The following is a 71,926-nucleotide window of genomic DNA, read 5'->3' on the forward strand; positions in this document are numbered from 1 at the left end:
GTCTTAAAACATCGTGTCAGCCGTTCATCGTGATTCCCGCAGATTTACACGTCATCCACGGTTTTTGTGACATTAAGTTGGAAACTTTTTTCTAGAGATTCCCATTTACTAAAATCTAAATTGCTTTTCTAGAAAAACAGCCTATCTCAACCGTATGTTTAACATACTTTTCTCCATGATCATCAAACCTTTTGTATCTTAACCGTATGTGCAGGATAACGTCAACTAAAGTTAAGATCAGCGTACCTTCTCCGTCTCCGTTTCGAGACAAGACGACCTTTTTATTTTTTATTTTTTTATTTTTCGATTCTATCTTAAATTCGTAGAAATCAAGGAATTAAAAAAAAAAGAGGTGTGGATTTTCAGATTCCCTCCATTTTTTTTTCCTTTATAAGCATGAAAAATTCGAAAACTTGAATTTCAAATCGCTCAAAGTCACTGGATCGGATTCTATTTCTGCATAGATCAAAAGAATTTTTTGATTTCTGATAAATTTTATAGATTTGCAGGTGAAAATCGGTTGATTTCTGATAAATTTTATAGATTTACAGGTGTTTTTGATCTTGTTTATAATGGATTCCTTGGCGGCTCAGCGTTGCAAACGTAAAGGAACCTTTCCATGGCAGTGTAGTGAGAAGGCTACGCCAGGAAAATCTTTATGTGAAAAGCATCTGTTGCAGAGGGACCGGAACCGACAGAAGATTAAAGAGCAGAAAATAGCAGAACGGATGAAAATTTCTGGAAAAATCGCGGATGGAGATGTTTCAGAAGAGAAGATCGTTCGTCGAAGAGCCGAGGATGGAAAATCGAGAGGTTTGAAGAGAAAGAAGAATCGTGATGATGAAGAAGAAGATGATGAATACACGAGTGACGAACGAAGGATTGTTACGGTTCCGAAGAAGAGAGGGCGTAAACCTAAGGATCGGCGCCATGGAAATGGATCTGGTGATGAAGCAAGCGAAAAGCAGACTTCTTTCTGTAAGATTGAGAGACGAAATCGCGTTATAGATGAGAGAAGCAAGTTCTCCAATGAGGGTTTGAAGGATTCTGGCGAAAAAAAAATGAATTTCGGTAAATCTTCTGAGGAATCCGTCGATAGGCAAAGGATTTTCGGCAAAATTATGAATAACAGAGGCGAAAAACATTTAAGTTCAAGTAAATCATTGGTGGAATCCGGCAAAGTTCAGAGGATTTCTGGCAAAAATAAGGAGGATTTTGGCTTCGAAGAGAGAAAATCCATTGGCAAGAGAAAAACGATTTCTGTAAATGGGATGTCGAAGATGGGCTCATCATCGGTGAGGATTTTTTTCCCCAATTCAGAAATTATCTCGCTTTTTTCCCCGACTTTCTACAAAATTTTCTTCTTTAATAAATAATAATGTTTAAATATTATATTGGGTCATTGATATTGTTTTTCTTTGACCTCCGGCGTAGATTAGCAAAGATGGGACTCCGTTACGTGTCACTTTTTAATTGTCTGGTATCCTGTTTTGGGTAAAAACACTTTTAAGACTTGATTTCTAGCTTTAGCGAAACTTGTAGAAGGGGCTTTAACTTATTTTCAAGTAGCAAAAATAGTACGAGTAGAAACTTGGCAGAAGGATTTCATTCCACCTACGAAACCCTTCGTTCATTCTCTATTCCCTTTTGAGGAGAAGCTCATTCACCTTGTATTTTTCCAAATGGCATCCAGAAGAGCCTTCTGTGAGGATGCCCACATTCCCAGAAGGAAACGTAGTAAGATTAGTGGGAAGGAGACCACTCTCAATGGTCTAGGGGAAAGCACAAACATTACATCCCCATTAGATATTTCTTTAGAATTGAGATGCCCAAGAAAGGGAAGTAACAATAATTGGTGTTGTTCAGCTATGGTTGTGCCTGGCAAAGCCTTTTGTGAGCAGCATTGCTCATCTGAACTAAAGGTCTATGTCCGTCGTAGGAGACGAAGTCGAATTACTGACGAGGGAATACCCATTGAAGAAGGTGGTCGGGCTGAGGTGGCTTTGGATGGAAAGGAGGAGACAACCATAGAGGGCAAGATGGTTGGTGGTGACAAAGGAAGCATTGGACCAAAGAGGATGACTGTTTCTGGTTATGGAAAATTGGGAGGTAAGAAGAAGGGTTGTGTAAACATGGAGAATGTGAATGAAAAGGAGTGCGATGTGAGCAGGATTTGTACAAAGAGAGGGAGGGAATTTTACTATAGGAAGGGATGCGATGATTGGTGTTTTGATGGGTTGGCACATGAGAAGCAGAATTCCTGTTTGGATAATCAGGAAAAAGCAATGGGTCGGAATAAAATCATGAAGATTGGATTGGTAGTGACTTCTTTTGCCCTTATTTTGTTGTTTTATTTGTTTTTCATTGGTAAACTGTGCTGATGATTTACTGTGGTGGTAGTGTTTATTGGTGTGTAAGGGAGTAAAGACTTTGGTACCTTACTTAATTAGTCTTCTCTGGAAGGATCATGGAGTTTCTTTTAGTGAACAACAAAGAAATACAATTGGTAGGTGTTGTTCCCTTTTGAGAGAGAACTGATAGCTTAATTAGCTGAAAGAAAAGGGTGGACTGGCATTTATTTTATTGACAATAGGAACTTTATCCCTTTGTAGTTTTAAGGTTCATATGGTAGAGTGTATAGTGGCTTTATCTGCTCATATTCTGTTATTTTTGTGACCTTATTCTAGAAACTTGCTTAAAGGGAAAAATTGTTAATGGGAAAAAAACACTGTATTGCTACATCCTTTACAAGGTAAGGGGCGAATACAATTGATTTTGGAAAATGATTTTATGATTTTGGTATACAAGTGGTGTTTAGTATTGTTTATAAATGATGATTTGTATGACATCGCTCTTGATTAAACAATGTCTTGATATGACCAACATTGTAACACACGATGTTCACTTTGCAGGAAAAGGGGACCTGCCTTGATGCTGAAGGGAAGGGGAAAGAATCTGAGGATCCTAGCAACGGCACATGTAGTTTAGTAGGCCAACAGCAGAGGAACTTAAGGATCCGAAAGGAGAGACTAAGGAAGGAAGATGCAGCGGTGGGATTAGGGGTGAGTATAATGTAATATAGGGCTTTGGTCCATAGGCCATAGCGCAGTTGATTAACATATTGCAACCTCAAGTCCAGCTCACCCACAAAAAAAGTGTATAGTGTAATTTATAATTTTAATTTGGAATGGCTTCAACGCTTCATTTGCATGACTAGAAATCTTATGGTCTATTGTGTTTTTGATTATTCATTGGTAACTGTCTACTTTTTTTTCCTTTACTTATGTTTTTTTCGTCATGATTATTACCACTGCCATCATTATCATTACTATTTTGGATAGAAACAGTGTTTTCAAACATTTTGTTTTTGATAGGTTAAGTGTGAAGGCGTCCATGTTACTACCTCAAGTAGACTTTAAAAACTCATTGAGGTGTCACCTTCCATATTTTCCAACATGAATATGTGGGTTAGACACTTCGTTGGCCTACAGAGTGCCTCATGCTTGCAGCATTAAGCTAATGACTACACATTTTTTAGAGAAGTACTAAAAATAAAATAAAAGAAGAAAATCCATAAGCTAAGGGAAAATATAAAAACTGAACTTTTTTGATAAAAAACATTGATCCATTTCACATATAGAAAGAGTTGTTTTTATATTATGTTGCTATAAATAACTTATTATTAGTTAATTAAGTATTACGGTGAAAACAAGATAACATTAAATATGTTAATCGCCAAACTTGCCATAACTTGCATATGCATGTATGGTTCTAACCTCTATACAAGGCATTAAAATAAGTGTGAAAGGCGTGTTTTCCTTCTCCGAATCATATTGCTAATTTGAATACTTCACAAACTTTTATGGTATCTAATAGGTCATAAGGCATTTTGGGGAAGCCCTGCCCAAGGCAAGCCTTGAAGCGTGAGCCTCAAACTCCACCTAAAAAAATATAATGTCACTTGCTTATCCCAAAATAAAATAAAATAAAATAAATAGAATGCGATCCTTTAGCTCTTCTTGACATGTGTTGTGTTTTCCTTCTATTATTCATTTTTATTTTTTAAAGCTTGCCTAGCTACCCTAGATATTAGATTTCTTCATGTTTTCTAGTTTTATGTGATTGAGGTGTCAATTTGTCATAGTTCGCTTGTTGTGTTAGTATTTGTTTTAATCTTGGTTTAAAATTTCATATCGTCTTGGAATGAACTCAGCCGAGAGTAGTACAAAACAATCATCTCAAAACATTAAATGTCCTGGGGTTGTCTTGAATGGTTTTGGAACGTCTCGGTCAAGCCAATCTCAAATTTTCTCCTAACCGAGACAATGCCTTCAGACAAAATTTTAAACCTTGGTTTTAATAAGTATATATCAGTAGATATTTGATTTGAGTATCTATGAGGATATTTTCCTAAGCTACCATTTTTCTACCATTTTTTTTTGTTGCAAACCAACTTAGATACTGAAAATCATAGCATTTTGAAAAATTTGAAATTTTTTTTTACGAGAAGTTCTGGATAGATACAAGAAGCACAGAAACTTGGCGATTTTGTTAATTTAATCAACTTTTGGATGGTTTGCATTGTCTCTTTGCTCAACAATCCTAAATATACTTGCTGCCCTGATTAAAATTGCAAAACTACCTGTAATAATAATTTTATTATATCTTGGTGATATATTGGCATTCTTGGTTTGTGAAGGAAAATAATTACAGTGAAAGTCAAGTCTTTTCTTTTAAGCACTCTGTAGTTATGAAGTAACATATATATTATATTCTTGGATTCACATTGGAGATGTATTTCCATTCTAACAAGAAGCTTTTCTTGTAGGATGTTACCGGCAAAAACAAGGAGCCCAGGAGTTTAATGTGTCACCAATGTCAGCGGAATGACAAGGGTGGTGTCGTGTTCTGTTCTTGTTGCGATAGGAAACGTTACTGCTATCCGTGCCTTGAGAAGTGGTAATGAGAACAATCAAAAATAATAATTTCTAATCAGTATTGGCTTCCCTTTGATTGTCTTTATTTTGAAATGTACCATTTCTGTCTGAAATCAAATAGGTACCCAGAAAAAACTAGGGAGGAAATTGAGAATGCATGTCCTTTCTGTTGTGGCAATTGCAATTGCAAAGCATGCTTGCGGACGAATATAGTGGTGGTGCGAGCCTTTAGCATTTTTACTCATATTGTAGCTTTATTTGTTGAAACTTCTTAATGCCAAATATTCCGTATTGTATTTTAACAGGCCAGTACTCAGGAAATGGATCCGAATGTCAAACTTGAACGGCTTCTGTACTTGCTACATAGAGTTCTACCTCTCCTCAGACAAATCCTCTTGGAGCAGAACTCTGAAATTGAGATGGAAGCCAAGATACGAGGTAATCTAGATTTGCATATTCATCCCAATGGATGTTGTGCTTTCTTTCTAGGTTATTTGGTTATGTTCGGCCCCTTGGGCACTACATATCTTTTTCTTCTTCTTTGTTCCTTTAGGAGTTCAACCTGCAGAAGTGGATGTTGCAAGGTCTAAGCTTGGTGAGGATGAGCGTCGATACTGGTATGGTCTAACACTCCTTAATGGTTTGAATGGACATATGTAACTATTTTTTTATGTTCCTGTTTTGACGTACGTTTCATATTTCTGCTTGTGCTGTATTTTGTCGTATCGTAGAATTAGTGAAATGCTTGAAAGGTTGTTGAGTTTGCTGTTTTGTGATTTATATTTCAGTATGGTTTTTTCTTCTTCTGCAATTGTCTTGCTTATAATTACCTGCATGCTAGATTTAGTTTCCCCAATTGATATCGAATAAGCTTATCACATCTTATTAATTGAAAAACGAGGTTTGTGTGGACAGCAAGTTTTGGGAGCCTGGACTCAACTAGTTACCTGGATGATCATTATAATGACGTTGACTTCTGATTTGCAAATGATTGGTCTCTACATAATTTTTAAATACTAAATTATTTGCTAAAAAGTTCGTAAATTTTAATTTTCTAACTTTCAGTAGGTTATGTTAGGAAAATTATTTAGACATCTTGCAAAGTGGAACTGAGTTAAGAGAAAATTCATTTAGAGAAGTAGAAAAAGGTAGGCCATCCTCCTTTTGCAGCTTAGGTTATGGAAATCCTTAACCAATGTTTCAAAAACTGGACCAGCCATGCTTACCAAAAGAGAAAAAAAGAAAGAAAAGAGAAATGAAAAATCGAATCAGCCATTGAATAGAAGTGGCCAGGCTGGGTCAATCTGGTTCATAGTTACCATAAGGTGTAAAGTGGCGTTGCATGTTTGAGTAAGGGTTATGAATCTTGTGCACCCAATGTGTGATACACGCAAGAAATGCAACGAAAAATGTCTCGGGAACTTGTTGATAAACAGCATGCAAATGTATGAACAAGCTGAAACGTATTAGGAAACACAAGGGAGTTATTTATAATGTGAGGAAGGGATATTTTATATATACAACCTAGACAAACAAGAAGTCTCTTGAAAGACTGTATAAAAATGCTATCTGGGGTTAAGAAAAATGGGCCTTCTTCTAAATACAAATTCATCAAAAAATAAACTTTTACAATCTTTGACTAATGAGGATATCTTAAAAGAGCATGCCTTTAATCTTAAAAATCAGGCTAGCCACATCCACTTTCATCCCCTCAAGAATATAGATACTCCTATCCTTCCCTGTTCCCAACAGATTGTTACAGGAAGCGTGACCCAAATAATTTGACATCTAGAAAACAAGGCATGTTCATCCATTTGTTATAAAATCTACCACTCTGCTAGGCATTATACAATGAAGGATCAAATGGTCTACTACCTCCCTAATTCTCTTTCTCATAGAGTAATGTTCCTCAATAATCTTCCCGTGGGAACTCAAGTGGTCCCTGTTAAAATTTTGTTAAAGCATGCTTGAGCAAATATAGAATGCCACTTTGGTAGGAACTGGAGAGTGGCAAGCAAAGGGAAAGGACTGAGTAGCAACTGGATGGATCATCCAATAATAGTATTGAACAAAGAATGCATGATAGGGATTAATTAGAACCTCTAGTAAGGGTTGAACAGTTAGGCACAGACCTTGATTTGGTGGGATGATAATGGAGTGGGTCTCACATGGGAGTTTTTTTTTTTTTTTTTCTGATAAGTGAAAAAGAAAAAAGAAAAAGGGGTCCACATGGGTTGTTTGGGCATTGTGAACAATAGTGGGTAGCTGTATCAGTAGGTATATCTAATTATTAATATTTGTTTCCTCCTTTTTTAATGCCCCAGGGGTAGTTTGATTATTATATTTAGTTTATAAGACATAGGTATGGTTGGATTATCGGACTATATATTTTTATTTTTTTGTTCTTTTACTTTCATCGCATTCATTTATAATGGCACAATTGTAATCATGAACATTGTGCTATGCAACAGTGACAATTGCCATACATCCATTGTTGATTTCCTCAGAAGCTGTCCCAATCCCGACTGTTCTTATGATCTCTGTCTCACGTGTTGTCGGGAACTTAGGGAAGGTCACCAGCCTGGAGGTAATGAAGCAGAATCTTCTCGCAGTCAGTTTGTTGAAAGAGCTCATGGTCAAGGTACTGATGCAAAGCTTGAAACTGGGGCACAAGGGGCATTAACAGAAACAGATTGTACAACGGATATATTGTCCCACTTTCCCGATTGGAGAGCAAATGCTGATGGTAGCATTCCATGCCCTCCGAAAGAGCGCGGTGGTTGTGGTTCTGAGATACTTTCGTTACGGCGTAGCTTCAAAGTTAATTGGGTGGTCAAGCTACTTAAGAATGGCGAAGAAATTACTAGCAATTGTCAGTTCCCAAACAAAAAAATTTCACCAGAGTGTTCTTTCTGCTTTCCTTTCCAGGAGGAGAATGGTAGAGAGAGTCCTGAACTGAGGCAGGCAGCCTATAGGGATAACAGTCATGACAACTTTTTGTACTGTCCAAACGCTGTTGACCTGAGAGATGATGAAATTGAGCATTTCCAAATGCATTGGATGAGAGGTGAACCTGTTGTCGTTAGAAATGTACTTGAAAAGACATCTGGTCTTAGTTGGGAACCAATGGTCATGTGGAGGGCTTTTAGGGAGACAGGTGCTGAAAGCAAGCGTAAAGAGGAGACACGAAATGTGAAGGCCCTTGATTGCTTGGATTGGTGTGAGGTCAGCCTCTGTTATGCTTTATCATTCTCCTCTGTTGCTCAGCAATCTTATGTGTTACCAGTGATGCTCACTAGTTACTCTTTATGTTGGTTAAAAGACTGTTCAAGTAACTTTTATAAATGCTTGCTAGTTCAAGCACACCTAGTAAAACATGCTGCTTTTTTTGGTTTTTTTTTTTACCTTTCTGGTTTCGTTGTGTTAAGATTGTTTTGCAACTTCTCCTGAAATGATGGATTTTGTTCGCTATTCTTGCAATTTGATCATGGATATGACTATGTTCACACTGTTATAAAATTAACATGAATTGCCTTTGATCATCTATGACTAAACAGTAAACTTTACGTATTTTTCTTCATATGATACTCTGTAATTTGTGCTTGGATGGAACTTAACACATAAGCATGGTTGTTTTATTTCTCATACAAGATTTGCTTTTAATAATTTGTCTTCTTGTTGTCCTTTAGGTGGAGATTAACATTCACCAGTTCTTCACAGGCTACTTAAAGGGTCGTATGCACAGGGGTGGGTGGCCTGAGATTTTGAAGCTTAAGGATTGGCCATCGTCAAGTGCATTTGAAGATCGTTTGCCCAGGCATGGTGCTGAATTTATTGCTGCCCTCCCATATAGTGCTTATACTCATCCGAAATCTGGTCTTCTAAATCTTGCTACGAGCCTTCCTGAAAATTGCTTGAAGCCGGACTTAGGACCAAAAACATACGTCGCATATGGATTTTCAGAAGAGCTTGGAAGGGGTGATTCAGTTACAAAGTTGCATTGCGATATGTCTGATGCGGTAAACTTTCACTTTTAAAAGCTTTGCTTCTGCTTGTTTCTTTATGTCAAAGTATCATAGGTACTTGTTCTTTTTTTGAAGTTTATGAAGTTTTTGTTTTCAATCTTATCTTTTTTGAGTAAGATATCTGAAACATTAAAATGTTGTGTAAGATTCTAGGGCTATTGTCTTAGTATTCTCTTTGACAATCACAAGTTTTTTTATTATTCAATGGGGCTCTTGAAGGCTTTTTTTTAAAAAAAGCTTAAGGGGTCATAAGACTAGGAAATCTTCTTTCACCTTACTTGTTCATGGAAGCTCTTAGTCGGATGATATCGAGGGCAGTGTTGAACAGAGATATGCCGGGGATTCAAGGACTTCTTATCTCACATCTCCAGTTCATATATGATGCTCATGTTTTCTTGGATCACTCGGCGAGATAGTTCAACTTTCTTAGTGGGATTATGTGCTGTTTTGAGGCAGTTTCTGGCATTCCGGTTAATTTGAATAAATGCAAAGCTTTTGGGGTAGGCGAAACTCAGAGGGTGGATGTGTTGACCGCGTCCATTGGGTTTAGAGTGGGGGAATTGCAAACATCTTATTTGGGTCTTCCTTTTAGTGTGTCCTACAGAAGTAAAGAAATTTGGGATGTTGTTATTGAAAGAATGAGGAAGAGGTTGAGCTCTCTATTGTCAAAAGCCCCACCTGGATCCTGCTTAGCACTGTTTTTCCTGCCTAGACCATCCAAGCGCCTAGGCCTTACCTGCTTTTAGCAGGGTTTCAAAAACTGAGGTTAAAATATTACTTGTATAAAATAATTTTTTTATAAATTATGTTTTACAGGGTATTTAATCAATTTTAGAACATAAGGGGTTTCTCAAATATTTAGCTAAACTTGTGAGGTGCGTTTATGATTTAAAAAAAATCTAGTCATGTATGCCAAAATTTAGGAAGTATGCACGATTAAAATTACTTCAAAAATAAACTTTTAAAATTTTTAAATAGATAATCATATATTTTCATATTTTACCATTAAATATATTTTAAAGGTCTTTTTGTACTTTAAAATATTAAGGCTATTTCTAAGATAACATAATAAAAGGATATTTATGTTATTTAGGAAACTAAGAACTAACTAATGTCGTTATAGGGTCATGAGATTATAATTTTATTCAGTTTGACTAGGAGGACCTTGATAATAATAAGTTAAATGATAAGGTTAGGGCATTTCTTGTCTTCCAAATTTTGGTGTTAATAAACACTTACTCAGCCTTACCATTTTATAAGTGCAATGATTTGTGAGGGGCATCAAAATACTTCAGTATTTGCGGTTAAATTGTTTTCATTTTTCTTACATATTAGTTGTGTTTAATTACTAGTTTGCTTAGTAGTGGGTAACTTATTATTATCTTGGTAATGACATTTAGATTATTATTATTATTATTATTTTCTCTTATTTGCACGGCCTTTATTATGTATAAAAATTGGAACATTAATTTTTTTTTATCACTTAGGCCCCACCTTGTTCTTTTAACAACGTTGGTTGAGCTCTTGAAAGGCGAGCTATCTTTCTAAAGGGTTGAAAATGACTTTGATAAAGAGCACTGTGGCTTGCATTCCCAATAACTTCCTTTATCTGTTTTCTTTGCCTCGTCACGTGTAACTCAAGATGGACAAGATTTGTCATGACTTTTTTTGGCATGAGAAAGAAATACCATACGGTGTGCTGGAAGTGAATTATATGCCTAATAAACAAGACGGTTTGGATTTAGAAGTTTTGCCCTTATGAACTTGGTGCTTTTGGCAAAGTGGCTTTGGAGATTCAGGGAGGAGGAGTACATTCTTTGGAGGAATGTGGGTTCTTAGAAGTTTAGGGTCCATTAACATGGTTGGAAGAGGGGGGCAACAAAATGTGCTTATACGTGTGGGATGTGGAAAGGGAACTCCCCTCCCTTTATTCCACAAAAAGATGAAATTTAATGTGGGGAGGGGGGAACAAGATCCGTTTTTTGGAAGGCATGTGGTGTGGGGATTTACCCCTTATGGAGCTTTTCCCAGATTTATAAGCGGTGTCTTGAAAGAAGGGAGAAACCAATTGCTTCTTTCTTTTGTGGACAATAGCAGGGAGAGATCGTGGGAATTCGGTATTAGAAGAGATTTTAATGATTGGGAATTAAGAAGTATGGGGCGGGGCCATTATTGGATGCCATTGAGACAACTCCAGTACTTTCAGATTCAAAGGAGTGAAGACTATGGGACGGTTTGAGGCAAGGAGTGTTCTCAATGCTTTCCATGTATATGGCAGGGATGCCAAATACTTCTCACTTGCCATGCATCTTTTATCTGGGAGCTAAGATTCCATCTAAAGTTTTATTCTTTCTATGGTCTGCCATTTTGGGGAGGCTAACCATGATGGATCAATTGATTAAAGGAGGCTTTCAGACACCAAATTGTTGTTTGATGTGTAGGAGTGAAGAGTTGGTTGATCATATTCATATGCATTGTGTAGTTGTCTACCAGGTGTGGTCCCACTTTCTTGGCCTTTTTGGTTTGCTTGATTACTTTCTAAAGTCAATTCGGTAGCTTTTCAAGTCTTGGTTGACTTGGGTAATTCATTTCGAACTTCTAAACATATTTTGTGGAGCCTAATACCTTTGGAAGGGGAGAAAAAGAAGGGTCTTTCAAGGCAAGGAAAAAGCTCCTGAAGAGTGTTCTTTAGGTTATGGGGCTTCCATTCTGTTGGAGCAAGCTAAGTAAATATTTTGATGGGGTATTTTTTGAGGACTTTGTTTTCAAATGGGATTTGATGTGTTTAGATTAGCCCTTAGTTATTTAATTATTAAGCTTTTGCCGTTACTATTTATGTAAGCTTGCACTTATTTATTTATTATTATTTACTTTTGAGGGTTACCTCGGCTTCCGGTTTTTCTCAATAAATTGATACCAATAAAAAACAAGTAAATTTACCTAAACTCATTAACGAGTGTGACAATTTTGAACTAGTAGTAACCTGTTCCATTATATATTGCAGCTCGTTACTATTGTATTCAATATATTGCAAAAGTAAAATCATCCTGCATAGTATAGTTGACATAGAACATGATTATGCTGATCACCTGATAATTCAGCAGAGCTATTTTATGACCTCCAGTTATGAATCTGAGATGTTACTTTTTATTTGTAAAGTTCATAGTTTTATCATTCTAACAGAGTTGCTCCATCTGTTTTTCATTTTCATACTGTTATGTGCTGTATGTATAGGTAAATGTGCTCACACACACATCTGAAGTGAAGATTGCTGCATGGCAACACAACAGCATAAAGAAGTTACGGAAGAAATATGAAGCCCAAGATTCACATGAACTCTATGGTGGGAAAATTGAAGCCTTGGATGAATCCACGAGAAAACAGTCCAAACAACCTTACAAACATGAAGTCATGGGGTCTGAACTTACAGAACATGTGGATCCTGATGAGAGTGGCTCTAGTTTGCTAGAAAAGAGTTTGGAAGAAGAGAAGTTGGATAAATTGCAGTTTGATTCAGAAGGATGTGCCTCTCCCAAACCTGAAACTGGAAGGGAAGAAAGACAACATGTGAATGGTGAAGTTTCTTTATTTCCAAAATCCAAGGATACAGTTGAGAGGGCCTTGCCATTGTCAGATGGTATGGTGTTAGAGGGATTGGATGAACAACAATCTGTTGCAGAAATTCCTGCTTCTCAAATACGAAGAATAGTTAAGCAAGAAGTTGAGGAGAACTCAGTGCTGGAAAAAAATGAGGGAAAGACATGTGAATCAGTTAAGCATGAAGTTGAGGTGAAAGAAAGCTCTTTTATATGCATTTCTGATGCGAAGGATAACTTGTTGCCTGCAGGCCTTGTTCCAGGGGCAAGAACATCAACTCACTCTGGGATGGAAGAAGTCCATGATGTGAAGACAGAAAAAGTTGATGATCTATGCTCTATGTACAATGGACCTAATAATTATGTTTGCATCGTTGACAAGAATCAGCATGTGTCTGAAAGAATGGATCAGGAGTTAAAAACACGAGAAAATGATGTAATCTCCAACAGTCGTACCACTGGAGATTTTTATTGTGGTCGTGGGCTTGAAACTGAAAGTGATTCATGCAATAAAGAGCATGTTCTCCTCCCGATGCTTACAAATGGGAAAGATGGTTTGGCAATTTCAGTTTCAGGTGGTAATGTAGTTAATGCTGGCGAGTCAATGAAGCCAGATGGAATTGCAGCAAATGATAGTTTTCAAAATAAGGATACTTCGACAATTCGAAATGGAGGTGCCGTTTGGGACATTTTTCGTAGGCAGGATGTACCAAAGTTAATTGAGTACTTGCAGAAGCATTGGAAAGAGTTTCGCCATTTTGATAATCTACCTGTTGATTGTGTGAGTACCATTGCTTTTTCTCATACCAAAATATTCATTTTGAGTTAAAACCATTGACTTTTTTTTTGACATTGCTTGCTTCAGGTTTTTCATCCTATTCATGACCAGACCTTTTATTTGAATGAAAAGCATAAGAAGCAATTGAAAGAGGAATTTAGTAAGTGATTGTTTATCGTTACCAAAGTTTTTCCTGTAAAGTTGCACCGTTATTAATAATTTAACAATTTTTTTTTCTTTCTCTGCAGATGTCGAACCTTGGACATTTGAGCAACACCTTGGTGAGGCAGTTTTTATTCCAGCAGGGTGTCCTCATCAAGTGAGAAATAGACAGGTTAGATTATCTACATCTAGAACTTGCCCACTTATAATAAGCTTGCATTTTCTGATGTGCATAATCGGGTCGGACCATTATTTTAGTGGGAGATATCTGGCTTCTATACAAGGCTTGTTTATAGTTACTTGGACAACTATAAAAATTCATGCGATCTAGGAAGAGATAGGTCTCAGACATTGTTTCATGGGTCTTGTAGGTTTTATAGCATTTCTGACAAAATCTAACTTCTTTTTTGATAAATGACTAAAATTTCATATTCTTAATTTATAAGAACTTTTTTTTTGGATGGGTAAGCCGGACTTGAACCCACGATGTCAAAGTTGCTTTGCAATGTGTCAAACCAACTGAGCGATGGGTTAAGCCCAAATAATTATAAGACTACAGATCGGGGAAGTGGTCTCCCTTGGATTAGCATAAACAAGAAAATTAAAATCAAAACAAAGAACTGGACTCCAATTCTCAATTTCTCGAAAATACATCATAGATAACAGTCTCTCAGAGCAAGAACTGAACAAGTTTGATTTAATGGGCTTGAGCTCAAGGCAGTTCCTGGGAAATGTAGTTTTGTAGATAATATACTTGCTAAAACAGTATTGTCTGTGAAGTAATTGACTTCAAACTTACTTGTGAATGTATTATTGGATGGATCAGAATTGAACATTATTCTGGAGATTATATCAAGTTCATCATTTATCTTTTTTCTGGTGGACAGAAAATTTAGATGGTGGTTTTTGATATCTTCTTTGGAAATTATTTTGTCCAATAGAATCAGCATAAAATTGTCAGAAAGTATTTTCCACAAGTCATAGGGGTTAAGACAATATTTAATTAATTTCCCAAGTGCTTTTGTGGGATATTGTATGTTGGAGGGACCAAATTAGTATGGATGCATGGAGTGGGGGCTCTCTTTAATATTCTTATATCTTAGGGATCCAATTGCAAATAATTTGTTGGGCTTTAATGCAATTGGAAAGGTTTTAAATAAAAAAATAATTTGATTATTTTTCAGTGTTCATCTGAATCAGGAAAATAAAATTGAACCAAAATTCTATAGTCCAAGGGGTTGGAGCCCAAAAGGATTCCACACCCTAGGGGTATGTGACATGTCTCACCCTGTTCACCCTCTTTATACAAAGGGACAGGTTCTAGAGGGAGGACAAGTTGTTCTCTCTGTATACTGAGGAAGGGAGGACTCCCTAAGTCACTATGCTATTCTTTGAAGGCTGGACCAGATTAGATTTAATGCTATGTTCAACCAGAAGATAGAAGGTAAATTTTGTTTTATGTTTCAATCAACTTAGATGAATGTATGAAGCTCATGTCATATCAGATTTGAATTAATTCTGCAATTATAAATTTTGTGTTTGAATTTGTAAATTTCATCCTTCATTTTTTTTCTTACTTATTTTTATGAAGCTAAATACTTTATCTAATATCTTAGCTTTTAAAAGCAATGTTTCTTACAAATGCGTAAGATACTAAATTTTGAAATTAAGGTATATCTTATTAGGCAAATTTCAACTGTATAAATATAGCCATTTATGGGAAATGGTGAAAAATATTGATGAAACACTGGAAATATTAGGGATTTTCTATTTTATTTTTAGTCATTAAAATACTTACAATTTAGCAAAATTTAGAATATAAATGATTATCTGAATGTGCTAACTTGTGTACTTTTCAATTGAACATGCATGCAATTGAAGTCATTAGTTTTTCTTATTTTTAATCTTCACTAGAACTTTATTTAGTTGTTTATAATCTTGAAAATAAGACTAAATAGAGACCTAACCAATAAAATTAATTTCTATTAATGAAAAAAATATTATGTACATGTTACAAGTCATATCTATAAGTAATTTATTATGTGTAACTATTTTGATATTTTAATATAAATCTTTGAATATTTGGGTCAAATATCATTTCTTTACATTAATACACGTCTATAAATCTGTTATTTTTGTCCAAAAATCTTATATTGTTCGGGAGGTTGGAAAGTTGAACGAGATGGAATTTCAAGTTTAAAGATGATAGGAAAAAAAACCGCAAGGGTTATATATGTTTGCTTTTGGGGAGAAAAATCAAGTGTTTTTGGCTAGTGGTTGAAGACAACACCACGTTTAGGCCATTTTGTAAGTCTCTTAAAGAAAATCGAGATCAAGGGGTATGCCATCAATTTGAAAATACCTATGGGTATGTTAAATATTCATCAAAATGGGTGTGCTAAGTCTCTAATTCATTATGTTCCATTTCATCTTGAAACATTTTTGGATTAATCGAACCGTACCGAAATATATCGAAACAAACAGGCACATACCTAAACATTTATCAGAACTTTGATTCCATGCATTTTTATTTCAAAATATTCAAATAATGGTGCGTATCAACCAATAGATTCGGAAACAATTTGATATTTTAATCCATTTGAAGAAATGATAGGGTTTAGATTGGTCCTTAAGGTTTCAGAAACTCGATTTCTCGAACTATGAAAATTTGACATTCGAAGAAATAACTTGATTCTTATATTATGATTCTACATTAAAAATGTGAAAGAAATAAGGTGGAAACGAGTGATGTTGAAGGATAAGGTGATGGAGCCCAAAATGAAGGATAAAGGAAGAAATGTGGAACTTCGAGGCAAATACCACAATTATGTGGGAGGAAGTCGCTAAAGGCATTAAGTGTAGTGAAAGAGATCTGAGGGGTATTTATGGGAAAAAAGTAATCAAATAGAGAAACTTTGTGGTGGAATGTTGATGTTAAAGAGACACTTGGAGGGAAGAAAAAATTCATTACAAGTTGTGGTAGAAAGGTAGATAAAAAGAAAAATTTAGAAATTCAAGAACATAAGTACGTAGTGTGTTTATTAAAGTTAAAAATGGGGCATATGGTTGGGTTAGCGTTGGTTCACGGGTGTCTTTTGGTTGCGGAGTTTGGGTTATCGTTGGTTCACGGGTGTTTTTTGGTTGCGGAGTTTGGGTTAGCGTTGGTTCACGTGTGTCTTTTGGTTGCGGAGTTTGGGTTAGCGTTGGTTCACGGGTGTCTTTTGATTGTGGAGTTTGGGTTAGCGTTGTTTCATGGGTGTCTTTTGGTTGTGGAGTTTGGAAATACATTTTAAAAATTCTTCCTTTGTTTGAGGACTTTGTCAAGTTTAAGATTGGTAATGGTTTGAGAGAGAAATTTTGGGAGGACCATTGGTGTGGCCCAAGTGCCCTAAGGGAGCAATTTCCAAGTCTTTATGAGTTGTTTGTGAAACAATGGGAACTCTTTTATTCCTTCGTGTCAAGGATGGGCACAAGCGTGTCGTGGGACTTTAGGTTTAGAAAGAACTTGAATGATTTGGAAGTGGACTTGCTGGCTTCCCTTGTCTATGCTGTAGATTCTATGGGTTTTTCCTTTTTGGAGGACTCACGCATTTGAGATTCGGGTAAGAATTGGGGGTTCTTAGTTAAGTCCTTCTATTGCATGTTGGTAGGTTTGAAGGTGTAGTCATTCTCTGTGGTAGAAGAGTAGTGGGGTCCTCATGTTCCTTCGATGGTGACTTTCTTTATTTGGGTGGCTTCCTTGGGCTAAATTTTTATGTTGGACAATGTTACGAAGAGAGGAATCATTTCGGTAATTTTTTGTGGCCTTTATAAGGAGGATGATGAGTTAGTGGACCATATGCTTCGTCATTGTAAGATGGTTTATGAGATTTGGTCTCATTTCTTGGGCATCTTTGGGTGGTTAGCCATTGAGTGGGTTTCTCGGCCTTCGAGAGAACTTTTGTGTTTGACGCCCTTTGCGATTTGTTGGGAGATTTGGAAAGAGAGAAACCTTAGGACCTTTGAAGGCAAGGATACCTCTTTGCAAGGAATTTTGTTCTCAATCTTGGGGACTATTTTTTCTTGGAGCAAGGTATTCTTGAAATTGAATGTGGTCTTCTTTGAGGATTTTGTAACAAAGAGGGGTTCGGTGTGTAGCATTGAGGTCTGATTTGGATTTCTATTTTTTTTGTAACCTTTAATTGTCACCTCGACCGTGTTTCATGCCAATAAGGATCTTTGACTTATAAAAAAAGGGACATATGATGATCTATACAGTTGGTTTGATACTAAAGAAGTTGAGAAAAATATTTGCAAGTTGGGTTGAGTTTGGATAAGAAAAACTTGAGATTTAAATAATATTAGGTGCATTAGGGGCTAGGATTGTCAATCATTGTCTTGTTAACTTGTCTGCCTACGAAAACAAGGTTTAGGACCTTGATATTGAGCCTGCAAAGGTAGGGTCGTGCTCAAAATTCTTTAGCCCATTAAATCCAAGTTAGGTTAGGGCCTAACAATGCCCATCCTGCCTAACCTAGTCTGCTACTCTATTGTATGTATGCATATTACATATAGATAGATACATGATTTTGTAATAAAAAAAACTTAGGCACATCTTAAAATAATAAGTTTACTCTCATTTCTAACTTTTTTTTCAACTAAGATGGAGATTAAAATTTTATTTTAATGAAAAGTAGCATCAAAGAACTCAAAACGACTTCAAAAGGTATATGAATTTAATATTTTTATAAAGCTTGAAATCAATCCTAGCTCTTTTCTTGGGCGTAGTCAACTTAGGTTTGTTGGTGAGTTAGGGATGGTTTAAGGTACATCCCAACCATTATAGGGTTCGATCAAGGGTCATTCAAGCCCGGTCTTACCTGCTTATTGGGAATCCTTAATAAGAAATGATGAGATTATGGCTTTAGACTCTTAGCTCAATTCGTTTGGCACATTGCAAAACAACTTTGAAGTTGTGAGTTCAAGTCCTACTTACCCATCAAAAAAAGAAACGACATGATTAGGAAAAGACAGCTATGAGGTCATTGGTTCAAGTCTACTTGCCCATAAAAGAAGAAGAAGATATACATGAGATATTCAAGAAGACGCATACTTTCGTGGTATAAGGATTTTGGAAGTGAGAACTACTTTTAGCAAACATGAAATCAAAAAGGGCCTTCGAATGTGATGGTATTTTAAAGATCAAAACATATACTGGATGGATAAAAGAAAAACATTGTAGTGCCTATTTATGATTAAAAAGACATTCAGAGTTGTACCAATTACTGGACTATTTTATGAGCTATACTCTGAATTTATGAGTGGGTTCGGATCGGATTTAGATGTGCCTTAATCCATCCCTAAAATGGCAGGTTGTACCTTAGACCAGTCCTAAACTTCAGGCTTATGTTGGTTATGCCCAAACTTGATTCTATTGAGCATGGGTTAGCTTTGGATTGATTTTCTTACTTTATAGAAATGTTAAATTCAAATGCACCTTTCGATGTTGTTTGGAGTTGTTTGATGCTACTTTTCATCAAAATATGAGTTTAATCTCCATCATAGTTGAAAAATAGTTAGAGATGAGAGTAAATTTGTTATTTAATGATATGTCCCAGTTAATTTTTATTGTAAAATTGTATATCTAAATATATATAATATACATATATACAATATAGTAGCGGACCAGGCTAGGTCAGACTGGGTGTTGTTAGTCCCTATCTCAACCTAAATTTATTAGATTGAATTTTTTTGAACTCGACCCTTCCTTTGCGGGCTTAAGTCAAAGCCCTAACCTAAACCCCGATTTTCAGACCAAGCCAGGTTAGTGGCCCAAATTGACTATTCGATCTATTGGATAACGTAATTGAACAATGATGAAAACAAGAAATTGAAATATATCAAAGGACCAGATTGATTTTATACCGAGTATATCAACCATTAATGTAATGTTTCTACATAGAGAACCTTGTGGTTTTGATTGGCATCAAGATGGCATAGGACATAGTACCTAAAGAAATAATTTGGTGTTGTTGAAAAGGAGGGACTCCAAAATGGATACATTGACGTAATTAAAGACATATATGTGGGATAATTATCTGCATTAGGGAAAATGGAGAGGTGATGAAGGAGTTTTGAGTTACCATTGGCTTGTTGAAGGGATCGACTTTGAGTTTGTATATGTTTGTTCTAGTTATAGATTATGTAACTGTGCATATTTAAGAGCACATATCTTGTTTAATGTTAGTTGTGGTATTTGATTAGACTAGAGAGAGTATCAACATAAAAATTATGAAAAAAAATTTTAGAATCCAAGGGTCTTAGAAAGTAAACCTAAGCCTCAGTACATGGAGTGTAAATTTAGCATTGATCCCTTGAAAGAGAAATATGGCTAATTAAAATGATGGCCCAGAAATGCCGTAAAACAACTAATTTTGTCATTTTGGGCCTTTTATTTAGGACGGTGATGTTGGGAAATATGTTGCCTATAGAATCAAAGTTGGATGGTTGAAGTGGAGTTTTGCTTCTGGAGTAGTATGTGATAGATGCATAGTAATTAAACTATAAGGAGAATTTTATTTGATGGTAGTCAGACCAACTGTGCTGTATAGGTGTGCATCATTTTAATAAATTGAGCATAGTTGGGATGGAGATGTTGAGATGGACGAGTAGAAAAATTAGGAAAGATAAAATTAGAAACAAACACATTCGGGAAAATGTAGGAGTGGCTCCAAAATGTGAGAAACTAAGTGGAAGTTGGCTTTAGATCGTTTGGGCATGTTCAACGAAGGCCGATCATCTTAAGAAATATTCAAGTTGAAGATCCTAAAAGGGTGAGAGGAAGACCAAAATACCTAATAGCACGTGGGATATTGTGATTGTAGATATAAATTATCTCTCACTAACAAAAGACTTGACTTTGGAGAAAGTGGAATGGAGGAACATGATTTGTATAGGTGGTCCCAAATCTTTAGGATAAGGCTTTGTTATTGAAATCTTCATGAAATGGATAGTGATTTTTGTCAGTTTTTTGCAGAAAAGAAATGCAAGTTCTATTTGATAATACTTGGTGAAAAGGTTTTTCACATTTGTTTTTTAAATTATGGAAATGCTGTACCTTGTGTATGCATGTACATATGACGGCTAATATTAGTGTCAATGGATGAAACATAAGATCTCCATAGTGCTGAACGTAGTGTGAAACTAGGGAAGGGGCAATTTTTTTGGGATCCATCTGCTAATTATAATCGTCTTTTCATGTCCATTATGGATTTATTCAATTTTAGGAGCTAGAGATTAATTGCACTTATTTTTCATATTTCAGTCCTGCATCAAAGTGGCCCTTGACTTTGTATCCCCCGACAATGTTCAAGAATGCATTCGGTTGACAGAGGAGTTCCGGTTACTTCCGAAAAACCACAGGGCCAAGGAAGATAAATTAGAGGTAGCATTTCTTACCTTTACTTTCTATTATTGGGTGGTGGTTCTTCTTTCTGTAGTTAGTTGTGCATATGCCTTTCATGATTATCACAATGGATTTTGTATTTTAACAAGCGTTAGTTTCACATTCATAGTGGATAGAGGAGTGTTGATTTTTTTTAGCATATGCATAGGTCATCACACAAATCCATGTACTGATAGCTGCATTGATCATGTCCCTATAAACTATACTATTGTATGGTGAGGCTTGCCTAGTAGAAAGTTATTATTTTGTTGGAATGTAGCCTATTAATCCCAGCTTCCATTTGTATCTCGTTGAATTAAGCATGCCACTATTTATCAACATTAACCTTCGTTCTTTGAATATCTGCTTAAAATGGGGGGGGGGGGGGGGGGAGCTGGAAATATGCTGAATTGTTACTTGAAAGTTATAAAATAGAGAGCCTTTAGCCCATTTTGAACTCAACACATGTTTAAAAGTTGACTAATGCAAGCATCCGGTAGGTCCAACAAGATCCTAGTGCTTAGTAGGGGTGTGCATTCTTGGCTTTTCCATTCTGGGCTTCAAATATCACAGAAAACAACTGTGCTTTCATAAGATTTCACCCCCCTTTTCCCCTACACAAATCTTTTGTATTTTAAGGTCTTGTTCTATTCAGAAGCAAAAGAAGGTTACTAATTTAAGTGCAGAAGCAGAACACTGCAAATTGTAGAGTTTGTTTATGTACCAACCAACTACATCTAATTTTAAAAATAAATTGGTTATTTATTCATATATGTAGGTCATAATAAGTTTGGACAGCTTTGGTCTCAACTTGCTAGAGGGAATATAGTAGTGGAAAATGTTTCATTCAAAAGTTAGTTCATTGACTCAAATCTATTTTTTATTTTATTGTTTACGAAGTTAGGTTCAAATTTTCCGTATGCCACTTTTGTGTTTATTATATTTGTCACTTCATATCAATCAGATATTATTCTGATGGAATTTTGCAGTTTTGACTCTTTCCATGCAAGATTGGAAGTGCTAAGGTATATGTGTCTACTGCATTTTCATTTTTGGTTGATGGTTCTCTTGAAGTTTCCATTAGAAGCTTTCAAGGGTTGAGGCAAGGTGACCCTCTAATACGTTTTTTAGTCATTGTCGTGGTAAAAGATCTTAGTAGGATGCACTGTTGTCAAATGCGATTGCATATACCATTTTCAAAATATTCACATATGCCACCATCACATATATAAAAATATGCTGTTTGTGCATTATGCGATGACATAATGTTCAACGGTAAAATATATGACCGTTGGGCACTTTTTTTTTGTTTTTTGCTTTAAATTTCATTTTTTCCTATTAATATCCCACTCCTACCCCCATACTTCTTCTACAATACACTCTACTACCTTCTAAGTTCAAATCTCTTTCTTTCTTCCTAAATCTCTTATTTCTCTCTATTATTTACTTTCAACATACTCACTATAACTCTCAACTCTCAAGAGTTGAAGACAAGGAAAGTATCACCTACTCTACTCAAGTCAAGAATCAACTGAAGTCGTCATTCATCATTCATAAAAACTTTGAAGATCAAGATTCGTCATTCATCCAAGTCGAACAACTCAAGTTTGAGTGTTCAACCGTCAACTTCAAAAATCAAGATTCAAGTCAAGAACTCAAGATTTATCAAGCATGATTCAACTATCATTTTATCAATTTTCAACTCAAGACTTAAGAATCAAGATTCACTCACTCACTATCATTCTATCAACCTTCAACTATCGTCATCTATTTTTCTCTTCTACTAGTACTACTAAGGTTGAGGTTGAGGTATATATATCATACTTGAACGACTTGGTATTCATTCAATTCAATCAGAAATTGCATGAGCGATTCAAGTCGAGGAAATGAATCCCGGCTTCTATGATCCTATCTCTATTGATGATTTTAACATAGATCATCCATGGATCACAGATGCACGAGACGGGCCTGTGTCCAAAGGAGAAGATATAACTTGGGCCTAAGTTGAGCAAATGGCTTTTGCACTGGTACCTGGAGAAAGCTCAAGCCAAAGAAGAAGAGGCACTGATCAATGCTCAAGGCAACTAGAAGATGAAAATGAGATACAAGAAGAAAATGATGATGAAGATGAAGTAGTACAAGGTCAAAGAGATGAAGAATTGGTGAGATTCGAAGAAGAAGAGACTGGGGAGGATGACATGCATGTGGAGGAGGGTGATGACGTTGATGATGGTGGAAATGGTGACAACGATCTTGGTGGAGATGTTCCACAACGGATTAGGGATGCTTGTGAAGAGTATCAAACTAACTATTAGAGTTCGTTACCAAGACATTTTTATAACTATTTCATGTATTTGTATGACTATTTTGCTTCTTATTTTTTATTTTTATTTTTATAATTGATTAATTTTAGTCTCTTACTTGCACGTTTTGGTGTATGAACTATGATTTATGAAAGAAAATATGAAATTTGTGCATTGCTTATTAAGTATTTTTTTGGGGTTTTAGCGAATATTTTTAAATTTTTTTCTGCATTTTCATTCCAATTTTTTTTTGCTTATGCTACATGCAATTTCGCACATGCAAACAACCTCTGTGGGTCGTATAGGGTCATTCAAGGGATTATAGGGTCAACCCAAAGACTATTGATTAGGGGTAGACAAATCTTTGATGGGGTGCTCATTATTAACGAGTCTATTGATTCTAAAGTTAAATCAAGTTAGTTGAGAATTATTTGCAAAATTGATTTGGTAAAAGCTTATGACCATGTATGGTTGAGTTTTCTTAGCTATTTGATGTCTCGTATCGTTTTCGGTTTGAAATGGATTAGATGGGCCATGGAGTATCTTAGCTGGTTGCAGACAATACTATGGTGTTCTTGGATTCTTTTTTGGGCCAATTGTGTTTATTAAGTGGGGTTATGTGTTTCATTGAAGCTTTGTTGGGTCTTTTGGTGAACCTCCATAAAAGCAAGGTGTTTGCAGTGGGTAATGTTCCTAATTTAGACTTGTTGGCTGCCTTGATTGGTTGCTAGGTTGGAATGCATCATTCATTTTATATGGGTTTGCCGTTGGGAGTGGTGTATAATAGCTTGGTTATTTGGGATATCACTATTGAAAGGGTTGATGGAAGCCTCAGTTTGTGGAAATCCAGCTACTTGTTAAAAGAGAGAAGGATCACTCTTATTAAGAGTACTTGAGCAAGCATTCCAAGTTACTTATCCTTATTGTCAATCTCGAGAAGTGTGGAAATCAAGCTTGATAAGTTGTTCTTGAATTCCCTTTGGTATGATAAGGAGGGCAAAAGGAAGTTCCACATGGTTAGTTGGAACCGTGTTTGTTCTCCCAAAATTTAATGTGTCCTTGGTTTTAGAAGGTTAGGCTTGATGCATTCGTCATTCCTTGGCAAGTGGCTTTAAAGGTTTGATGCAGAGAAGAAGAGCCTATGAAAACATGTTATTGCAATAAAGTTTGGAGGTGAGGGTTATAGGTGGAAGAGTGGGAAAGCTTGGGGTACATATGGCTCTGGGGTCTTGAAAAGGGTGCTCAAAATCCTCCTGTTGTTTCATAGGAAAGTGTGATTTAAAGTGGGGAGAGGCAACATAGTGCGCTTTTGGGAGGTCAATGGTGTGGGGATTCTCTCCTCTTTTTAATCAGATTTCAGGTCTATTTGAGTTGTTCCAGAAAAAAGGCCAACCAGTTTGTTCTTTCTTCTTCATGAATAGGAATTTGGAGCAATTTTCAGGGCTATTTGAGCAGTTGTAGAATAAAGGTCAACCAATTTCTTCTTTTATGAATAGGACAAGTGGGGATATGAGACATGGATGATCGTGGAATTCAGTGAGGGTTTGCATGTTGACATGGATGTTTTGGTGGTGATGTTCTTGATAGGTTGTTAAGGTGTATTGAATTTGTCCCTTTGTATTTTGACATGGATGATCGCAGAATTCAGGAGGGTTTGCAAGATGGAACCTTCTCTGTGAGATCTTTCTGTTACTCAATTCCCCAATCCAACCTCCCACCATTTCCAGCTTTGTTTGTCTGGCCCCCCAAAATTCCGTCCAAAATTTCGTTCTTCATTTGGTAGGCAATAATTGGGAAAAATACCAACAACATAGCAGATTATTAGGAGAGGTTTCCCTTTGGTCAATATGTGCTATTTGTGTAAAGAGCACGGGAAATCAGCATATGACATTCTGATTCACTGCTCAGTTGCTCATCATATTTGGTCCGTTTGTTTCTCTTTGGTTGGCATTGTCGGTTGTTTTCATCCTCTAGGCTGGGTCTATTTCACCTCGTTGCATTTGATTATTTGCAGTTTTAATCCTTTTAAACGTCAAGAGTGAGGAACTGAAAAAGTTAGTATAAATTTATGCAGATTTTGTAGGTTTTTATTCCAGTGAGGTTAATACATGTCAAAGTGTACTGTCCTCGTCATTGTGAGCTGTCTGATACTGGATACTTTTGCTAGCCAGAGAATTTTTCCCTAAACCCTAATTGTTTCTCTACTTTTACAGGTGAAGAAGATGGCCCTATATGCAGTAAGTGCGGCTGTGAGAGAAGCGACAACCCTGATATCTGAACTTAAGTAAGTTTATTCAATCGACTCTTGCCCTTTCTTTTGTGCTTAGATTTTGAGCAATTTTCATTTAATATCTACTAATTCTATTGTCATAAGTTGACTCTTATTTAAATCTGGCAAGATTTTATCTAGCCAAAAAAAATGTTAAATGTTTTCTTGAGCTTCCCCTATCTACCACAGAATCTTATTCCAAGCTGAATTCGTAGTGCCCTTCATCAAGTAATTGCATCATTTATTGGTTTAAGATGATTTTCATCCCGAAAAACTTATTTATTGTCTAAATTTTTATAATAATTCGTAATTTAAAATTTTGTTTTACCAATATCTTAGATGCTTTTGTTGTTTCTAGTTTGGTTCTGTCTAGATTTTTTTGTTTTGTTTTGTTTTGGCTAAGAGGGAAAGGAGTAAATAAATCAAATAAGCGTGATTTAGAGTGTCGTGTGCATACCCCCTACCATACAGAATTCCAAAATCATAAACTTTTATCCAACACAGGAAAGTAGGAAAGATAAATAATTTGAAATTGATATAGTCCCTAGCTTCACTTAGACCCAACTCAACACAAAACTAATAATCATTGTTTGGTCCATACCAGGATCCAAGATAACATTCATCTTCTCAATCAAGATTTAGTGCCAATTGGAGGCCCCAACTAGGACCAAGATTTTTTTTTCTCCCTTGATCTACTCTTGTTGGGCAATGCTACGGTTCAGATTTGATATCCCATTCATCAACGTCCTCGGGGCAGACCATTCCTAAGAGATCACTCTTTGTTTCTTCCATGAACACATGGTCTTCCATAGCTTCTGGATCTGATTGATATTTGGAATCATTTGCTCGTTGCAACCATCCAATCATGAGATCCTTTTTTATTTGAAATTTGCTGGAAAGGCATATGACTTCAGGAGACCTCAAAATGAAGAAGGTGATTGGTGGGCGGTAGGAGAGGAATGATTTATGCTATCTTGATAAGTTGTGGTATTTCTGATGGTGTTGGGAGTACAGATTACATCTGTTAAACATAATGGAATCTATTATCTGTTATGATCCCAATTTGTGTAGGTGTTTTTATGTGTAAGAAAGAAGGTAAAATACATTACAGATGATCCTCCCTCTGGCAGTGATGTAGGTTATGGTGAGTTTCATACGACCTTGTGAAGTGGCACAAGTTCTGCCTCGGGGCTCATGTCAAGATACTGATTCCTCTACACAAGAGTTTTCTTTTCGTATCGACGAATCACAATATTCGTCAATTGACAACCGTACCTGGAAATAACGGTTATTGGATACTGGTACTGTCACTGCATAAAAAGCAAAGGATTGGGGATTTGACACGGTTATGGAATAGTATGGAACAGTCAATATGCTCAAACATGATGTATCTGGACACTGCAAACAGATTTGGTAAACTATAAAGGAGATGTACTCCCAGGACAGGAATGTGTCTTGCATCTATCAATTATTTGAGACCATGTTTCATTTGAAACAAAGGAACAAATCACTGAGTATTATAGCAATCTTTGAGGTGTGTGGGAAGGGGTACAGATCAATCTGCCTATTACTCCTAATGTTGTGATGCAGAATCATCAAACCGAATAGTTTCAGTTGCATTGTTTCTTTTGGGCCTGAACTCCGAGTATAATTCTATTAATGGATATGTTTTGGCTGGTGATTCTCTTCCCAGTCTCAACAAATTTTTTTTTCTCTTTATAATGAGCCGGGCTAGGATTATACTCAGCAAACACTGTTACTTCCACTCAGACGTCTACCTTATTATCTTCTACAAGGATGCTCTATATCAGTGTAGTCAAGGCAGAGCGCCTCAGGCACATCTCAAGGTGGGGAGCACCGAAGGCACCTTAATAAAAGTGAGGCGCACCAAGGCGCGCTCCTTGACCATGCCTCAAACAAGGTGCAAGGCATACCAGCCATGTGCGTGCGCCTTACTAATAATGAATTAATTTATTTAGTTAAGGCAAAATTTAAGATTTGATTGTACTCTTTTTACATACAAAATAAATTTTATTTGAGTAAGTTCAATTTTTACTGTTAAAAATATTGAATTTTACATTTGTTGTTTTTTTCTCAGCCCAAGACTGTTAGGGCTTGGTTGACTTAGGCCCAATAAGGGTGCTGGGCTAGTCTAATGTCGAGCCTGCTTTTTTAAGGTTTGATTAGTGCACAACCAAGCTTGACCAGAACCCACCCATTGATAGCCATAGTTGTTGTTCTGCCTTAGTAGCAACAACACATATTGTTGAACCCAACGTCATTTGCTAACCACCAACCCTTTACATATCCTAAAAAACACACTTGTTGTTGGCTTTCTTTTACTTCCCTTCTTTTTATTCTCCTTATTCCTCTCTACGTTTTCTTTTGCTATTGATCGTTCTTCTTCTTGAAGCGTTGAATGCTTTAATTTGTTTGTAAAAACTGACATTTATAACATGTTATAATTGTAACATATCTAGAACCCACCTTTCACTATTTAATTTTCTAAGTTTTATAATTTTATCGTGGCTTACTTTATTCAGGCATGCGCCTTTCCTTGGACCATAGGCACTAGGAGGCCTTTGCACCTTAAGTGCTCTTGTCACTCTTTAAGTACATTGTCCTATGCTCTTGGTAATTGTGGTGGTGGTAGTGGTTGTGCCATAGTTATAGTGGTGGTCGTGGTAATAATGGTTGGGTCGTGGAAAAAATGTGTAGGCATAGTGCATGTTGTGGTGGTGGTGTTTGTTATACTATTAATTTTTGTTATGGCGAATGAGGTCGACCTACGGGGGCTCCTCTAGCTCCCAAAGGACATATTCTGCATGGGGAAATCAAGTAGTCGAGTAGATACAACCACCTATTATTAAAGATCTCCTCTAGCTCCCAAAGGACACATTCTGCATGGGGAAATCAAGTAGTCGAGTAGAAACAACCACCTATTATTAAAGATAACATTCTTGTTTCTCATGAAGAATACAATCGACCACTCCTAAAGATTCAGGCACTTTCTGTTTATCGTACCTTGTTTCTTTCTATATCTTCATTCATTTACATTCCTATTTTCCCTTTTAACCTTATGTCTGCTAGCAAATTAACCAAGTCCCTTTAATGTTTTGTTACTTTTTCTCCATCTTTTCCTGTTTTTCAGGACCTCAAAATGAAGAATGTGATTAGTGGTGGGGGTAGGAGAGGAATGATTGATACTATCTTGATAAGGATCCTTGAGCACAAGTGGCTGTACTTCATTCGAGTGCATCTCCTTATTAGTGGCATTGTCATTTGGGTCATCCCTCTATTTAGAAGCTAAGAATTTTAATTCCAAAGTTAAAAGAGTCTAGATTTGTTATAATGTGAGTTTAGAGTCATTTTAGTCCTAGTTGTAAGTTGAGACCTTTTGATCATACAGACATTTGGGGTCCTACTAGAATCATTTACCAAACTTCTTGTGCACACACATCCCAACAACATGGTTTGACCGAACACAAGCATCAACATTCACTAGATGTTGCTCGTACATTGATGTTTAATATCATGTTCCTAGGAGTTTCGAGAGAGAGAGAGAGAGAGAGAGAGGGGGGGGGGGGTGCTTACTGCTAATTACTTGAGTAATTGCATGCCATCGTTTATTCTGAAAGGTTTCTCTTTTTTTTTTTCTTTTGTTCCCCAATGCCATCGTCGTATTTTTGTTAGTGTTGACATTACTTTCGAAAATACACTTATTTTTTTCTTCTGATGGTCAATGTTTAGATACTAACAATCTTGTTAGCGTTGTGGAGGTGAATTCTCTTTCTTCTATTCCTTTAGCTATTGTCATTGATACTGCTCGTTTTTAACCTCTTGTACCAAAGCTTTTACAAGTTTACGTAGGAGATTTGTCTTGCCACCTGCATCAACTCCAATGGCCACCCCTTCATCAACTCCTACCAAAGACCTTTTGTTGACTTACCTAATTCCCCTCACATAGTTATCTTTTCTTGTACTCATTATCCACTAGCTCATTGTCTTTTTTCATCGTGGTTCTCCAATATTTTATAATTTTGCCTTGGCATTGTCTTTTGTGTCTATTCCTAGATCCTATCAACAAGCATTGTCTTACCATTGATGGAATCAAGCTATGGATACAAAAATGGATGCTATTCATTATAACAATACTTAACTAGTTCCTCTCCCCCCAGGTAAATAGTTTGTTGGTTCCAATTCTCATCAGATTTGGCTTGATCGTAAGATATGAGTCTGGTTCCATGATTTATTAGATTGGAGAAAGCCTTGTGCTCAAGTCAAGAGAGTAGGAACCATAGGAGACAAATCGATCAATAGGAGTGTGGATCTTCTGAGATTTTGAGAAGGAGATAAGGGGCCCTGAGACTCAGGAGCTTCAGACAATTGATTGGATACCAGCATTCTCCGTCTATCAATTTGAATGGGTTATATATATATTGCAGATACATGAGGTTCAAAGCGGTTTTGACCTCATCTAGTTGGGTTTAGGAGTCGCCACTATTCGAAGAGTTAAGGTATGAATGGACACCATAAAAGAAGGTTTTGAAATTTAATGATTTGTTAGTGTAGAAGATTAGATTAGGGTTTAGAGAAGAAAAGAATGGAGAAAGTGGGAGGAGTCGAATTTAACTCTCACTATAAACCATGGTATATATATAACTAGAAAATAAATGAAATTACACATATGCTCTTAAGTCACACATAAAATATTGATATATCTAACACTCCCCCTCAAGTTGGAGAATATATATCATATAATCTCGGCATGTTACATATAAAAGTAATCCTATCATTTCCCAACGACTTAGTAAACAGATTAACAAGTTGATCTTCAAACTTGACATACGCTACTCAAAAACTTCTCACGAACAAAATGATAGTCCACCTCGATATGTTTCTTTCGCTTATGAAATATCAGATTCGAAATTATATGCATGGTTGCTTGGTTATCGCATAAAAGAGTCATAGGTGTCTCTACTGTGAAACCAATCTCTTGAAGAAAATGTCTCAATCTAATAAGTTCACAAGAAGTATGAGACATGACTCCATATACAGCTTCTGCACTTGATCTGGCCACTAATATTTGCTTCTTGCTTTTCCATGATACAAGATTACCTTCTATGAAGGTACAGTAACCCGACATATATAAAATGTTGATATATCTTAACAGTAAGTAAGTCATGATTCAAATCTTGTCTTCACCTAGAGATAAAGGGTAAGGATGTTCGATTGAGAGATAAGGAAGGTGTTAGGCATCTTGTCTCATCCACCAAGTTTGGAGTTACCAAAGATTGGTCAAAAGTAATGAGTAAATTAATTTTTTGAAGTTTAGTAACGTAGTAAATATGTACGAATCAAAAGAAGTATATCTCGGCCTTTTTACTTGCAAATAGATTCAATGAGCAAGTTATAAAAGAAAGTTCATGTTGGAATTTTTTGTGAGCTTAAGGTTTTAGTTTAAATCTAATTAGATTTTACTTTTTGAAACCTTAAGCTTCTATCATGCATATATGTACTCAATTGGAGGCATACTTTTTGATTGGTTGAGCTCTAAGGATACACCCATGGATTAGATGAAAGATCGTTTCACATGGTGAATATTTATTCTTATTCACTTTATGCCATGGAAAGAAAATTAGTACATTATTGCAAGAAATTAAATGTGTTTGAAAAGTAAAGAAGGGGATGAGTCAGAAGTGGTGATCTAGTAGGGTACATCAAGCAAAACAAAAAAAATGAAAGGTGCATCCCTACCTTGGTCTTCTTTTGTCTTCCCTTCTTCTTGGCCTAAGCACATTTAATATTTGGACTTAGGGCTTCTAATAAAGAATTTTGACAGAATTTTGGGACTTAAACTTGCCTCTCCCATTTGCTTTGGAAGGCACCTTTATTTATAGGCTCAAAGGAAGCCCTTGGGGATATAAGTGTCCAAATCCTTTAATTTTAAAATATTCCCAAGAAAATCTCAATAAATGACCTCAAATACCCTCGATCAACTTGTCCCTGATGATCTTTGCACCTCCTTGAGTCTTACCAATCATCATTATTTAAGGGTAGAGGTGTCAAAATACTCAAGGTTCTAGATAATTCTATAGGGAGGGTAGAAGTGTTCAAGTCCTTGAATTTAGTCAAACGCTAGAGAAAATATGAGCAATGGTAGGTAATTATCAATGGAAAACATGAGCTTTTTAGTCAATTGCATGGGATTGGCTCTCAGCAACTTGGGGGTTGAAATGGTTTTGAATTATAAGCAAGAGTGGTGGGCACAAAGGTCAATTATCCTAATTGAGTCTCAACAAATTAAGTGTAAAAGGATAATTGGCTTTTTGTACCAAACCCAAGATTGGAAGAATTAGGAATTTACTAGAAAGTCAATGTGGGAGGATTAGGCGGCTTAATGCATTGGCAAAGTGGGAAACATTGAAATTTTCTTGAGGGATAAAAAATTAAGGAAGGGGTATAGGGATAATTTCCCTTAAGCAAATCTTGAGCATTCAAGCGCACTCATTCCAAGCAGAAACCGACCTGACCATAGGTGAGTGAATGCCAAAACTAATTTACTTTCGATAATAGGTAAGTGAAGGTTGGAACAAGTCTTACCTTGACAACAAGTGACTAACAACCAAGGTAAAACTAAGATTATTCGTTGGTCACTAAAAGCTAGGCTTAATTTTTAATTTTTGAAAATCCTTGTGAAATTTCAATTATGCTTGGAGTGGGTCCCACTTTGTAGATTTAAATTCTTGGATTGCTGCCTTCATTGAATTTCGACGAGCTCTCAAGTTTTGTTTGGGCAAATTGGCTATTCTCCATATACGATCAAGTATCATCCCGATGGTACAATTGAGCATTAGAAGTTGTGTAAAGTTGTTAAAATGTAATCACAAGCCTTTGGTATGGATTATTTTGAGACATTTTCATATGTTGCATTCCTTAATTTTGTTTGGATTCTTTTATCTATTCTCTCTTTGAATTGTCTCATGTATGAACCAGACATTAAAATGTCTTTTGGCATGGTGATTTAAGAGGATTTGTATATGGAGCAACCTCCGTGTTATGGGCTTAAGGAATCTCCATCGCCTTAGTTTGACACGTTTCGAGCAGTGTTGGTGTAATTTGATTTTCAACAGTCCAACTCTAATCACTCAGTGTTTCTTTGTTGCATACCTACTGGCGTGATTATCCTTGTGGTATATGCGGATAATATTATTATCTTCGGGAGTGATCTAGTGGAGATTGTTGCTACGAAATTCTACTTTTGTCACAATTTTCACACGAAAGATTTTTGGTTCTCTATGCTATTTCCTTGGTATTGAGGTCACACGGTCTAAGGTTGACATTAGCATTTCACATCGTAAATATGTCAGATTTGTTAAGAGGAAACATTTATATTGGGTTCTAAGTCTATTGATACTGTTATGGATTCCACACTCAAAGCTTGCGAGTGATTAGATAAATTTGTATAGTGATGCTGGACGATATTGGCGGTTAATTGGTATGTTGGTTTATCTCACTATTACTCGTGCAAATATTACATTTGTCGTTTGAGTTGTGACTTAATTTATGCATGCATCTCATCAACCACATTGGGATGTTGTGTATCGTATTTTAAGGTATACTTAAAAAGAGCTACAAGTAAAGGCCTATTGCATAAATCATCCCAACACTTGAAGGTTATGGGTTTCTCTGATGTTAACTGGGCTAGAAGTCATTTTGATAAGCGGTCTACATTTGAGTATTGTTTTTTTGTCTGTGATAACTTTGTCACATGGAGAAGTTAAAAAAAAAAAAAAACATAATGTAGTAGTTAGATCAATTGCAGATGCAAAATACATTGATATGGCTTACACAACATGTCAGATTATGTGAGTGAATTCTCTACTTCAAGAAATGGGTTTTGATACTCCTACCTTGAAGATAAAGCAATGTGATAATTAAGCTACTATTTTTGTTATATGCTACCCTGTGTTTTGTGAACGAACTAAACATATCGAAGTTGATTGCCACTTCGTTAAAGATATGGTTCTACGCACACATATTGTTACTCTATATGTTAGTTCTACTGATCAGCATGATGCGGGTTCATGAAGGCATTAGGTCTAGGTTCTTTTTTATGTGAAAAGCTGAGAGTGCGTATTTTTATGCTCTAGCTCGAGGGGGAGTGCTTGAATATGTCTTTCATTTTTGGTGTATAAAGATAGTTTTGTCCTTTCACATTTATGTTTTTTTAGTATATATAATTCGATTAGAGGAGTCTCGAGTAAGCAACTTGACTCCTCCCTATATCTTTTTCTTATTTTCTTATTTTCCACACACACAATGCTCAGAAGGACTTGGACCAAGGTTACTCAAAAGTCAATGGATCAATCTAAGCCATGATCCTAAATTGGTGTGACCCTTTGATCCTTTTTTTTTCGATCTCAAGTGTTCCAAAAATCAATTGAGGATCCTTTCAATTGGCCAAGTTCTAAGTAACCACCCTTGGTGGATAGGATGGGGTACCTAACACCTTTGCCATCCTTCAATCAACCCCCTTAGTGTTCCAAAAATCAATCGAGGATCCTTTCAATTGGCCAAGTTCTAAGTAACCACCCTTGGTGGATAGGATGGGGTACCTAACACCTTCGCCATCCTTCAATCGACCCCCTTTACTTGATTTCATGGTTTAAGACCTTTTCGAGTCACTATTTTCTTTGAAATGAGTTTTAAGGGAAAAATGACTTTAGATGACCATTCACACCTAAGAATTAGGGTTGCAACTTGGGTGGGCAAAACCCATACCCAATTGGTTGAACCTGGCCTTGGGTTCAGGCAACCAAAAAAAAAATGTGTAGACTCAAATCGGGTTGTGCGCGGGCATAGGTATCGGCCAACCTGATTTGCCCGAACCCAAACTTATTATGATTATAATTTAAAAAATATTTCTTATCTTGGTTTCTTTTACTCATAATTGATATTTCAATATGTATGTTTTTGTTTATCTGTATATCCAAATTAATGTGTGATTATTTTAAATAGATAAATAATCATCTCTGTTATTATTGCTTTGTTTCAATGTAATTCTATATTTTCATACAATGATTATATTATAATTTTAAATATTGTTCTTTTCTTAAAAATTGTGATTATCAATAAAAGTTATTGTTGTAGTTAATCTTCTTATTTTTCTTCTCTTTAAATTATCTTGTAATTTTATGTATATAACTTTTGAAACACATTTTTTATGAAAATTAATTGTAAATTTTAAGTTCTTTTGCATGCCACTTATCTTTATATTACCTAGTATTAATGAGGTTAATTTGGGTAGGGTTTGGGTTGAGCATTTCATGCCTGATGTCGGACTAGGCAAGGGTGCTGGTTGGTGTTTGTCAAGTTTGGGTTGGGCAGGTTGATCTCCAAACACCCCCAAGTTGTAGCCCTACTATGAATTTTAATGAATGGAGACTCTAAAATTAAGTAGTATTGAGGTTTCCTAACTAAAATCTATATATCTACACCTTTCATAGATGGTCATTCCAAGAATTAAATAGTTTGGTCTTAGGCCCACATCTAATCTAAAGTAATGAATGCCAAAAGTCCCTAAGACAACAAAAATTAGAATGGGGTCAATGTGAAGTACAGACCAGTTAGCAAAAATTCAGCAAGTAAAGCATAATTGGAAAGTCACTTTTACCTCACAGGTTTATAAAAATCAAAGCCAATGTTAATTGAAAATATCTTAAATGACTTCCTCTCTAAAGACAAAAGCTTCATCTCTAAAATAAAAAAGAACCTCTCAAGCTCCCTTCTAGAGAAGCAAAGGTCTCAAATAAGATGATTTGAAATCTAGATCTAGATAAGCACCACCAAGCCTGCTCTTCTCTTGACGCAAAATCTCTTCTAAGCCAATGAAGTCCAAAGCATGGTGAGAAGAATTGTTGGTCACTTGAAGACCATTGGACTTGTTTGTAGGTCCTTTTGACTAAAGGAGATTCCTTCTGAGAGATGGAAAGTTAGAGATTGTACCACTATTATTATTTTAATCTATTAAGATAATTTGTCATCTTATTTTGTGTATATTGGGAATAAATGAGATGACAAACTTATAGGACCAATAAATATAATATATGTATGGGCCAAGGGACCATGTAGGGCTAGGATCGAGGTCCTCATTTGGGCCATGTTGATTGCCACATTGGTCCAAATGACACCCCAACCCTCTAGATACTACGGTTTAGATTAGGTTTGAAAAATATCTAGAAAAAAAAAAGGTTTATTTTTTTAATTAGATTCAAGACTTTGATAATGGATGGTTGAACTCTCGAATTTAAATTTTGGATCAAATGATTAAAATAAGTCTTTTATTGAAAGTTCTTAAAACTTTATGCTCTATAACCATGTGACACTTGGATCATGTTTGTGGGTGATATATATATATATAGGGACGGTTCAGCAGCCCCAAAGTTTACCAAGTTTGGTGCCAAACATTTTTCAAAATATGGGTTAGAAGCTTTGGAATGAGCTGATTTTTTGTGAGGATGATCTCAATGATGAGGAGATCATCCTCACCAAAAATCATCCTATTCCAAAACTTCTGACCCCATCAAAAGTGATTTACAAAAATTGGACGGTCCACGATTCTTCAACTTGTAAACTAGGGTTAGAAGTTTCAAAATGAGCTGATTTTTTGTGAGGATGATCTCTTCACAATAGACATCATCCTCACAAAAAATGAGCCTAATCCAAAACTTCTAACCTCATTAAAAGTGATTTACGAAAAATGTTTGGCACCAAACTTGGCAAACATTAGGGCTGCCGAAGCGCTCCCTATATATATATATAAGAGGGTAGCGTTCAACAACCAACATTAGGGAGCCAAAATTTATGCTATATGGCTTAAAAGTTTTGGAATGGGTTCTGATTTTTTGTTTTGACGGTCTCTATGGTGTAGTTGATTTAATATTAAAAATCGACAATCTACAATTCTAAATCACTTTTAATGGGGTTAGATGTTTCAGATTGGGCTGAATTTGTGAGGATGATTTCACTATAGAGATCTTCCTCACAAAAGATCAACCTTTCTTAAGCTTCTAACCCATATAAAACAAAGGCATTGGCTTCGTGTTGATGCCAAACGTCATATATATAAAGATGGGGTTAGCAGTTTCAGAATGGATGATCTCTATGGTGAGGAAATCATTCTTATAAAAAATCTCAACCCATTTTGAAACTTCCAACCCCATCAGTTGTGGCTGTCAAATTGACGGTTCACGAATTTTGTACTTGTAAACCATTTTTGATGGGGTTAGAAGTTTTGGAATTGGTTAATTTTATGTGAGGATGATCTCCTCACCATTGAACATTCATAAACTTGTAATCCATTTAGGACAAATTGTTGGCTGCTGAACAAGATCCTATATAAAAGCAAAAGAAAAAGAGAGTACCCCAAAAATCCTAGGTAGGGACATCCTCAAGGAAAAATCAGCCTATTCTGAACCTGCTAACGTATATTGGACAAAATGTTGTCTCCTAATGGTGGTTGTCGAACAGGAGCTTATATATAAGCAAAAGGAGACAAGGAGGGTATCCCTCAAATTTTATAGGGGGAGACCTATGTATAAAAGAGAAATCCAAAGAGACCATCCTCGAAAAAAAATCAGCCCATTCCAAAACTTCTAACCAATACAAGAAAAAATGTTGGCTCCCAATGTTGGTTGTCGAACGCAACCCTATATATAAGCGAAAGAAAAAGGGAGCACTCTACAAATTTTGCAAGGGGAAACCTATTTCCCTTGGTGTCATGGAAAGTAATACATCTTGGGTAAGAACATTCGTTACTCGAAATGAAATAAATGTGGAGGATATGAAGTATCAAGACTAAAATCAAGAAGATAATAAAAAATAGTTCACATATATGGTTGATTTCAATGATAGCCAAAAACAAGAAGAAAAAAACTATTTTCTTCCACAGATTGAAACAAGGCATAAACACAGATTTGCGTTGTTCGGCAGTGTCCCTATATCCACAGATTGAAACAATAACTATTTTCTTTCAAGGTTTACTACCCTAGGTATCGCTATTTATTAAACTAGGAGTTTTTAAAATGCATCTCTCCTGAAAGTAGGAAAAAAAAAAAAAAAAACCTGTACATAAATATTGCACGATTGTCCTTTTCGTAACCTTAAAAGAATACATGACATTTACACAACAGTAACTTGACAAGAATTCACTTGAAGACACAAGCTTTGTAATAGTTAAACTGATAGCCACTATTTTTTTTCTAGCAATCCTAAATTTTTTTGACCATTGAAGTGTTTATAAATTGTAGTTTCTTTTTGTAGTTTTTTACTTGTATGATAATAGTATTAATTTCCTTGTTACAGCGCAACAAATGGTGTTGGTGAGAAGACGGACACTCTCTCATCTGGAGATGTCTAAGCGTTCCTTAGCCAGAGGTTTTCCCATTCATATTTGATGTTTATGTAAATATTACACTCAGAACAAAGAGATTTTTTTTTTTTTTTTCTTGAGTGGGGGTGGGGGGGACATACATATGTTGTTGAGTTCCAACAACATTTACTTTTGTCACCATGTCTTTGGATTTTTCTTTTGGTGGGGTTGGGGGACATACATATGTTGTTGAGTTCCAACAACATTTACTTTTGTTAACATGTCTTTGGATTGGAGAAGACATGTTAATAGGGTTTAACACCCAGTCTGAAAAATCAGCATATTTTGTTATCTCAAACATTGGATGGTTTGAACTTTTTTGAGCCCTCGATCGAATTGTGAAGGGTCAAAGAAATATTGGATGGCTGAAATCGTTTTGTCAGTTTTCAAAGTGCAGGTGTTAAGGTGGGATCAGTGATCAAGTGAAAACAAATGCACTTGTTTAGATTTTGTTCAGATTCGAATAATTTGGTGCAAGTTTGGTTATTTCTTGTTTCTGCATGTATGTTAATCAACAAATGAAATTCAAACCCATGAACAGACATCAGTAATTTCCTGCATGTTTGATTTGGATGAAGGATTTTGGTTCCAATAATATATATGAGATCCATAAGTTGAGGTGCTGAAACTTAAAAATGGTAGACCGAGTTATCTAGTCATCTTGACTTGGGCAAGAGATTAACTGTTTTAACTTGATTTAGAAGCTTAAATAAAGTAGATTAGAAGTTGCTTAGTCAGCAAAATCATGTTTTGTTTATATAATAAATATCTAAATTATAAAAAATAAAATTAATTATTTTAAATTAAAATCTCAAGGTTTAGTTATCTCAGTTTGTCCACATTTAAAAGTAAGTCTAAGTTATCAAAAAACTAAATTTAGCGGGTTTGAATATTTGGAGTATATCTTAATAAAAAAAATGGGTTGAACATCACGACTCGGTTTTGGTTTGGAATCTGTCAAGGTTCGAATATATATATATATATAATATATATATATATATTGCTTTTAAAAGTATATTATTAATTTTTCAAAATATCCTTTTCTACTATTTTTATAGAATATGGGTTTCTTATAAAATGAAAGAGCGTAATTTGCAAAGGAATAAAATAGGTTAAAAAAAAAAAAAGAAGCAAATGTTCTAGAATTATCTAACCCGAGTCATATTTGGATTTGTTATTAGTTAGTAGGATTCATATATGGATATATTCAGATCCAACCCATTTCATGCCTTGATCATCAGAATACTATTTACGAAAAGTGACTATTTTGTGTCTCATGCAGTGAGTTTCTATGTATGCGCACGCCCTACGCATGTTAATGTTATATTAGAGAGGTTAGCGTTCAAAAAAGACTAAAACCTCGATGGAAGAAATGGTCAGATAAATCGAATGAGGAACCAGCGCCATATAACTGCGATACCCGAATAAGGTTTATGAAGAAGTCAATGGTCGTGATGTTACAATGTTTTCAAACCTTAAGACTAAGGTGCAAGCATAAATTGTTTATTATTATAATGAGGGAAATTGGAGTACAAGTAGTTGGAAATCAAAATTTGACCCCACTTTTATATTTAAATTTAATATAATCAAAGTTATTCTAGTTAAAAAAAAAAAAAAAAAAACCTTTGAAAATTGTAACCAACAATCCTAGAATCACTACTATCTAGTCTACAAGCACTCTTTAATTAATATTTAAATTTCAAATAACACCTTTTCGTACATGTGCATTTGCACATGCCACTTTATATTTAAAAGTAAAAAAAAATTAGAGTAACCACCGTATATTTTCAAATTTCTAATCCACATAATAAAATTTAAAGTTCTTATTTGCTACATTAATCATTGAGCCTAAAATATTATCATTTTATATTTCATTAGAGGTGCAATTTGGTCCGGTTCAAATTGAAAACTGAATCAAATCGATAGTTTTGTGGTGGTTTGGAATAAGTTGCAGGTCTGTTTCGAGTTATGAAAGTGAAAAATTGATCAATTTGATTCGATTTTCGAATCAAACTTTTTTAGAATCAAATCCTTATGCAATAAATAAATATATATGTATATAATAATTATTATGAATTATTTTTAGAGTTAAAGACGTAGATTAATGATCTTTTATGAATAAACTAATGATATTTTATAAATAGATTAGTGATTTATTATATGAAAATTTATGTTTATTATATATTTATTGTTTCATTAAAAATGTTACTTACAATTTATAGAATATTGATAACCCATAGAACTGAATCAAACCAAACCAAACCGAATCGACTTGGATTGGTTTGGTGCCAATGGAACTTATTTAGTGGAACCAACCTATGTAGGTTCAGTTCTAATTTGACCTCAAATTGAACCAAGTTGCACCCCTAATTTCAATAACAAGAAAATTTTATATTTAAATAATTAAAATTTTTCATAATAGATATTATATTTTATTGCAAAAATATAACTAAATACTATTTCAATATAACATATATCAATATTATTAGTTTTTATTGAAATTTATTTTCAAATAATCATTGCTAGCAGAATAATAAAAATAAAATAGAAGAACAGAAGGAGAAAAAGATAAGAAGGAAAGCGGAAGAAAATGCAGCTAATAGTTGAAATGAACAAGGGTATTTTCGTAAATACAAGAAAGGAGAAAGCTATAAATAAAGCTGTCTTGATTTTCTGGGACTTTCGATCTGAGAGAGAGAGAGAGAGACGAAGATGGAGGAGAGAGAAGATGATGGAAAAGAGAAGGTGAGTTGGTTAATAGAGAAGGCGACGAACTCAACAGCACCAGAAGTGGACCCTCGTCTTCTCAAAGCGATTAAATCGGTTGTTCGTTCTTCCGACTTGGAGGTTCGACTCTCTGCCGAAACCCTAATGGAGAAGATGAAGAGAGATCACTCTCAGGTACCCAATTTATTCGATTCTGTGATCAATTTTATAATCTTTCAAGGAATTCGAGAACCTCAGCAATTGAAATTTCTCATCTTTTTATGTTTTTTTTTTTCCTTTGAATTTCGCCCTTGTTAGTGAAATCAAGCTTTTTTTTTAGTGAATTTTGATAAAATTTTAATGTTATTCTGGTGAGGTTTGTTTCTTCTTTTTCATGCAGCTTTGAATTCTGTTTTTTTCGGACTTGGAGATTAGTTTTCATTGATTTGAGTTGCAATTCTCTTTATCTGATCGGTCAAACCTAGGGTTTCTATTTTGGGCACTTCTGTCTCTTCTAAGATGGTTATCTTCTGATTATATTAAACACTGACTGAAGATTCAATTTTCAATCCAAAGAAAATTTAGCTAATTCCAATGTTTTATTTACGTAAGAAATGTAATTGTAGATTAAAACAGAGTATCATGTAAATTGGCTCTTTGAACAATCCCGTGAAAAGCTGGCTTAACCCATTGGATGTAATATGTGTGCCCAGCAATATTTGTTAAATTGGGTTTGAGCTTTTAGCTTAATGAGTACTTTGTGTTGCAACCTTGAGATCTCAAATTTCATCCCAGGTTAGAGATACCATTTATATAATAAATGCATGAGCGCATATTTCAATGTTCCACAAGGTTACAGTGTCATAGAGATGGACCCCTATGAACCTGAAACGCTAACCTGTCAGTAAAATTTATTCCATAATTTGGAGACTTGAGTTTTAGAATTATTTAGTTCATGTTAAACATATGATAGCAAATGTTTGTATTTAGTAAGCTGATGGACATTACCTCATGAACAATTATATCAATTGTAATTGAAAACAAATTATTTGAATAGATGAACAATTTCTTTGGTGAATTGTGTCTCTATGTGTCTGAGATGTGGGTATAATACGTTGCATACATAGGATACCAAGAATTAGAAGGGAAAAAATGCTTGCCCAAATGCTCGTTTCTAATGAGTTGTTTATCTCATGGACATATCTTATATAATTTTCTTCTCATGTATTGTCAAACCAATTACTTCATATTCATATGCATAATACTTGATTCCTGGGAGCTGTCAAAGTGCGAATTGCTTTGAACAAATTAAGTTTGCAGATTATGTTGGCTTTTCCATTAGTATTCTAAGATATCTAGAGCATTGTGAACTGCGTAATTAAACCGAACTATAAGCATGGTAACTTTGAGTGTACGTAAAGGAATGGGTTTCGGTCATCTGCTGTTATAAAGAAACATTCTTTCTCCTAATTAATTATATTTCACATCTGCCAAAAGAACAATTGTTACTTTAATATTTTTTCATATTATTCTTATTATTAACTTTTATGGTTAAAATTAATGAATAAATAAATAAATTGTTGCTTAGGCTTTACCCACGTGTCACCTCATATGAAGGATCCATGTTTTCTTGGCATCAATCAACTCTTCTTCAGCCACACTGGGATTAGGATTCATGTTAGAAAATGTAAAAATGTATATTTGTGGATAGTAAGTTTCTTGTGATCTTCTGGTTGAGGCTATTTCGACCATCTGTAGTATAAGACAGGAATTATTCGATTGTTGGTCTAATTTCTTGGAAAGGGTAATTGCATGAAGTTGCAATCTATGCTTAACTCATCATTTCATGTTAATCCTTACAAAGGGTCAACTCTCATGCTTCTTCTTCTTCTTTTTTCTTTATTTATTTATATTTTACTTTTTTCAAATTAACCATTTGTGAAAACAAACTCTTAGAATTGAATGTTTCTGCAGGTACGTTACCTCACACTTCTCATAATCGATGAATTGTTCATGCGGTCAAAGCTGTTTAGATCCCTCCTTGTTGTGAACTTTGATCATTTGTTGAGTTTAAGTATCGGATTCAGAAGGAATTTGCCACTCCCTGCTCCTCCAGCTATTGCATCCCGTTTGCGTTTGAAAGCGATAGAATTTTTAGAGAAGTGGAATACTTCATTTGGGATCCATTATAGACAGATCAGATTAGGGTTTGATTACTTGAAAAACACCCTCCGATACCAGTTCCCTAATCTTCAGCAAAATGCAGCTCGGATACAGCAAGAGAGGAGGGAAAGGGAAATCCGTTCAAAGGAGATTTTGCTGAACAAGTTTGAAACGTTAAGGGAAAATCTCTCGGTAATCAAGGATGAAATACAATCAACAATTGATGAGATAGGAGAGTGTTTAGACATCCTTCATACCAAAGAGGACGACTTTATCCCTGCTGGCCTTGCAGAGGATGCTGAAGTCGAAGAATTCAGGTCTTCGGCCTTGCAGCAAATCCGTCTTGAGTCATTGAAAGAAGAGGAGAAGATTTCTGTGAACAGCAACAACGAAGTAGTTTTTGATGCACTGACGGATCTCTACAAGCTCGTAGTGACTAGGCATTTGGTTTCAGTGCAAGAATGGATTTCTGTTCTTGTGAGGGTTGAACCAGTGGACACCAGGTTTAGAGATTCCACATTGAAAGAATTCATCGATGTTCGTAATCGTCTTCAATCTGTGAAGAAGAAGTGTGAACAATCGGGTTGTGTTCTTACCAAGACTACAAATCATGAGGATGAGGAAATGTGGGAGGAAGGTAAGATAGAAGCATTTGAACATGGTAGTTCCAGTGCACCCAATAAGCCAAGTGAAGATCTTTCCATTGTCAACAAGAACAATAGAACTCCAAGCAACACCGCATATTCTAATGGAAGCGTGAGATTGAATGGAGAAGGAGATGATGAGTCTAATTCAACCTCTGAAAGGAGAAAGCTTTTGGCTGAAGCGCCGGTCATGAATTGGGGTCCTTTCCTTCATACCTGGGGTTCAAACCAAGACGTTTTGGCTAACCAAAGAGGATTGGAGGTTGAAGGTCATTGGGGTAGGGTAGACTATGATGCGGTTATTCCATCGGAGAAAATTGCAGAGTTGAATGTTCAAGCAACTCTATACAAGGAAGAGCATGTTGAACTCCGACCATGCCTTGCTCCTTTGAAAAAAAGAGGATTGTGTCAGAGAAGGGATATGAGATGTTGCCCATTTCATGGACCGATCATACCACGAGATGCCGAAGGAAACCCAATTGATCAACCGCCTTCAACAGCTGAGAAAACTCTTGATCTGGGGAGCGAGTTAGTTGAGAAATTAGCAAAACAGGCAGTAAAGAATGTGCGAGTGAGAGACAAAGATGAAGCAATGAAGAGGGAAAATGATAAGAAGCTGTTGAAGCGTGCAAAGCTTACGAAGGTTCGTGAGCACAATGACGCAGTTTTACGGCAAGCTGCGATGGCATCGACTTCATACTCTGTAGCGGCTGGGCAAGATTTGGAAGAGACAGTTCAGAATGGGTCTCATGTCACAGAGAAGAAACAAACATTGGCATCGATGTTGCGTAAGAAAATAACACCAAAAGATAGATTAGCGCAAAGGCTTTTGAACACCCGTACGGGGGATGCAACAGTAAGACAGCTGATGATGGGGGAAGATGCAAAATATAGAGAAGCGTATCCAAATCAGTGGTAGATGAATGAGCGAATTGTATATGTCAATGGTTGAATACTTCCTCCATAGGTACCTTATGGAAACTATTTGGGATCGGCAACATCAAATGCTGTTTATCATCCAATTCAAAACAATTGGAGGCATATGATTCGACCAGTTCTACTCGGGAGCCATCCTGTCTGAGTCCTCCTTGTTCATCCGCGGTTGAGACCTGCTGTGTAAATTGGCATTTGGTAGACTGATTTTTTCAGTATGTAACTTTTTGTATGAAAAGATGAGGAAAACATCATTTGCTTGCAACTATATTTCAATAAAACTTGAGATAGATAGTCCACAGTTAATTTGACATGGAATGCCCTACATGCGTACTGAGTTGAAAAGCTGTGTTTGGATGGAAAGCCAAAACCCTCTATGTTGGCTTCTATTAACCAACCGTCAATTTCTGTTGGACAGTTGAGAAATGAGAAAAACTATGGCTAGTGATGAAGAAATTCTAAGATTGGATGGTTCGGATCATCCGATCAATTTTATTTTGGACAGATGAAATCTCCTAAATAAATCACCAGAAGGATGCCTTAGACCCGTAACGGGTGTGAAAAATGCCACCTCTTATTAATAGAGGAACACTGTTCATTTAGCTAAACCCAAATATTGTGGTTTAGGTCTTTGATGATGATGACCTATTCTATGGATCCTTGACAGATCTTAACATGCTCCAAGGTCCCAATTAGAAGGAATATAGAAATTGAAGGTTCTTAAGTAACAAAATGAGGACCCAAAAGATCATGAGAAATGAACAACTCAGTTTCAAAAACACACAGCTACTATTTACAAATTCTTCCGCAAAGATGAGAAGCTCGAACACCCTTTCTTTCAACTTCATTGCATATTCTCTCTCCACCCAATTATCAGATTGGACTAGATCAAAAAGCACCAGATCTTGGGCTGGATTTTTAGAGCCCCAACCTTACGGTAGGTTGAGCTTAGGTTGAAATCTTTGGCATTTTGGCCCAACTTGTACCCAATAATGCCATTTTGCAAAGGGGATGCTGTATAAAAGATTTGAATCATCTTATAGCCATAAGTTTATCTGCGAAAGAACTAATATTGTAATACATATAACCCTAGTCAAGCACCTTCCTTTGTATAAATAGAACCCCTAGATTGATTTAGAAATTAAGTTCACAGATTCTTCCAAAACAACATATCTGAAATATCTAATGGTTACCCACCATGACAATGATTCTCATCAATGCAATTTCAAAACATTTCCCTTCACTATCATTCCAACATTTCTCATAATAGCATTCAAAGGAAAAAAGATCAAGACTTATGAGAACTATATTATCAGAACATCTCCACCAGTTTTTGTTGGATAGGACAGAAGCACATAGCATTGATAATCAAAACAGGCGAGAAACCATCGACAGTAGTGGTTAGTTAATGTAGCTCAACACAGCTCAGACAACATCACTCAACTCGAACTAATTTGTGAATCGACAACAAAAACAATAATGGGTGAAAATTCCTACATCCATTCTTTTATGCTTGATCTGGTTCTTAAAGGAAAATGAGTTTTTTCTTGCTTGGGGGGGCTTGCACCACGAGAGACTGAACAGTAACACCAATTACATGCACCACATACCATACCTGCTTCATTTGTGCTGCCCGATTTCGAAGATCTTTGAATAAAATCAGCAAAACTTTTCCCCATGCTTCAGCTTTGATATTTGCCAATCCATGGAATTCACCTTCATATCAAAATAAATGTGATGAGTCCTGATTAAGATTTAAGACCCAGGAGAAGGCCATAAATCCATGTTCTGTAAAAGAGCAATTACAAGATTTCAGGTCGAGAAACATTTAAGCAAGCATTGCCCTGACAACTTAAGAGCACTCTCTGCTTAATCCATTGAGCTTTTGATGCTGATCAAACAAAAGTAAAAAAAACTTGAATTAAATATTTCTCTCTGGAAATAAATACCAAAATGGTTATAGGGATTTCTACCAGGAAAAAGCATTTTGGCTTTATATAATGAAGAACAATCTTACATATTTAGGCCATCTACCTCGTTATGAGAATTCCCCTTTTGATGAGATTAGTAGGGATTACTCTAAATCACGCCCTTGTTCCATTTTAAATGATGGCAGGCTTCCTGGTTTCTCCTCCTCCAAAAGAAGACTTATGGGTGTTTCGGCAGGGTATTTATTGAGTATATACTCAATTTGTTCTCCACTGATCTCCTTATTATCCAGAAGAACCTGCAAAAAGGGTATGGATAGATGAAAGGATTGCAGATATGAGCTTTGAACTACGGAAACAAGGGCAATCTTGATATTTAGTGCAAGTAATCATGCACAACATATTATTATAGCTCGCGTTGGAACAAGTAACGTTATGAGTAATACTCGTGCTGTAGGGAAAATGCTTTTAGGTCCTAGTCTGACATGGAATGGAAGTGGTCCTACACTTAGCGCCATGCAATCCAGACTGTTTGATCATGAATCATATAATATGGCTGTCCAAATCATGGATTTAGAATAGTTCATGAATTTTGGGACCTCGCCTATACAGTTCATGTATTATTCGCAAACTACTACTGAAATTTGATGCCTACCAAATATAAAAATTGCAAATATCGTCAACTCTTCATTCGTTTTTGTTTTGTTTTATATTTTTCCAATTTTAAACCCCCCCAACCCACACACACACACACACACACACACAAAAAAAAAAAATTTATAATCTTAACTTTTCTTGGTCTCATTTTTGGCCATGCCTAATCATCAAGGCTGGCACAACAAATTATCACTTTGAGAAATAGCATTGTACGAGTGTAGTACATTTATGGGTAGGTGGACCATGTCTACAGCCGCTAGTACTTCATATGCTCTATTATACATTGGATATTCTCAGTGTACCCACCCATGATGCACTCTAGATCTGTTCTGTAAACATCATTTTAGATACCAATTAAAAAATTAGTAAAATGGCATGGCTGAAATCTTTTCTTATTGAAATGTAGTCATTCATGTTTACATATTTATTTCTACTCTGCCTTCCTGGAATTCATTCTCTGGGGACCTTCATTTAAATCATTCCAGTAGCTTTGGTCCAATCTCCTTGTTTAAGGGATAACTGATAGGGGCTGTACACTATTTTCAAAATGAGAAAGGCCGAGGTGTTGCTCACAGTATATCACACAAGTTGGTCATGTCAAAAAAAAGTACCCCATAGAGCACCCTTGGTACCCGCTGACCCATAAATGTTCGTCTTTCTCCCTCACGGACTTATTCACAAAGCCCATGTAAAAAATACTGAAAATCCAAGAATCAGCTATCAAGCTCATTTTCAGGAGTAGGTCCACCATTGGGATGAGCAAAACATTCATGTGGCCAGTTTTCCCTAAAAATTGTCAGGAATATATATATATATATATATATATAGAGAGAGAGAGAGAGAGAGAGTCAGGTTCTGTAGACAACGTGTTTTGTCCTATATGGCCTAAAAGTTTCAGAATGAGGTGATTTTTTGTGAGGATGGTCTCTATGATGAGGGGATCATCCTCACAAAAAATCAGCCCATTCTGAAATTTCTAGCCCCAGTTTAAAAGTTGAAGAATCGTCTGATTTTTTTTTTTTTTTTGTGGGATGATCTCCTCACCATAGAGATCATCCTCACAAAAAATCAGCCCATTCCGAAACTTATTTATCATATAGGACATAACGTTGTCTAGACCGTTGTCTACGGAACACTATCTATGTATATATTTTATTCCTTTTTTTTTTTTTTTCGGTGAAGAGATTTACTTGTGTTATAAAAGGCAATAGAAATACAGGACTGTTTTTAATAATAGTAATTCCCATTTGGTGAAAGATCTTTAAAATAACAATAGATGTTACAGAATGCAAGGTCAGGCCTTTATTAGCTTTTCATGGATGAAAAGTATCATCAATCTAAAAGAGAACTAAAATGATAATACCCAAACCTAGAGTACCTTACCCTCTAACTATAGGACTACATGCCTGAGTCCTGTCAACATGCCATCCATATACCCGATGGCTTTAAAATAAAAAAGAGAGAAAAATAAAATAAAATGGAAGTGAGGAAGGACTACATACCTTCACTGTTTTGAGTAGAGCTGCATGATGCCTCTTCAACAAAGAAACCGTCTTTCCATACATGCTGCAAATCAGCTCTTCAGTTCTTAGAGCAACGTCATCATCCAAATTAAAGTTGATTGGCGGTTCTATAAGGTCATAGTCATCATACAGCGATCCTTCAAAGTCCAGCCTAGGTCCCACATAGCGAACTCTTTTCCTCCAAGGAGGTGGTTCTCCATGTATGGTCATTGGACCCTCCAAATTCCATCTGGCAGAGGAAAAGAATTAGTTAGTGCAGCATACACGGAAAGTAGGAAATTTTTTGTCATGGAAGACAAGAAGACGACCCACATAGTTAAGATTTTACAAGCAAGCCAAGATGCATCTGCGAGGTAGCTAACAGAAGCTCTAGATGTATCCCTTCCATAGAGTACCTCTTCTGCGGCCCTTGCTCCAAGTAATACCTTCACATAAGAATGCACTCAAAGGAACATCTTACTTGAAAGAGAAAACTAGTTTAATTTAGTGAACCTCAAAAACCATACCTGAAGACGATGCAACAATTGGGACCGACGCTCGAACATGTACAACTCATCATCCAGACGATGAAATACAATTTGAGAGAATGTCTGTGTTTACCAGTTAAAAATATTTGTCACTAATGTACTTCGTGTAACTAAGAAAAACAAAGAAGACAATTGAAACCACTGATGGTGGGTCTGAATTATTGAGATTGTCAGACAGAGATGTAATGGGACAACTGTCTGATCTTTGCATTCTCTTGTATGGTCAGAAAATATCTGATTAATACCCAAAACAGAAACTATATATGTGACTAGGTTTTTCATCCAATTTGATCAATTTTTGGTATTACAGCTCACCTTTACATGGGCTCAGTGGGTTTCAGAGACGGAAAGACTGACAGACTAGACCTACAGAAGCAAATTGATAGGGAAATGAAATTATGAAAAAATATATATTAGGACCTGGCCACGAGGGTTGATCGAAATACGTTCACAAAATTCCACCTTTGCTTCCTCATACTTCCTTAGCAAATGAGCTGTCATGGCGGTTCCAACCTCAGTAGTAGCTCTACGGCACTGCCCCTGATGGCCCAATTCAATTCCCAAGCGCTTGGGCCCGACGGTAAGACGGTCAACTGCATCATCCATGTCCGACTGAAGAATTGATCCATGCCCTCTCCTAACCGCCACCAAAGCGGCCTCTTGCAGCAGCTGTGCCAACTTTGCTCCTGTCCATCCTGATAATCAAATATGTGGTTTCAGTTCTCAAGTCAAGCTCCACCACTGTGGTTAAGCAAACATGACTGCATTGACTTTGACCTTCTAAACTGACTGAATGTTGCATGAATGCCCTGGAATTTAACCCTTTCCAACTTGATGGGTCAAAAGAACATACTGATAAAACAGCAGTAGGTTAACACCCCATTTGGCAACCATTGCTCAAGGTGATTATATTTCTAGAGATCATTTGATGGGTCAAAAGAACAGTTGGAAATAAAGTAGGCTAAGGCCCCATTTGGTAATCATTTTTTCAAGATTGATTATATTTCTAGAATTGACTCTACCAAAAACCACTGTAGCAGAACAACTTAAAAAATTGTATCCAAACAAGTGGATTTTTTTTCTGTAATTTCCTCTTAATTATCAACCCTCATCCCAGCACCGCCTCTCTCACCCTGCCTCTTTTTTGCAGGAAACTATGATGGATGGGGGTTTAGCAAAGAAGAAAGGGTAGTTGGGGGGGACACTAAACAAGAACATGGCGTGAGAGAGGACCCATCTTCAGAGACATAATGGTGATCAAAGATCCAATGGGTCAGATATTAATGATAAAGAGAGGATTTCTGTGTTGAGTGTTGGTCTAAGATTAGAACACTTTAAGTGACATGAAAAGAGCTGTCTAAAAATTGGTTGCAGAGGTTTGGAAGGAAGATGATAATTTATAGAGAATGGTCGCTGAGTACATGTATGATGGTAGAAACAATGGGCAACAATAAATTAGTATTCTTTTCTTACAGAATTGGATGTGGAAAGGCATTTCAAAGGTTCATAAGGTTTTCAAGAAGGGAATCTAATTCAAGAAAGGGGGGCAAAATTAGACTTCGGGAGGATGTTCTTACGACCAATTCCCATCTTTTTTACGTTTTTGGATGATTAGGGAGTAATTGGTAGGAATTATGTGTCCAGGAAAAAAAGTAATGTCTCAAGGAACTTGGGTTTGAGGCAGTTCATAAATGATTGGAAACTCAGATGGGGGATATGTAGGAGATGGAGAGGCTAACAAAAGGTGCAGGGGTATTTCAAATATCCACCAAAGCATGGAGATTGTCCTCTATTGGAGAATTTACAGGTCCAAATTTTAAAGATTTTGTGCTTCAAAGGGAGAATATCATTGCTGGATCTACTCAGCTTTTTTTTTGAAAGGCAAAACAGAGCATTCAATTAGAAAGAGAGAAAGAAGGCGGTCGAGATGACAAGGCCAAAGAGAAAAAGACAGACAAGAAGAAAATTACATACCCTCTCCCATCTCACTAGAAAATCCTCAAAGAACAACCCCCTTAAATTCTTTAAACAACTTACACACACACACCCCCCCCCCCCCCCCACCCAAAAAAAAAAAAAACAACGAGGTGAGACTCCAAAGAATTCCCTTAAAAGCCAAAAAGATGATCTCCCCCGGCCGCCGCCACACACAAACAACCAAGAATGAAATAGAAATCTGACTAAGTAAGGAAAGCACCCAACCAATCCGAATAATGCAAAAGAAATGGACCCAAATCCTCTAAGCAACTACACGATGGGTGAGAATATGCTCCGCCGACTCCCCATTCGCCTTACTCATGACAAAAAAATTGGACCCATAAAACCTCTCCTAATAATCTGATCCAATGATGCAATCTTCACCAAAGCTGCCAACCATATGAAGAAAGAAACCGTAGCACCCTATTGTTATAAGATGAATGTGACCAAGAATTGTGTCTTGGTCACGTCCACTGTATAACACTCATATAAGGGCAACAAGAAAATCATGAGAGCTAGTCTAGATGTTCAAGTGATAGAAAGATCGCATGGAAAAAGCCCCAACTCAAGACCTCTCCCATATTCTAGAATCGAAAAGGTCCATGCCTAATGGAGTTACTTCGATACACTTTGTCAATCTCCCCACATCCTCCAATTCCCACTCATTGAAAGATCTCTAACCAATGAGGGGTTGGTGACATGGCCAAGACCATGCCTTAGGAATCAGGGGTCCTAAGTTTGAATCACTTTAACCTTTGTTGGCCACCATCCTGGTGATTTAAGGCCAGGTACACAAGGCACGTGTCGGAAGTGATGACGGGCATGTCCATGGGATTAGTCGGACTAAGTCTGGACACCCATGTATCAAAAAACGATCTCTTAAACCCAAAATCCCATGCAACCTCTCTCTCCTCCATAATCATGAAAAATGAAATGGGATTACCTTTCTTCCAAGACAACTTCAAAAGCTCAAGGAATTGCTCCATTAGGGGAGCAATTAATGTCTCTCTAATCAATGTTTTCATTTTGGCACTTCTTCGTATTCTCGAGGTATCCCCCATACTTTTAGTACAACATGGCTACAAGTGTTAATGTGGTTAAGGATAAAAGTATTTTCCTGGGAATGGGATTTTGCAATTAAACGTAGTATCTTGGAATCAACAAGGAACATCTTTAGAGAATTGCATACCAGGTAAATTTTGTGCATAACTTGACAAGTCGACTGTCGGAGACATTTTCACCTTCCGAGCATGAACTTTCAAGATGTCTAGTCGCCCTTTAGACCCCGGAGGGCGGATTCTCACCTATGAAAGGAATGAGAAACATGGGAATGAGATGGGAAAAAGCTAACCACGATTTATAAAGCAAATAATCAGCGATTGAAGAAGTAAAACAATAAACCAACAACAAGAAGGGCATCTATCAACAATGGGAAGGTCAACAAAGACCAACTTCAATACAAGGTCTAAATTGACATATTCATATATTTATGAAATCAATTTGATCAACCATCACCATAATGAAACCAACTAACAGTACAAGCATAGTGAAAATTGTAAACAATATGAGATTCAAATATATAAATGAATATATATATATATATATGGGGAATGTTACCGTCCAATACTTCATGGGAACGTTAGCATTGTCCAGCACTTTTACACAATAAATGTTTGTTTACAGAATAAATGCTATGAGCATTAAAGTATTTTGAATTAAATATCTTTTTTTGGTAAATGTTTTGGCAATCAATGCCAACATAATAAATGCATTTATTAATGGTATAATAAATGTATTTATTGTGTAAAAGACTAATATGCCCTTGTCTTTTTTCACTAAAAGACAAAACGAGGGGTATTATTGGGAAAAAAGTGTTAGGCAATGCTAACATCCCCATGAGGTCTTGGACGTTAGCATTCCCCTATATATATATATATACTAGAGTTCACCCATACCTACGACACGAGCATCCTCTCTCAAGGTTAAATGGGTAAAAACGAAAAAACAAAGTTGGAGTAGGTGATGACAATTTTAACACGACCCATAAACATAACATGAACTTAGTGGGTTTAGGTTAAGCCAAATAGGATTGGGATATTATTGAAAAATAATAAAGTGGGTTAAAGTGGTAAAAAATAAAATATAGTAAAATTATAGGGGGTGAAGTGTAAGAAATAAAGTGGGTTAGCTTGATGAGAGGGTGAAGGGCATAAAAGTGAAGAAAAAAAAAGTTGGAAGGGTATTATTAAAGAATTTTGAGGTTAAAGGGGTAAAAGATGAAAAACAATAAAATAGATTAAAAGGGATAAAAGAGGAAATATAATAAAGTTATAGAAGTGAAAATAAAGTTGATGAATAAAGAGAAAAACAATAAAGGGGTAAAAGTGGGTCCCACACAAAAGTTTGTGTCTCACAACTGTACCAACTCAGTTGTGTTTTATTTTATATATATATGATTCAAAGCTTTAACTGGAACGCAGTTTATTCTCATAAAAATCAAGGTTGATAGCTGTCCTCTGCTCATTGTTCAATAATAGAAACAAACCTTACGGTCAAAACGACCTGGCCGAAGAAGCGCCGGATCTAACAAATCCATACGATTGGTGGCACCCAAGAATATAACACCTTTACCAGTATCAAACCCATCAAGTTCTATTAGAAGCTGGTTCAACGTAGTTTCTCTCTCTTGAGTGGCTGCATTATAGAGGAAGTCGGTGGATTCACTAAAAATCCCTTGGCGCCTGGTATAACAAATATAAAATCATTCCCATTAACAATAATTAGTTAGTGCTCTTGAATAGTGATGTGAAGTAATTATGTGTTTGACCTGTTTAAAGAGTTGAAGCTTAAGCCTCAAGACTTTAATAAGTCGGCCAAGGTGTCTGAAAATATTGCTTTGAGAAACCCAAAACACTATCACGTCTGTAGATATGAATTACAAAATATTGTTCTAATTACATTAACTCGGAAATTTTTTACAACAAAAATAACCCAATAAAAGTAGATCTCTATATCAAACCATGGTTATATTTAACAACATAAAAAATTAGTGTTTGGAGGATAAATTACATGAAATTGCAGTACCAAGCTTGGGTAAAGGAGGGTTTCATCAGATTGGCAGCCGGTGTAAAAACTTTGCCATCTTGAAAATCCTCAAAAGAACCCTCTTGAACTCCTTACACAACTTGCACCAAAAAATAAGAAGCACAATAATTCTCTTCCTCGCTAAGCATATTGAGTCCCTAAAAAAGACCCTCTTGAACTCTTTACACAACTTGTACCAAAACATAAGAACCAAATAATGAATATAATGACTTCTTGGAGAGAATACTCATTCCCTTCAAAGAGTACACTGTTCCTTCCCTAATATTGTTTTAGATGCCCCAGTAAACAGTAGAATGAGTTAAAAACCACATGATCCTTTTTTTCTGAGAAAAGTACTTAATCTGCCAATGCTGAAAAGAGGGGAATAACTGAGCTACGAAAAAAACCAGGCAGTGTGAAATAAAGAAAGAAAATGTGACTAGATTACCCTAACGGGGGAGCAATGGACAAGCAAATGATTAACAATTTCCCTGCCAGATTTACAAAGGGAGCAAAAGTCGATGATGATTATGCTCCTATCAATAATATAGTCCATGATCAAGATTCAATAAAGAGCGGTTGCTCAAATAAAAAAAGCTATTTTTGAAGGGACTTTGGGACCCCAAACTGCACTATCAAGGGGAGTACAATGAGAAGTAGGTGCAATGAAATTGTGAGAAGATTTCAAGAACTCTACTTCATCCCGACCACACACCAACACCCTTTTGTTGACGAATTAATTAAGGATTTGAGATATACAACTAATGAGGCTTGCAAAACCAGGAACCTTCCCAATCATTAAATCCTCTTCTAAAACTAAATTACCAAGCCAAACTTCCCCCAGATCGAACCATGAAATTAATTTATTGGCGCAATCTTTTTGGACGACATCAGAAATAGGGACGCAAATTGCAAATAAATAGACAAAACTCCACACCGATGACATCTAGAATCTCACCCAATGACCTCACTAGAAGTAATTAATGATTTTTTTTAAGAGTATAGATTAGAGGTTGTTAATGATCCCTTACCTAGTTGCCAATGCATCGATTTCATCAATAAAGATAACCGATGGTTTATTTACCTGCATGGATAAATCATAAAATTCTTTAGAGATATCTTCAACATAGAACTACATCTAGTTTCAGGTATCTAAACATTAACAGATTCCACATAGTAGACTACAACATTAAATGAACCCAAAAAAAATATAGAATAGTGCAATTGGGGCATAAATTTTACAATGATGAGGTGCATGTGTGTGATTGTATTTAAGGTGGGCAGCATGAGTTGTAATTGTGGCTCCATAATCCTGTTTATATCCTTTGCAACAGAACCTTTTTAATTCATCCACCCCAACCAAAAAAAATCTCCATCAAACAAATTACGACCATCAATTGTAGTGATCTTTTTCAATTTTAAAATGGATTAAAGATTCTCTTTTGGTTCATTTAAGTTGTTCACAGAAGACTTCATCAATTGTACCAAAGTACGTGTCTACTAAGTAAGATCTCATTGATGTTTTTTTTTTTTTTTTTTGCAGCATTAATGCTTTTTGCTAGTTGGTTCCATTATCACAAAGCTGCTCCAAAATTGGCTTGGTTCCAAGATGTAGAATCCATGTTGAATCACAACTTAGCGGGGGTTACTAGGACTTAGATCTCTTTTACCATTGACTAGCAAATACAAACTAAGCTACAAACAAGTATCGGCACCTATAGGCATGATCAGTCAAAACTATCTATCACGCTATGTTTTGGGGTGCAATTCTACCAATCAATAGATCAAAGCAGCGTATTTAAAGGTGTGCGAGGTTTACACGCCTCATGGTGAGGCTCATTACAAACACCTGAAGAGCAAGGGGAAAAAAATAACTAATAGGTACGCCTCAGACCAAGAGGTTCCCAAAAGGCATGTGCCTCAATGTGAGGCATGACTGAGGCTTACGCCTTTTGGCCGATGTATAAGCCTCATGTTAATCTATTTGTTTTATTTTCAATTTTTTTTAACTATATATTTTCCTTTTTCTTCCTCCCTTATTCTATTTCTTTGTTGTTGCTGAATGCAACATAATTGGACATTTAGATATAAATTTGAATATATTTGTTCATAAACAAATTTTTGTAGTATTTATTATTGTACAAAGTTATTAAAAAAAGTAGAATTCATCGATCAAAAAAAAATGATGCGAATATATGAATATACCTTGTACTAATTAATTTTTAATGCTCACATTTGATTACAAACTATGCTATTAATCTTTTATAAGTGGTCTAAGAAAAAGCATATAATACTCTAAAAAATCAGGCCTAAATCATTTAAATTAGGTTTTGATACAAAGGATCTCAAACTCTTGGTAACTTAACAAAATGAGACTTCTCGACTGTGAAAAAAACAGGACTTGACCCACGACGATAGCCATGGTGTAAAGTTTTACACTATCTCAGAGTGTCTCTCAGCTAAGGCCGATACGAAAAATTGAATGTTTGTGAATTGTCTTGTTCGAGACAGTCTTGATCTTGACCAAGAAAATGCCCTGAGACACGATTTAATCTTATTCACAAGTTTTCATAACATACATAATAAACAACCATGTCTGGTAAAAGAAGTAAGATCCATATCATGCAGTAGAGACTGAGTAGTATCTAAGACAATAAGAACCAAAAATAGTTAGAATTATACATCTAAATGTTCATAACCATGTCAATTAACTACATAAAAGAAAAGACCTATACTGGCCATAGGAAGTCTTAAACATACGGACACTATTATCCCCCGCCCCATGTCCATATTGACCCACACCCTAATAAAATTACTGCCCTTGAAAATCACAATATCAGGCACATAATGTGATGTATTAGGACTAAGACCATTTGGCTACTTTTGGACATAATGGTTGTACTGCTTAGGAAGTTAGGATCAGTACTCACTAACAAACACATCAATGGGAACTTTGGATACTATGCATTATTGACTATTATCCTCTCCTCGTCAGCTGCACTGACCAAGATGAGCCATAAGAATAATCATGGTCAGAAGTGGACACTAATCCCATAGATGGGGTCAATGGGTACAGATAGAGTTCATACTCCAGGACATACTGGTCCAGAGGTGTTTATCTTCGAGAATTGAAATGGATGACTCGTTTTTTAGAGTTCTGAGCAAGAAAAATGCATTAAGGAATTGATTAGAATAGGTTTCTAAAACATTTGACAGAAAGTTGAAGTACGGTTAAAATGATCAAAAAATGTCTACACAACCAAGTACAACCACATGTACAATTTCAACATTCCCAGAGAATTAGATGTTAGCATAGAATTCTAGACTCGTATGAAACGAATACATTTTATGATAGAGAATGACAAGAGAAAGAATTTCAATCAATAAAGAGAGGAAGTATAGTCACCTTGGCCCTCTTAAACAGATCACGAATACGAGCAGAACCAACACCAACCAGTACTTCAACGAACTCTGACCCAGCCATTTGGTAAAATGGAACACCAGCCTCCCCAGCTATGGCCTTGGCCACCAAGGTCTGAAAAAGTAAGGAAGAATTAACCCGTGCAAAACAGTTCATGCAGACACAGACAACTATCTTAAGAATGTCACTAACCTTTCCACATCCAGGAGGCCCCTCCAAAAGAACTCCATGAGGAGGCTTTATTCCCATTTTATCAAATAATTCTGGATTCTTCAAGTACCTCACCAACTAACCAAAATAACATAGAGAATTAGATTGCTTTGTTCCATGGGGAAAGAGAGATTGCAATAAAATCTTACCCAAAAGACATAGACAAGACCTTCCACACAAATACATGATGCAGGAACATTTGAAAGAAAGAAGAAATGATGAAACAAAGGAAGATGCGATTCCATGAACATGAAAACCAAAAAAGACAAAGAAAAAAAACTTCCACGTAATTAGCAACTTAATCACTGCTTCTGCATCTCCTTTAAAATTCAACAGGTCCAAGATGCTAGGAATGACCAACTAACAAATAATAAGTGAAATTCTGTGTCTCCTCCATGGAGTTCACACTTCACAGAGGATCTTGACCAAATAATTTGCTTTGCTTAAAACCAAACGGGACGTAAGCAAACTATAACAAAGTTCGTCTATTTAATGTATATAAAAATTCAACCAACAAATGTAGTACCATAGGATGTTCACTCCAACAGGGGACTACAGGAAAATTATCAGTAGTGCCAAACATAATTAAAATACAAATTGCAGTCGAACAGAATGTGAGTTGCAAATTTACAAGTATGTGTCAGTTAATAAAGCAGTGATTCATCCCACTGAACATGTGATCTGTTCCAACAAACTTGAACAGATATATTACCTCCTGAAGTTCCTCTACTGCTTCTTCAATCCCAGCCACATCACTAAAACTGACTCCTGTTGAACCCTGAGGGGATTGCCATTGAGAAAAGGTCAAAGAATATTGATTCCTTGAATTGTAACAATGTTGAAGAATGTTAAGAGTTGCTGAGCAAAAAAACTAACATCAACTCGAGCCTGTGGTTTAGATTGACCAAATTCAATGCCTTGCCATATATCCTGCAAAAGAAGAAAACCCACGGAAATAATCACAGTTCTAATACACAATTACTTAATTGGTTAAAGCATATCAGTTGGATCAAAATTCGAAACAAAATGAAGGGAGGATTACCCATTTTCTAAAGTTCTTTGGTCTTCTTGAAAGTGTAAATCGGAGAAGGAGGGCCATAGTAAAAAACACCAGCAAGATTGGTTTCAGCATCTCAAGACTGGCGGACACACCACCAAAAGTGTATAATTCTTTCAACTTTGAGAAAACCCCCACATCACTATATATATCGACAAGGTTATCCCAAATTCTCTCTACAATTCCAAACACGAGGCCAAGGGAAAGCTTAACTATGGGTCTGGCCAGAGGCCAGATGACATATACAGCCACAAAAAACAGAAAACTGGTGACAGCAAATACTGCTGATGCGAGGAAACCCCCAACAACAGCTGCTGCAGCAGCCATAACAGCTGTTAGCATTCCAAGCTCCACCATCAATCTGCTAGATATAGAAGATGCCACTGGGTGAGGGTACTCGGGCAATTTTCCCACATAAGACTGCATCACAAGATACAACTGTTTAACAGTGTAATTCAAAATTTCAATCATTCAAGAAACATGCAATGTGATGCAAACAAGAGCACAATTAAAAGATATTACTCCCAATACAAACCGAATCCTACCTAAACAAAAGATCCTCAAAAACAACCCCCCCCCCACCCGGTGAGTTACGTGCGAAGTCATTCCCGAAAGCTACCCTGCCTTCCAGCCTGCCATCAATCCTAATCTAATAGTCGGAACTCGCCCGCCAGCGCAGCGTACCAACTTCAAGCCCACTCTCCACCAGCGAGCAGCGAGTGAAGGGACTGAACGAGGGTGGTCGTAGATCAGAGCAAGAGCGGCCAAAAGCAATAAGTCACTTGCGAGCCCGGGAAGTAAGGCGAGCCAGGCTCTAAGAGAAAGAGGGTTCCAAACCTTTCCTTGATCCTTTAAATAAAGCCCTTTACGCTTGCCACAAGACAAGAAAAGGTAGCTTCCAAGTCATATCCCTTCCCTATTCCCTTCTCTCGTCCAGTCCATGGTCCGGTCTTTATTTGGAAACTCTTGCCAGAGCCTTTTCTCCTCATAAGCGTCAGTCCATGAACTAAAGGCGGTGTGTTAACCCTCGGCGGAAGGAATATGATTTTTATGTCACCAAAAGAACAAGAAGCCTAAAATATTGATAAAAACCCTGTGCAAAGAATGATTTTTCCCCTCAAATAAGCGGCTATTTCTTTCCGTCCAAATGCCACAATAAACTACAAAAGGAACCGACCTCCACAAATTCATTTATCTAAGTGGCTATCATTTTCCTTTTTTACTAAAAAAATACACCAATGTCAAAAGTGAGAAGATCTTTGGTGCCTAAGCCTCTAGAAACAATAACTTCAATGAGGAATTTGTGTTTGTTTTCCTAGCTTCTCTTTTTCACATATTTCCTAAAGATTTTTAATTGTCTAATTAACAAAATCTGCTGAAATTAACATAGTTCTTGATCTACTAAATACAATCCTTGTTTCAGAACAAAAATTAAAAGCAAAGATCAATCACCATGGTATGCTTCTCGATTTCATTTTGTGGGCCTGTGTACTGCTCCAAGATTGCTTGAGTTTCATTCTCATTTAACTTCATCGCCCTAGCATCGAAAACCCAATATAAGGAAGAAAATAATAACCAAAGAAGAAAATAAATTACATAAGTCTTTTTTTTTAAATGAATTTTTTTTTCACCATTTTATTCGATGCAAACTCTTGTCACCAGGGATTTCCTTAAGGTCCACGATAAAAGATTTGTAACCGTAATCATTCGAGACCTCACTATCTGCCTTGGAAGTCAACAATTTAACCTTATTAGCTTTCAAAGCTTTCTGAAAATCTTCAAAACTCATCTTGGGCAACTGTTCTACATTCCTGTCAAACTCCTCTTCTTGGGGCAAATTCATCTTAAACACCTCTTCGGGTACGTAGAGCTTCCCTTTAAACTCCCTAAGTAAATCCTTAAGATACACGGGATCCGAGGATTGTTCTTCATTTCCACCAACTTCATCTCCCTGATTCTTAGATTCCTGTTTCTTATACAACCGCTTCACAATTTCCAAAATCCCAACCTCCGACCTCTTATTCAAAATCTCTTTTTCTTTCGAAGTATAAAATTTGTTCCCAATCAGAAACCTGGGTTCTACCTGACTAGGGTTTTCTTTCAAAACTCTAGTCACAAAATCATCCCCATTGGATTTATTTTCAGATTGAGAAACTGATTCCGCATTCGTTTTCGCAAAGATTGCAATCGATCGAAACGGGAACGACGTTCTTCTAATATTTCTACTGAAATTTAACTGTTTTGAGCGATTTCGAAGTGAAATCGAACCTACCTGCAACCTCGAGTTGTTGATGTTGTGTTGGGGGTGAAGAACCCTAGCTGAGAACAGGATGTCGCCCGTGTTCATCTTTGGAAAATTGTCGATTTGAGATTTTATCAATCTAGGGTTTCAGTGAAGTACAATGGAATTTGGCATTTTTAGTTTCTCGTCGAAGAAATCGAGCTATCTATTTACGTTTTTCAGTAGAGATGAAGAACAGAACTAAAAATGGAGGCTTTGCAAGCTTTTGCAATTTATCCGGAATTCCGGATTCATGGGTTTTTGTGTGGTTTTTTCGTTAAGAACCGGGTTAGGTACTCACCAAGCCGGCTTGAACTAGTTCGATATGGTCGACCTATTCTCAAAAATAGTGAACAATAGGTTTTTGTCAAAATTCTCCTTTCATGAATTGAATGATGTTAATTTAAGAAAAATGTATACGCTTTTTCTTTTTTGGGAAAATTACTTAAAAGGACCATATTGGAGGGATTTTTTTTTATTAATAGTCTTCGGTAAAATTTTCTTTTATTAATAGTCTCTCCGCCTCAACCCGCATTTATAATATCTTTGAAAAACATAAACTACCATTTTCTCATCTTCTTCACTTAGTTAGATTTTTCAACGGCGATTGTGATTATTTTTTAAGAACTTTGATCATGAATGATGAATAGAGAATGATATTATCTAAATTTTGAATATTTAAACTTTTTTTTTTTTATGTTTCATTAAAAAAAATAACAAAATTGAGATTCTAATTTTTTTTATGATTACATCGTAACTTTTTATTTACAACTATGATATATGCATTTTAGGTATTTTGAGAATATTTGCCTAATATCAAAGTCGAATAAACAAAAGAATATATATATATGATTCATAATATAGTTGAGCTCACCACTTTTTATTGTCTAAATTAACATTTTTATTGTCAACCTTACCACCTAGTGTAGAATTCACCACTTTGTATTGTCTAGTTCAACATTTAATTATTTAGTGTAAAGTTCACCGCTTTTTATTGTCTAATGCAATATTTAATTACTTAATGTCGGACTCACCACTTTTTATTGTTTGGTTTAATATTTAAATATTGACGAGCTCGACAATATTTTCATAACAATAAATAAAAAAATAAACTTAATAGTAATTAAATGTTAAACTAGACAATAAAAAGGGTGAACTTGACACTAAGTGATGAGTTCGACAATAAAAATATTGAAATAGACAATAAAACATAGTGAACTCGAAATTGTAAATGTGAGAGAAAGTTCATGGACTATTAAGAAAAAAAAAATTGACTAAATGAACTATTAAAAGATCACCCAAAACTTAAGGATTATTTAGAAAAAAAATTCCTCTACCAAGAAGCTTTAAGTAAAATTTCCTTCTTTTTTTATCAAGAAATATTAACATCAAAGACTACATGAACATTCTCCACCAACATATCTTTTTCTTTTTTACTAAAAGACAAAATAAGTAAAGATATTAATGATGAGTCATGGTAGAATGACCTAAAGATGGAACCTCATATCTCACTTCTTGACTTGAAAGTAGATAGGAACTTCAGATATTTTTCACTTATATCTTGACGACAAGCATCTATGGCTCCCATACACTTCCACATCAAAAAATGCAATATGAGGTTCTAGCCTAAGGTCACTTCAACATTATTCATTAATGATATGTGAATGTGATGAATAATGTTCCATTTTAGGTCTTGTATATTAGCATTTCCCTTTTTTAATTGGTATAAATAGTAACGATACTCTCATAAACCAGTCTAAACAGAATTGTCATTATTGATAACTAGAAGGTGGCATGTACACACAAGCATGTATCTTAAGGGCTTATTTGTAATTTAAAATATTATTTAAAATTACGTAGTAAAATGTTTTTTTTATTTTTAACAAACCAACTTGATTTTAGGACATTGCAATTTTATTGAATTTTGACCAAAATGACCTTTATCATATTAAATTTAAATGTTAAGGCATTTTTGGAATCCAACTTTTGATTTCAAACCACTTCTACTCCACCTTCTCTCATTGTAATAGTAAAGATTGTATATTTGAAATTAAAAGAAAGAGTAGTTTTATTATAAGCTATATTAAAAGGACCAACTGGATTTTGTTAGTGATCAATTGACTTTTATGGAAGTGATCATTTTATTATGACAAATAAATTAAGGTTTAAGAAAATATGTAAAATCTTAACTGGTTAAAAATTACGATAGAGATGAATTAAAAAGAACTAATTTCATAGAAGCACCCCTACATCAACCTATGCCAAATAGAACCTAAGCTTTCTAATAAGTAAATTTATATTTCAATAAAATCAAATGAATTTCAATGCACCCTGGAATTAGTTTAATCACCAATCAGGTTTGAACATTTCTCGAAATGGGACAATCAGGTTAAGTTGCATGCGAGGTAGCGCAATCTCTTGGGCGTACTTCCGAAGATTTACATACCATGATAAAACCTGATTGGTAATCTATAATCATTAAATCTGAGGATGGTGAAATACTCCTAATTTGAAATATTAAAAAAAAAAAGTATAAATCACAACCCTTGATATAATGCACATGTATGCCCTACATAACAAACTAGGCATCGTTTTTGCAAGGGGGTAAAAGACGAAAGACAATAAAGTTTGAGGCTAAAGTTGAAGGGTATTCTTGGGATGTATTTGAATTTAAAACTGAAAACTGCGCAATTTGGAAAAATCGTATTCTACATATATGTACATTGTTTCCAAGTATAATACTTGAGTACCATAGCCACAATATTCAAGGTCAAATACCTCAAAAATTGCACTGGATGACTTCTGAAACTCACCTAGTCCGATACTTTGCCCTTTGGTTTTACCATGTCCTGCAAGTTCATGGGATAGCACATGTTCATGTGTGTGCTAGACCACACATTGTCTGCAAGGATGGCATTCACTGCATCTGTTGGATGAAACTGGTCCCACCAGACATGATTGGATGCGTTACCGCAAGCCATTTCTGGCAAGATACACATAACTGAACCTCTATAAGGACCGAACCCACAGCAAGCATCAGTCGTTATCTCAAAACCTGCATTGGAGCATAATTTTTTACGAGGCTGTGAACCATGGGTACTTCCAGTATTTCCTCTTTATAACAACAAGGAGAAAACGTGTTCAAGTGATCTCACCGTAACGTTCACGATTTTTCATTATATCCATTGAAGCTTCGTACACATCGCAGAAAGTTATTTTGGCATCAATAAGTTCCTTGCCAAGCTCTTTAACCATGTATCTCATGGCAAAGTTGAACTCCATTATCATGTCGTTGATCTCCTCAATACACTCGCCATTTTTGCTGCTATACTGCCATAAGTAGTGTGGAGCACAACCAAGGGGAGCAAGACCCATCACCAACACTTTCCTGACATTAGCGTTGTACAAGTTCTGCATAAACCATTGTTTTCGCATAGTTGAATATATTTTCCATCTAGTAAAAAATGTACAATTCTAAGAAGAAAAATGCACAGCTCCAATTCCCCCAAAAAACAAACAACAAATGATAAATATCTGTTTTTTTCTTTCTTTCTTTCTTTCAATTTATTTATTTATTTTTATTTTTTATTCATTCAAAATTTCAAACACATATGCATAGAAATTAAGGAGAAAAAAGAATAGAAAAGCAAGAGATCACATTTATTGAATAGTTTTCTTGCCCCGACTAGTATATCTTTCCTTACTAGCTATAACCTTTGTGCTTCCCCCTCTCCTCTCCTAAAGAAAGAATGCATTAAAAAGAAAAACTCCAAAGTCTGAAGATAACAAGAAACTCCATTAAATCAAGGAGTTGGATCCCTCACTAAATCTATCTCCATGGGTATGATTTTCTTATCAACTATGCCACATGGGCATCTAGAATGAGAAGATCCACATATACCTATGTGATACATATTGGTCGACCTCAAGAAATGCGAAACTGATCTCGGGATACACAAAATCTGCTTATAGTTTTTGGGTGTCTTATGCACACATCTAGAAGTGCCTTCTGTCTGGCTACACTAAATGCAATTTATTGTACCCAAGAATTCCACAACCAAAATGGTTGACCCATACCAAACATCAACATCTTCATTGTGGTCATCATCATTGTCTACTTTGTATCCCAATTACCGACTTGGATACAAATATTATCAACGCCTTACTAGTAAAAATACTGCAAATGTGTTTTCCTAACTAAAAACAGATCTCATTTGCAAAGTTTAAGACACTCTTACCTTCAATTCCTGCTTCACGGTTGTTACTAAGAGCTGGTTGAAACTCCATGGCAGGTACAGGGACTGCACTCTCGACACATTAAGAAGGTAGTAATGTATATAATCATTGCTTCCAATTGAAAGGTAAAAAACTGACTTTGAGATGATTTCAGTTGCTTCTTGCTCTCCGAGATTCAATATGAGCTGCTGGAAGGTATCCATAGCTTGCTGAATCTGCTGTGTCAATGAGATGTGTTGACCCTGAAGAAATTAACACGAAATCTAATGTCATCTAGTAATAATGGTAGAAAGGGGATCTTGCAAGAAGAAATTTTAACCGAACCAGGGAGTTTTTAATCTAGTTTTGAAATGGGTTGCGAACAATACGGATACATTTTTTTTTATAGATATGTACAATACAGATACATGACCTAAGAAACTAGAAAACCAGCTTGCTTAGTTTGGATTCAACTGAGTTCCAGTATTTCCAGTTTTGTTGCTCGTTGATTGTTTGATTCGAATAACTCAAATCATCAAGCCCACAAGCCTAATCCACCATGAATCAGAACATAGTAACGAAGTTCGGATTCAATAATTATTGGACAGGGTCAGTTTGGTTAGTTCAGACAAATTTGGCAAACTTTCAGGAGAAAAATTCGGGAAAATTTGGGCATTATACAAATGATATTTTTGGATTTCTTCACAAAAACCCGTTATCTTCAACATCTCTAAAAACCCAATCTTGTTCTTGATATTTCAAGGTTGAAGAGATAAAAATGTTGAGGTTGAAGGATAAATATTTTTCCTATTCAGCAATTAATAGGCAAATTACGGATTAATTCGTAGATTCGCCAACACGTTTTTGGAACTAAGGTTTCTCTAAGAAACCAAAAACCTACCAGTTCTGAGCCGCTCGAGAAAATAATTCCAGCGCCCGCAGAAGCATAATTTACTCCACGTATCATATCTTCAACAGCCCCACTTTGTCCTAGAAATGCAGGCACGAACGGTAGACCAAGGCGTAAAGCTGATTAAAATTAAAAAAATCAAAACCAAAACCCTAATCAATCGTGCAAGAAAACCTAAAACACAAGAAAATTCAAAGAAATTAATCCCAAGAAAACAGAATCAAGAAACAATTTCATACAAACGGAATCAAGATTTCAGGAATTACCGAGATAGTCTACGGGGATTCTACCATTACAGAACCTTCCAGTAGGTCTGTGTGTGTCGAAATCCCTTCCGTAGGGTAAGATATCTGCGTGAGCAAATGTTCCGAGATAATTGTTGGTGCCAGAATCGACGGATGAATCTCCAAGAACAAAGAGACCAGGAACGAGAGGAGGAGAATTTGAATTTGGAGACGTTGAAGGTGTGGTGCTGTCGCCATTGGATAGGTTTTCGAGTTCTGTGGGAGATTGCAGAGCTCTTAGTTGGAGGGAAATTGTGAGGAAAATGGAGAGTAGAAACAGAGATTTGTGCGACATTGTCCAGAGAGAAATATGGGTTTTGTTAGTGTAGATCTGGGAGCAACGAAACTCTAGGAAGACTAAAAAGAGTGTACCAGCAGTACCAAACCTTAGATTACGTTGCCACACCTACCCCTTTCTTTTTCTTTTTTTTTTAATTGCTCATCAAACAAGAAAACTAAGGCTATGTTTCATAACACTTCTCAAGTCTAGAGCATGAAAACATCTGAAATTTGAAATTAAAAATCAGATTTCAAAAGTTTCTTCTAACATCCCTCCATCATTGATTCAAAATTTTTAAATTTTGGATTTACAATCTCAATCGAAACAAATGTAAATAAAGTTTTGACCACCTCCATTCAGACTTTAGAAGTATTACCAATTACACACTAAAATGATATTTCATAATGTGATAATCATTCTAACATTTTAATGAGTGTTTGGTGTTTTTAGTGAGAAGCGAAACTCTTCCATTTGGATTTCTATCAAATTGTCATTGAAATGCAATATGTGGTGGATAGAAAAAAAATGGCAAATTACACTTTGACCCCTATGATTTGACATAATTCCTGATCACTACAAAACATTTTAGCTACAAATCTAGTTTTGTCTCAAAACATGAATTTTTTGGGATGAAAATTACAATTATGTATTTATAATAGTTATTGCCAATAAAAAAAAATTAAAAAAAAAAAAATCATCCAAAAAGTTGTGGCTAAATCCTTGATGCCAAAATTTCTCGCCTATGTCATATGACGGGAACAAGTATCAATGACAAATATTTTAGCCACAAATCTATTTTTGTTGTAAAAAAGTGCCTTTTGCCAAGAATATTACATGTCGTCCCTAAAATGCATTATAAATTATTTGTTATATACTTTATTTTGTCGCTAAATAGGTAGAACAACATTTTTAGCAATGAACATTGATTCGTCACAAAATATTATTTTTGACTGTGCATTTCGCTAAATATGCATGATAAGTTATTTGCCACGAACCTCATTTCATCGTTGAATATATAAAATAAAATAGTAAATAATATTTTTCAAGCCACAAACATTTATTTGTCACAAAAAGTTATCTTTTTCCACAAAATTTAAATATATAGTGTATGTATTTTTCCATGAACCTTATTCTATAGTTAATTTTGTAGTATCACATTGTCGATAACAACTTTTCAGCCATGCACATTATTTCGTTGCAAAAATTATTTTTTACCACAAATTTTAGATTTCGTTGTTAAATGTGTATGATAGGCACATCAAAACCCCTGATATTTCATCTATCTTTTCTAAATCTTTTAAGATATATATTTACACAAAAAAGAATTGGAAACTATTTTCATTAGTTCTATGCAAAAAAATTCAAAAAAATCAAAATGTTTAAAATGACCAAAATACCCCTAACCCCGATCCATTTTTTATTAAAAAACCCTAAAATTAATTAAAATTAATGTTCATTAATAAATTGTACATAAATGATCTCGAAAGCTTGAAAGCCTTGAAAAAAATACCATGTACATGTTTGTGCCCATGAAAGCACCACTGGTTGTGCCAAAATTTGAAACAATGATCAAAATGCACCTAAAGGGCCCCAATTCAATATTGAGGACTTATTTCCACTTCTTCGTTATCTTAATGTCTATGAACTTTACTAAATATATAGTATGGGTTTAACTTCTTGGAACTTCATTTTCTTTATTCTTTCATTTATTTATGTATTTGAACAAGTAAAATGTAATATTTTTGCACACTTTAATTTTTATTATACTTATATTATTTTTCTTTGGATTGCATATATCTTATTGATTTATAATTGATAATCAGTACGTTATTGACACAGGTGAATAAAATTAAAGCAAAAAGGGTTTAAAAAATATAATATTCTTAGTCATAAATGATTTTTGTGGCTTGTTATATTTAAATATTAAAAATAAATGATCATTAGCTATAAGAAGACTTCGTGACAAAATGTGTCTTTTTGCGACAGAATTTCAATTGTGGCAAATACTTGCACCTTTGCAGTGAATATTTTTAGTAAATAAGATTTTTTAGCATGAAAAATCATCTTCTGTCATGAATGATGTTCGACGCAAATTTTATTGTTTAAAATAAAAAAAATATTAGTCACAAAAAAAAAAAAATTGTAGCAAAAAGTGATTTATTGCGCTGACATTAAAATTGTGGCAAATATTTAGCTTTTTTTTTAAACAAATATTAATCATAATTGGGGTACTTTAGGCAACAATACATAAGATAGTTGGCAACGAAAATATTTTTCGTAAAAGTCTTACACATTGAAATGATTAATTATTTGTCATTGAAGATCACTTTTTTGCGACGTTTCTATGTTTTGTGACTAAAAATAATTAGTCACGCCTTTCTAACGATTAGGGTGTGACAAAGTAATTTTCGTCGCAAAAACTTTTTTGCAATGAAATTATTATATTTAGCGACCAAAGTCATTGGTGGCAAAAAGCGACATTTGTTGTAGTGTGTTGACCCCTAACATTTTGACTAGTGCACTTACCTCCCCTCTCACGAATAGTGTTAAAATTCAGATGTTATTTTACCCTCTTTATTTTTATTTTATTTTTTATATCCGAAAAAAACTAAACTTTAGAAAAGTTATAAAAAGACCCATATCTAAGCCATTTATTCACAGGGATATTTTTGTTTATAGAAAAATAATACTTTAAAAAAGGTAAAATTATCTTTACATAAAGTAAAAAAATCATTCTTTAATTTGATTGACGCCAAGTAGACAAAAGGGTGGTAAGTGAGTTCGTTAGATTAACTATATATATCTCAATGAATAGTCGAAAATTCGAATCTGATTTGAATTTGAATTCGAAAAATCAGATATTATTCAAAAAATTTGAATATCAGATTCGAATTTGAATTCGAAAAATCAGATATTATTCAAAAAATTTGAATATCAGATTCGAATTCGGATAGTTTTATATATTCGAATTCTTATCAGATATGGATTCAGATATTAACATTTCGAATCCGATAATATCCGATTTGAAATAATATATAATATATATTACATATTATTTTGAATCCAATTATTTTATTTTATTTATTTATTATATAAATAATATATTATATTTTATTTATTTATTTATTATATGCATAGTATAATACATAATAGTTTTTTTTAATAATGAAAAATCAAATAGATAAGAAAAAATTGTGTTTTTTTAATATACAAATTATTTGAATTCTATTTAGATATTATCCGATATTCAATAGGATAATCAAATCCGAATTCAGATAGAGTTTTAGAACATCCATCGGATTCGAATTCGAATTCGGATATCAAATAAAAAATTTGGATTCGAATATTGTTGTATCCGAACCGATAAGCATCCGTTGACAGCCCTAAGTATAGAGGATGTAAGTGCAATTGTCAAAATGTTAGGGGGGGTCAACATAGAATTATGCCAAACCTTGAGGGGTGAAAGTGTAATTTATCCTTAAAAAATTAGGTTAACGAAAATTAGCTTTGATTTTTCCAGCAAGACCTTTTCACCATATAGATTGAGGCTGAGGCCTCTTGGCAAAAGCCTAGTCTTGTTACACGCCTGGCGAGCGTTGCTCTTTATGGTCGGGCGATCCCGCCTATTTCTATTATATAGACTTCCATTCCGAACCTGACTTCGCTGGATTCTGAACTCATCCAGCTTGTAGATCCCCCACTTACTCCATAGGGCAGCCCACTTTGACAACTTGAAGAATACAGCGAGCCCTTAGCAGCGATTGAGTGTACAAATGAGACCTTATCAGCTACTTCAAAATAAATCGATCTTAAGAAGATCATTGCCCACTCCCCAGTAGCCCATATGAATCTGGTGACTATTGGTATGTCTAGTCGGGCGGCGGCCGTTAGGTCACCTATTTCTTAGTTATGGACACACAAGGCCAAAACATGTGTGCCGGGCGTGCGACCCATCAACCTACTAGCAATGGGGGAGAAAACATAGCATGTCGCAACAAAAGCTTGATTCTACAATTAAATTCATATGGAATTATGTGTTTTTTCAATCACAAAACATGTGGTTTATGGAACTTGTTTGTCTTTTATGCTCCCTTCCCTACTAAAATGGACTTGCACCCAATTTTATGGTGTTTATGCTACAAAAAATGCTTTAAAAAACGAGGCCAAAAGCACTTTAGAAACAAATTCTGATTTAATTTTAAATACTTTAAATTAACAAAATAACCTTCCTTCCGATAAAATATTAAAGCAACTATACAAAATTATTTTTTTAGAAATTTTTTTAATAGATCTTGTGGAAGTGACTTCTTTTTAAATCTCACCTAACTTTTGGGTAGAAACTTCATTAAACTTTTTCTTTGTTTACAAAGAAATATAATATAATGGGTTGGGATCCGATGACTCCTAAGAATGACTCGTGAAAAAAGCACATGATCTCAACCTTTTAAACACAAAATCCAATGGTTGACATTTATGAGTATCTTGATAACACAAATCTCGGAAATACTTATCCGAAGGATAAATCTCAACCATTGGATTTTGCATTTAAAGGGTTGGGATCATGTGCTTTTTTCATGAGTCACTATTAGGAGTCGAGGGATCCTGTCCCTAATATAATAGCATTTTAGTAATTAAAAAAAAATGAAAGTTATTTTGGTCGTTTAAAAAATTCTTAAAGGAGTGATATCTCATGTCAATTGTTGGCATTTTAACCATTTTGTAGAAATAAGTCTAAAATACCTAACTAAAAATGTTGTTTGGGATGATCGTAACCATCCTAATGATCACACCGCTTCAACATCTCTTCCAAAGAGTTTTTCAATTTTGATTTTTTGTTTTCTCAGAGGATAGAAGCTTTTCCATTAGGTCGGGAGTTTGATCAACCAAGTCTAGATTGACCTAAGGGTAATCAAAGATCTAAAAGTATTGGAACGTAAAATCTAGTAATTGGTTTCAGTAAACGAGCTAAGGAACGAGATAAGATTTTAGAAAAAGATCTCGTACTTATCTTTGTCAGTGTTAGGCAAATGACAAACTACAAACATTTGAATATAGGCAATAATATCTTCCTATCTGATTACCTTTATATATGCTCTCTTACTCTTTATTTCTTTTCCTTACATTTCATAAACTTTTTTTTATCATGTTTGTGTTTTGTTTGTTTCGCTCTACATAATTTCTTTAATTAACATGTTATAGA

At 35.5% G+C, this 71,926-nt stretch overlaps 4 protein-coding genes across 18 annotated transcripts; 2 read left to right on the top strand and 2 right to left on the bottom strand.

Annotated features, from left to right (window-relative positions):
* Positions 1–206: 206 nt before the first annotated feature.
* On the top strand, positions 207–38,297 carry LOC147407917 (lysine-specific demethylase JMJ27-like). 9 transcript variants are annotated; one of them, XM_086436700.1, is made up of 15 exons: positions 207–352; positions 552–1,295; positions 2,913–3,062; positions 4,829–4,959; positions 5,059–5,155; positions 5,243–5,375; positions 5,491–5,554; positions 7,409–8,162; positions 8,627–8,956; positions 12,197–13,339; positions 13,424–13,496; positions 13,585–13,670; positions 20,802–20,921; positions 25,438–25,508; positions 26,098–26,617. In XM_086436700.1, exons 2-15 carry the CDS (start codon positions 573–575, stop codon positions 26,156–26,158), a joined length of 3,936 nt encoding a protein of 1,311 aa, XP_086292826.1. In that variant the 5' UTR covers positions 207–352; positions 552–572; the 3' UTR covers positions 26,159–26,617. The 9 variants fall into 9 exon arrangements, 8 of the variants coding, with proteins under 8 accessions (XP_086292826.1, XP_086292825.1, XP_086292824.1 ...); XM_086436699.1 differs by having other exon boundaries at positions 220–352; positions 544–1,295; XR_015176930.1 differs by lacking the exons at positions 207–352; positions 26,098–26,617 and adding exons at positions 22,875–23,237; positions 37,860–38,297.
* A 2,300-nt stretch (positions 38,298–40,597) lies between these two features.
* LOC147407918 (ENTH/VHS protein) lies at positions 40,598–44,685 on the top strand. Its single transcript, XM_086436712.1, has 2 exons — positions 40,598–40,827; positions 42,607–44,685. The coding sequence occupies exons 1-2, from the start codon at positions 40,639–40,641 to the stop codon at positions 44,356–44,358; spliced, it is 1,941 nt and encodes a 646-aa protein (XP_086292838.1). The 5' UTR covers positions 40,598–40,638; the 3' UTR covers positions 44,359–44,685.
* Positions 44,686–45,653: 968 nt separating this feature from the next.
* Positions 45,654–61,357, bottom strand: FTSHI1 (FtsH extracellular protease family). Of its 7 annotated transcripts, none has more exons than XM_086436705.1 (17): positions 60,388–61,357; positions 60,209–60,293; positions 58,742–59,194; positions 58,576–58,629; positions 58,412–58,477; positions 57,682–57,777; positions 57,475–57,603; positions 55,100–55,152; positions 53,530–53,725; positions 52,174–52,288; positions 49,428–49,702; positions 48,987–49,070; positions 48,793–48,905; positions 48,460–48,709; positions 46,390–46,599; positions 46,179–46,263; positions 45,654–46,088 (listed from the first exon to the last, which is right to left on the bottom strand). In XM_086436705.1, the coding sequence occupies exons 1-15, from the start codon at positions 61,101–61,103 to the stop codon at positions 46,447–46,449; spliced, it is 2,838 nt and encodes a 945-aa protein (XP_086292831.1). In that variant the 5' UTR covers positions 61,104–61,357; the 3' UTR covers positions 45,654–46,088; positions 46,179–46,263; positions 46,390–46,446. The 7 variants fall into 7 exon arrangements, with proteins under 7 accessions (XP_086292831.1, XP_086292830.1, XP_086292833.1 ...); XM_086436704.1 differs by having other exon boundaries at positions 46,407–46,599; positions 60,388–61,356; XM_086436707.1 differs by having other exon boundaries at positions 46,407–46,599; positions 58,742–59,176; positions 60,388–61,355.
* Positions 61,358–63,137: 1,780 nt separating this feature from the next.
* Positions 63,138–66,820, bottom strand: LOC147407920 (GDSL esterase/lipase At5g08460-like). Its single transcript, XM_086436713.1, has 5 exons — positions 66,429–66,820; positions 66,154–66,281; positions 65,276–65,515; positions 64,193–64,448; positions 63,138–64,092 (listed from the first exon to the last, which is right to left on the bottom strand). The coding sequence occupies exons 1-5, from the start codon at positions 66,739–66,741 to the stop codon at positions 63,851–63,853; spliced, it is 1,179 nt and encodes a 392-aa protein (XP_086292839.1). The 5' UTR covers positions 66,742–66,820; the 3' UTR covers positions 63,138–63,850.
* Between the last annotated feature and the right edge of the window lie 5,106 nt (positions 66,821–71,926).

Source organism: Akebia trifoliata, chromosome 3 (genome assembly GCF_017979445.1).
Source record: "Akebia trifoliata isolate Shusen 1 chromosome 3, ASM1797944v1, whole genome shotgun sequence".
NCBI lineage: Eukaryota > Viridiplantae > Streptophyta > Magnoliopsida > Ranunculales > Lardizabalaceae > Akebia > Akebia trifoliata.

Bases quoted from the DNA above. Each gene is read 5' to 3' on its own strand.
- LOC147407918 (XM_086436712.1), top strand. From the start codon at position 40,639: ATGGAGGAGAGAGAAGATGATGGAAAAGAGAAGGTGAGTTGGTTAATA. The intron at 40,828-42,606 runs GTACCCAATTTA...ATGTTTCTGCAG, and splicing joins TGAAGAGAGATCACTCTCAG to GTACGTTACCTCACACTTCT.
- LOC147407917 (XM_086436700.1), top strand. From the start codon at position 573: ATGGATTCCTTGGCGGCTCAGCGTTGCAAACGTAAAGGAACCTTTCCA. The intron at 5,555-7,408 runs GTATGGTCTAAC...GCTATGCAACAG, and splicing joins GAGGATGAGCGTCGATACTG to TGACAATTGCCATACATCCA. The intron at 8,163-8,626 runs GTCAGCCTCTGT...GTTGTCCTTTAG, and splicing joins ATTGCTTGGATTGGTGTGAG to GTGGAGATTAACATTCACCA.
- FTSHI1 (XM_086436706.1), bottom strand. From the start codon at position 61,103: ATGAACACGGGCGACATCCTGTTCTCAGCTAGGGTTCTTCACCCCCAA. The intron at 58,478-58,575 runs GTTAGTTTTTTT...CAATCCCCTCAG, and splicing joins AACCACAGGCTCGAGTTGAT to GGTTCAACAGGAGTCAGTTT. The intron at 49,703-52,173 runs GTATGCAATTCT...TTTGATTATCAG, and splicing joins TTATGCACAAAATTTACCTG to GATGGACAGGAGCAAAGTTG.
- LOC147407920 (XM_086436713.1), bottom strand. From the start codon at position 66,741: ATGTCGCACAAATCTCTGTTTCTACTCTCCATTTTCCTCACAATTTCC. The intron at 66,282-66,428 runs GTAATTCCTGAA...AATTTTAATCAG, and splicing joins AATCCCCGTAGACTATCTCG to CTTTACGCCTTGGTCTACCG. The intron at 64,093-64,192 runs GTGAGATCACTT...GCTCCAATGCAG, and splicing joins GAAAAATCGTGAACGTTACG to GTTTTGAGATAACGACTGAT.